This window comes from Chelonoidis abingdonii, chromosome 6, assembly GCF_003597395.2.
Source record: "Chelonoidis abingdonii isolate Lonesome George chromosome 6, CheloAbing_2.0, whole genome shotgun sequence".
In the NCBI taxonomy this organism is placed as follows: domain Eukaryota; kingdom Metazoa; phylum Chordata; order Testudines; family Testudinidae; genus Chelonoidis; species Chelonoidis abingdonii.
This window is the reverse complement of record NC_133774.1, coordinates 115,031,624-115,096,217: the sequence shown is the minus strand read 5'-3', so window position 1 is coordinate 115,096,217 and position 64,594 is coordinate 115,031,624. Positions and strand designations below refer to the sequence as shown.

Genomic DNA, 64,594 nt, shown 5'->3' with positions numbered 1-64,594 from the left:
TCGATTTGCGGCCACACTAACCCTAATCCGACATGCAATACCGATTTCAGCACTACTCCTGTCATTGGGGAGGAGTACAGAAACCAGTTTAAAGAGCCCGTTATATCGATATAAAGGGCCTCGTTGTGTGGACGGGTGCAGCGTTAAATCGGTTTAACTCTGATAAAATCGGTATAAACGCGTAGTGTAGACCAGGCCACAGCCTCTTACAGGGGCCAGCGGGCCTGATTGAGGCATGGCCACAGCTGAGCGTACTTTCCCCAATCAGTCCAGGCTTCTTGGCACAGCCCTCTTCTGGGCTGTTTTAAGCCTTTTAGGGCAAGAGCAGGGGTCCACCCTGCTACACCACCAAGGAAGAGGAGGAATTTTGTCACAGAGGCAATAAAAAATAATAAAATGTTTAAGCAATGGCAGAATGCAAGGATGGCAGGAAGTTATGAGGAAAACAAGCCAGTAAAGAAGATAGCCAAAAGAGCGGTTGTGATGTTACTTAATTTAGGGCTCCCATACTCTACCCTCCCTGGGGCCGGGATTCCAATGGTCTGCTACAGCTTAGCAGGACCTTTTCCCAGTGAACGAGCCTTCACACAGTGAACATCCTTAAACATCTACACGTTATCAATTAATCAGTGGAATACACATGCCAAGCATCTAATGCTCACCACTCCCAATAAAGCAGCTGGACATCTTCCGAAGGCCACTCAGTGTCATATCTTGTATGGGGCTCCAGTTTCTGCACACTATGATTGTGCAGGGGTTAAAAGTTCTGGCAGCTTTGGTCCTGAACTGTGTCCCAGAATTAGGTTTCCACAGGCCTCTGATCTGACCTTCATTATATAGTGAAAATGAGAGTCCTATTTATACCTTAACCAAATATTTTAATCAAAGTGTAACTATACAATAATGCTAACCAATCATAACACCTATTGGGCTAAAGCAATATTCCTAGCAACAGCAAAACCTCATAATTTCTACTTATCAACAAAAGCAACTTTTTACAAGAAATTAACACAGACATCCAGTAAGAAACTTGCAGAAACTCAAGGTTAGCTGCCCATACTCCCTTCCATTCCCATCAACCTGTGATTTTACTGAATCTATCCCTGTTAGTAATGCTGCAGCTGATACGTCTCCATCTGTCTAAGTAAAGGCCACATGGTGGCAGGTATAATAGGCTGGGGAAGCCTGTGCCCCAAACAGCCCCAAGTGGCCCTGCCCACGCTGTGCCCTGAGGCTCCCTCCTGCTTGCCCTTCCCCTTGAGCCCCAGCCCAGGGAGGCTGCTACTCTTCCAGAGAGCCTGCTGGGACGAGGAGTAGGGAAACTGGGACTTGAAGTGCTTGAAGCTGGGGCTGCCCAGTGCACGGGCAGGGGAGTGCTCCAGGGCTAGAGGTACTAGGGCAACACAGTCTGGCACTCTGGGGCTGGGGGCAGGGCCGCACACCACACACCAGCCTGCCCGGTGCTCCGGGGGGCAGGGGAGAGTGTGCGCCACCCACCCTGCACCACTCACTCTCCTGCCTAGGGTTGCCAGGTGTCTGGTTTTTGACTGGAACACCCAGTCTGGTTGGCGGCGCAGGCAGACTCCCTCCCTGGCTCTGTGCAACTCCTGAGGAGCTGATGACATCTCCCCCTGGATCCTAGGCGGAGGGACGGCCCCAGGGGCTTTGTGTGCTGTCCCCATCCCCAAGAACCATAGCCAATGGGAACTGAGGGAGCAGCGCCTGCAGACATGGACAGTGTGCAGGGCCATGTGATCATGCCTCCATCTAGGAGCTGGAGAGAGATGTCAGAAGCTTCCCACGAGCTGCCTGAGATAAACACTGCCTGGAGTCCACAACCCGAATCCCCTCCTGCTTCAGCCCTGAGCCCCTTTCTGCACCCCAAACCCCAACCCCATCCCAGAGCCCACTGCCAGATGGAGCCCTTATCCCCCCCTCACATCCCAACCCCATACCCCAGCCCAGAGCCCTCTCCTGCACCCGACACCCCTCATCTCCAGCCCCACCCCAGAGCCTGCAGCTGGAGCCCTCACCCCTTCTTACACCCTCCCCCCAGCCAGTGAAAATGAATGAGTGAGCAAGGGTGGGGGAGAGGGAGCAACTGAGGGAGTGGGGGTGGAGTGAGCTGGGGGCGCAGCCTTGGAGCAGGGGTGTGGCAGGAGGCAGGGCAAGGGTGTTCAGTTTTCTGCAAATAGAAAGTTGACAAACCTACACCTGCCCAGTGTTCTGAGACTGCAGGGGGCCGCACACTGCCCACCCAGCACTCCAGGGCTGGAGGTGCTTGAGTGACCCAGGGCTTGGCGGGGAGGGGTGGCTGGCAGCCATGAGGGTCTCTGGGCTTTGTCAGGAGAAAGGAGCAGGAGGGGCAGGGCCTCAGATGGAAACAGTGTGCCAGGCTGGAGGCTAGGCTCCCCGAGCCCATGATTCACCCACCGCCAGGCAAGGCAGAGTTCCCTTGACTCTAGTTTTTTATTCCAACCTATGGTGGCTGAGCATACAAGATGGCTGCAGTTTATACTAAGTCCATACACAAGATGGCTGTGCATCACGTCAAGTCCAAGCCTCTCATTACAGTGGAAGCTACGGGTCAGGAATTTAAAGCCTTTATATGCATGTGATGCTCTGTATCTTGAGGGGAACACCCAGCACCCCAATGTTCATCCTTGTAAAATGGTTGTGTGGTATCCAATGCAAAGTTTGTCATGTCAGGTGTCTTTGGAAGGCTCATGATGCACTGAGCATGGTTGTTATAGTAATTGTTACAGTAATGTTTTAGTAATGTTGTAGGTTATATTTTCATGTATATAGTTATGAAGCTGAAAATGTATCCTCATGGTTTAAAGCAAGCCCAGGAAAAATCTCTCCAAGAACAGAGAGGCAGTTCACACTTCATCAGAGCAGGTATGGGACAAACCCAGCCCAGCCTCACAGGAACAAAGGACGCTGGCCTAGGCAGCAAGAAAAGAATCTGTTAGACTGTCGAGTGAGTCACCCTCCTTCCTTTGGCCAGTTTGGAACTGTGATGAAGCAGGGGGGCAAAGCCAAGAGGGAAGAAAGGACATGATAAAAGGGAGAGATGTTTGCCATGCTCTTCCTCTCTCTTTCACCTCCATTTACAGACACCACACCAACCAACTGAAGCGCTAATCAAAGGGGAGAGCCTGGCTGAAGAGCAACCAGTCAGACTGTGGTGAGAAGCGTCTAAGTTTGTAAGGTGTGACAAAGTTCCTCCTCTACCTTGGTGGGTCCTGTGCTTATTGGCAGAGTTTGCTCACCTCAGTGATCTTCCCCACAGTCTGGGTCAACTTCTCCTGTGTCTGATCAGGAGTTGGGAGGTTTGGGGGGAACCCGGGCCCGCCCTCTACGCCGGGTTCCAGCCCAGGGCCCTGTGGATTGCAGCTGTCTATAGTACCTCCTGTAACAGCTGCATGACTGCTACAACTCCCTGGGCTACTTCCCCATGGCCTCCTCCAAACACCTTCTTTATCCTCACCACAGGATCTTTTTCCTGGTGTCTGATAACGCATTTGTACTCCTCAATCTCCAGCAGCACACCCTCTTACTTTCACTACCTTGCGCCTCTTGCTCCCAGCTCTTAACAAACACTGCCTCTCTTGGTTCTCCCCTCCTGACGGAGAGAGCTACATTTTTAAACCCAGGTGCCCTGATTAGCCTGCCTTGATTGAGCGCAGATGTTTCCAATTTTAGGCAAACAGGCTGTATTAGTTCTAGCAGGTTCCTGATTACTCTAGTGCAGCCCCTGCTCTGGTCACTCAGGGAACAGAAAACTACTCATCCAGTGACCAGTATATTTGCCCTCTACCAGACTTCTGTACTCCACTAGCCTGGGTCTGTCACAAAGGGCACTGAAAGTGTTAAGATCAGCTTAGAATGCATTTTGCTTTTATTTCATTTGACCAAATCTGATTTGTTATGTTTGACTTATAATCATTTAAAATCTATCTTTATAGCTAATAAATCTGTTTGTTTATTCTCCCTGAAGCAGTGTGTTTGGTTTGAAGCGTGACAGAGACTCCCCTTTGGATAACAAGCCTGGTACATATCAATTTCTTTTTTAAATTGACGAACTCATATAAGCTTGCAGTGTGCAGCGGCCATAACTGGACACTGCAAGATGGAGGTTCCTAGGGTTGTGTCTGGGATCGGAGATATTGGGTAGTGTCATTCGGTTGCAAGTATCTGGGAGCAGCATACATGCCAGAGGCTGTGCATGAACAGCCCAAGAGTGGAGGTTCTCACAGCAGAGCAGGGTAAGAGTCAAGGATTGGAGTGACCTAGCACATCACTGGTCCAGATAACATCAGAGGGGAACATCACCATGTGGAACTACTAACAGCTGCAATTGTTTTATGTGAGCAGAGATTACTAAAGGCCCCAGTTGTCTTGCCAGTGCCAAGCAGAGATCAGGCCTCAGAAGCAGTTCTGGTCATTTGAGCAGCAGGTAGAGCAAAAGCAGTAGCTGGATGCAGCCACATAAGGCAGAGCAAAGTGGCATCAGATTCGCTCACAGAATTCACGGCTTCCAAACAGGGGGGCAGCAGAGCAAGCAGCAGAGTGAAACCAGTTGTGTGTACTACAGTGGGAGAAGGGGAATTCATAGCAGTTTAGTTTGTGCTATGCCCAATTTACTGCATATTCATTTTGTTGATATAAATAGCAGAAACATCTCCCTCTTTTTGGATTTTGCTGTACAAGGCAGATCCTATACTGAGATCTTGTGTATCTCTGATGTGTGGAGAAAATAGAAGTTCAATATGGATTCTGGCTGACCTCTTCACTCTCTCTCACACTACTTCTTCCCTTCCTGCCATTACTCATACTGTATTCCCATTAGGGAGACAATTTCATGTGCCAGTTCCTTTAATATTCTTGGATGAAGATTATCTGGGCCCTCTAATTTTGTCCCATTAAACCGTTCAAGTTTGGCTTATACCTCAGATGTGGTAGTATCTACCTTCATATCCTCATTCCCATTTGTCATCCTATCATTATCCCTAAGCTCCACATTAGCCTCATTAAACACTGAAGCAAAATATTTGTTTAGATATTGGGCCATGCCTAGATTATCTTTAATCTCCATTCCATCCTCAGTGTTTAGTGGTTCCACTTCTTCTTTCTTTGTTTTCTTCTTATTTATATGGCTATAGAACCTTTTACTATTGGTTTTAATTCTCTTTGCAAGATCCAACTCTACATGGCCAAGAATTCCAGAATATTTCATGTACTTTGTGAAGAAATGGGTTGTGTAAACAATTGTCTGTTGTCTCATACCGAAGTTAGATGTCCCTTACGTGGCAAAATCCTTATTCTCTTGTTTGAGCTTAAAACAGAAATCCTTGTTTTTTTCAACAGCCCCCCTTTCCACCTCGCCAGCTGTATCATGTCTTGCTCCAGAGCTTATTTAACAGACATTTTCTCAAAGATTAATGACCTAAATGTATCTCTTCAAGGCCTCAATATAACAGTTTTCAGCCTGCAAGACCAAGTTGAAGCCATGATAAAGAAGTCTCAGTTCTGGGAAGGGTGTTTAGAAAACAGTCAAACTGAGTCTTTTGGTACTCTTCATGACTTCCTGGCAGAACATAAATTTTGGTTGGATCAGTGCACTAAAACCAATATACTTTACACACATTCAGGGAATACTTTCCAGCTATGTCAGGCGATAATGACTGAATTCACAACCCCTTTGATGATACCACTTTCTCAACGCAGATATTGAGCACTGAGAAAAAAGAGAAATTGATTGAGATCTCTGGTGATTATGAACTGAAAAGGAGTTGATCAACTTTTGGCTGAGTTTAAGGAACGAGTACCCCGTGCTGGCAGAAAAAGCTACAACAATTTTGTTACCGTTATCTACAAAAAACTTATGTGAGAAAGCATTTTACTCGCATGCACATCTCTGACAACCAAATACAGAAGCAGACTCAGTGCCAAACCAGACCTGAGTCTCTTTCTCCAGTGGTTCCAGACTTCCAAGAGCTATGCACATCAAAGAAAGTGCATCCATCACACTGAGGAGATTTAAACTTCAAGACTCCTTATGAGAAATGGAAAGGGAGGTGGATATTTTTTGCTGTTTCTAAAATTAAATTGGCTGCTAGTGTTTTTAAAATTATTATGAAAAACAAGTTTAAGCTGTGTTATAGTCCTGTGTGGTTTGCCTGGACTGCTCATGACCCGAATGCTTGTGGGAGGGACTCTTTATTTGAGTTGGCTTCTTAAATACATACCTTCATGCTAGTTCACATCTGGTACTCCGTGATGAAATATGTAGGAGCCTTGTCCTATAATAGGCGTAATTGAAGTGATATGAGCTACAGAAGTGAAATCTTGGAAGAGTGTTGCCATTTTCATAATGTAGGGGGTTGCAGGTTGTTAAAGTTTGGGAACCACTGCTGTATGCTAAACCCCAAATCTTATTTAAAACAGCTTAATGTTAAACAATAACAGGGTCATTGTTAACACTTAATGTTAAACAATAACAGGCCCATATACTCCATCAAAATTAATACAAGAACTCCCTTGTTCAGGATGCTTCCCCTTCATGTCTGTGGTCTATGTATGGATCAAGCACAATCTGGCTCACAATAAGTAGGAAACAATTGTAATAACATTCAATATAGCATTTAGAACTCAGAGAAATACACAAGCAGCTGGGCAGCATTAGAAGGGCCCTGGGCATTATCTTTCACATTTTTTTTCCTGTGTATTTTTAAGAAGGAAGTATTCTTGGAATTGGAAGACTCTAGTTTGATTCATAGATTCTAGGACTGGAAGGGACCTTGAGAGGTCATCGAGTCCAGTCCCCTGCCCTCATGGCAGGACCAAATACTGTCTAGACCAGGGGTAGGCAACCTATGGCACGGGTGCCGAAGGCGGCACGTGAGCTGATTTTCAGTGGCACTCAGATTGCCCGGATGCTGGCCACCAGTTCTGGGGGCTCTACATTTTAGTTTAATTTTAAATGAAGCTTCTTAAACATTTTAAAAACCTTATTTACTTTACATACAATAATAGTTTAGTTATATATTATAGACTTATAGAAAGAGACCTTCTAAAAACATTAAAATGTATTACCTGGCACACAAAACCTGTAAATCAGAGTGAATAAATTGAAGACTTGGCACACCATCTCTGAAAGTTTGCCAACCCTGGTCTAACCATCCCTGATAGACATTATCTAACCTACTCTTAAATTCTTCAGAGATGGAGATTCCACAACCGTCCATGGGCAATTTATTCCAGTGTTTAACACCCTGACAGTTAGGAACTTTTTCTAATGTCGCAACCTAACCCCTCCCTTGCTGCAGTTTAAGCCCATTGCTTCTTGTTTCTATACCCTAGAGGCTAAGGTAAACAAGTTTTCTCACTCCTCTTATGAACCCTTTTGGTATCTGAAAAGCTATCAATGTCCCCCTCAGTCTTCTCCTTTCCAGACTAAACAAACCCAATTCTTTCAGCCTTCCTTCATAGGTCATGTCTTCTAGACCTTTAATCTTTCTGTTGCTCTTCTCTTGGACCCTCTCCAATTCTCACATCTTTCTTGAAATGCGGTGCCCAGAACTGGACACAATACTCCAGTCGAGGCCTAACCAGTGCAGAGTAGAGCAGAAGAATGACTTCTCCGTGTTTGCTTACAACCAATCTGTTAATGCTTCCCAGAATAACGTTTGCTTTTTTGTTGCAACAGTATGCACAATTGTTGACTCATATAGCTTGTGGTCCACTATAACCACCTAGATCCCTTTCTGCTGTACTCCTTCCTAGACAGTCTCTTTTCATCATTCTGTATTGTGTGAAACTGATTGTTCCTTCCTAGAGTTGGAGCACGTGCATTTGTCTTTGTTATAAATCATCTTGTTTACCTAAGACCATGTTTCTCCAAATTTGTCCAGATCCATTTGAATTATGACCCTGTCCTCCAAAGCAGTTGCACTCCTCTCCAGTTTGGTATCATCTGCAAACTTAATAAGCATACTTTCCTGTGCCAAATATCTAAGTCGTTGATGAAGATATTGAACAGAGCTCAGTACCAGAAACAGACCCCCTGTGGACCCCACTTGTTATACCTTTCGAGCAGGATTGGGAAACCATTATACTACTCTCTGGAGTACGTTATCCAGCCAGCATATGAAACCCCTCTGATAGTAGCGCCCTCTAATGTATACCGCACACCACCGCTTCTCCCTTATCCCACAAGGACCGTTATCCTATCAAAGAAAGCTTAAGATGGTTTGAATGAATTGTTCTTCTACAAATCCATGCGGGCCTTAGTTCCCTATCACGCGTACCAACTCTTCCAAGTGTTTTGCAGAGATTTCTTAGTTACTTGCTCCATTATCTTCTCTGGCAAGGAAGTAAACTAAGTAGTGCTGTAGTTTCCTGGGTATTTTATTTCCCTTTATTATAGATGGGCAACTATGTTTTGCCTTTTCCAATTTTTCTGGAATCTCTCCCATCTCCCATAGATTTCCAAAGATATACTAGAGGCTCGATACCTCCTCTATTAGTCCTTGAGTATTCTATGATATATTTCATCAGGCCCTGGTGACTTGCAGGCATCTAACTTTTCTAAGTGATTTTTAACTTGTTCTTTTTTTATTTTATCTTCTAAACCTACACCCTTCCCATTAGCATTCACTCTGTTAGGCATAGACGCGATCACGTTGTACAGGCCAAATCAATACAGTCATCAGCAACCTTTTCAAAGCTTATTAGTTGTACAAGGGCAGATTCTGCCCTCAGTTGTACCCAGACAACACATCTGAAGTTGAGGAAGTTAAACAGGTATAAATGAGGCCATCAGTAAAAAGAACAGGAGTACTTGTGGCACCCTAGACACGTGCCCAAGTTTTGAACGGCATACAATGCAAGAAAAGAAGAGCTTTCTTGCTCAGCAAGAAATCAAACTAATTAATGACAGTTTGGAAGTACTGTAAGCAGCAGATAGGACTAAAAATGAGCATGCTATAGCATATATAGTATAACTGCAGTATCCTATGTGAACAAGAAAAGAAGCATGATAACAATGGATATTAGTTCTTAGAAAAAACTGATCCTCAAAACTGCACGTTCCAAGAAAAAAAATGTATTGATAGATTTGCTGTGTCAGACTTTGTCTGTCTCAGACAGCTGCTGCAAAACCAAATGTGGTTATTATCTTCACCACTTTGAAAAAAAAAAGTACATTGAAGAAACATCTCAGAAGAACTTTTGATATCAACACTTCATTGTCACAGCCTAATTTGTATTTTTGCATTGAATTAGGAGTTAGACAATATTTAATCTGCACTCCTTAAAATCCATTGAGATTAGACCCAAAACTCAGAGCCAAACCCACGCTCAGCATTTTGGTTCTAAGTGAGATACAAAATCTAAAGAGGCCTGTTTTCCAGGTCCAAGTGAGTTGGAATCCAAGCTAGTAGAAATTTTATCAGATCGCTGTTCTAGCTTTCTACCATTTGTAGGGTTGCCAACTGTCTAATCACACAAACCCAAGCACCCTTGCCCCACCTACTGCCCCCACCCTGCCCCTTCTCTGAGGCTCTGCTCCACTCACTCCATTCCCCCTTCCTCCGTTGCTCACTCTCCCCTACCCTCACTCACTTTCACTGGGCTGGGACAGGAGTTCAAATGTGGGACGGGGTGCGGGTTCTGGGCTGAGGCCAAGGGATTTGGAGTGTGGGAGTGGGCTCTGGGCCGAGCCTGGGGCAGGAGATTGCAGTGCAGAAGGGAGTGTGGGGTGTAAGGTCTGGGACGGAGTTTGGGTGCTGGAGGGGGCTCAGAGGTGGGGGGGGCAAGGGATTGGAGTGTGGGAGGGGATGAAGGGTGAAGGTTATGGAAGGGAGTTTGGGTCCTGGAGGGGGCTCAGGGCTGGGGCAGGGGATGTGGGAGGGAGTTTGGGGTGCTGATTCTGGGAGGGGGCTCAGGCTGGGACAGCAGATTGGGGGGCAGGAGAGGTGAGGGATGTGGGATCTGGCCGGGAGGCACTTACCTTGGGCAGCAGCGCAGCAGGGCTAAGGCAGGCTCCCTGCCTGCCCTGGCCCTGCGCTGCTCTTAGAAGCAGCCAGCACATCCCTGTGGCCCCTCAAGGCCCCTCACATGCTCCCCTCACCTGCAAGTGCCGCCTCCGCAGCTTCCATTGGCTGCAGTTCCCATGCAGGATGTGGACAGAGACTCCTTGTCTCATCCCAGAGGCCACAGGGACTTGCCGGCCGCTTCCAGGAGCAGCATAGGGCCAGGGCAGGTAGGGAGCCTAAAATCTCCCAGTTTGGCTTCAGTAGCCTCCAGGAGATGGGGCCTGATTCCAGGAGATTCCCGGCAAAACCAGAAGGGTTGGCAACCCTAACCATTTGTAGACCAGCTTTTCCACCAACATAAAGCTGGCAAGACATCAGAATCAAACTGTCCATATTTAGAAGCTGTATTCTTGTGCTTAAGGTTTTGATTTCTGGCACTTATTTTCCCCCTTTTTTTCATAAAGTAGGTGGTCTGTTGGCCATGCTCCCGTTATATTACTCTTTCACCAACTGAAAGGCTGTGAATCAGGTCTTAAAACTGTTGCATGATAAACTGCTGCAAAGTTTAACAGGCTACTCAAATTGCATGACTAGTATTGACTTTGTTTTCCCCATGCGTTTTTCTCTTCATACTTACTGGAAGGAAATCTTATTTCTAGCAGCTGGTCCTTTGAGACTTTACAAAAGTGTCTGGCACTTGCAAAACACTGGGCATTTGTTTCCACCATTTGGGTAGATCTAAAATAACTGGAATGTAGAAAAGGTTGCCTGTTTCGATCATTTCCAAACCCCATAAAGTCCTCTTGCACAAAGGCTATTTAGTTGGACTTTTGCGGATGTGTGGGTGTACGACTGCAACAAGCACTCATGATTTCATCTTGTGAAAGGACTAAGTCTACATCCAACTCTTTTTCTTTTATGGTCTGGCTCTCTGCCATATGTTCAGTGAATAAATTGGATGTGACTGAGCAATTTCTGAACCAAACTACTCCAGCAAAGACATTAGCCAGCACAGTAAGGTAAGCAAGAAGAGGCTACAACAGATTTCTACAAGTGATTCCCTTAAAAGGATTTTATCAGCAAGCAAGTTTAGAAACTAAAAATGATTCTACAATTGGCTTTAAAATGATTTTGTTCTAAGTTTCTTTTTCAACCTGAATTTCTTTCCTATTTTTAACCTGTGGATTTACTAAAGATTAACTAATTGCAAGATAATTCAGTTGATCAAGACTATGCTTCAAGTTGGTATAGGTTCTATACAATCTATTGTTTAATTGTAATATTTAAAGGCTTATATCAAACCCAAAGGAGTTCCTGATCACTTTTGCCAAATAGGATTTTTCAACTTGAGTATAAACTGCTCCTCAGTCTCATTTTGTGAAAAATGCCTTTCCCTTCTCCTGAAGAGATTTAGTTATGAACTTACCTTGGTTTTATATATAGACTGAGATAACGTTTGGATCATGCTGCACTGGAAGTGAGTTCCAAGGCTTTTAAATTCTGCTTTAATATACAGTAGTATATGTTAGTTTACAATAGAAAGTATCATTTTGTGCTGGGGAAATGGAAGCAGGGCAGGACAAAGGAGAACTGTAGGGGGGATAAGGAAAGCTGCATAATCTGTATCTGTTTTGTCCCCCTCCCTAGATGTGCTTCTGCAGATGTGGCTAATGCATCAGGCAAATTTTTCTAACACTCTCTTCTTCTGGGATGACCCCTATTGAACTCAGTCATGGGATCTGTTCAGATTTATTTGGCTGCAAGATCAAACACTTCAGCAGCCTAAGTTAATCATCTTTGCCCCCATAGTTGGTTTTACTGCTTCTGGAGCAAACAATGGACTCAGACTTCCCACCCTAAGCAGCACATAGTTTTCTGATTATGGTAGTGTGGGCGCACATCGTGGTTTCTCTGAGAATCTTGGGGGGCGGGGAGGGGAGGAAAGAAGGAAGAGAAAGAACAAAATGACAAGAGGGAAAAAAGTGTGACAGAAAATAGAAGGGCAAAAAAATTACACAGGAAAAGAAACACAAAATAGATACAAAGGCTAATAAAAGCCAAGAGTAAGAGACAGAAAATAGAAGAATGCAGAGAAGTGATAACTGCAGGGGATGTCTTGGTGATAGTGGTGGGGAAGATGAGGTTAAGAGTGTGCCAGTCAGTCTGTCTCAAGGAGTGTGTGAGCAAGTCCGGTTCAAAATTCCTTCTCACAATCAACAAGAGCTCCTTTTACTACAGTTGTTAAAATGCTTTTATTTGGGGGGTGGGTGGAAGGAAGGGCTGGTTATTTATTTTACAGGGCCAACAAAAAGTGAAGCTCCATCATAGAAGCTTTCAGTTCCTCCAGATGCTTATTTAAGCAAGGCTCACAACTCAATTAAACAAAAGTGCATGGATTTATAACAGTCCTTCAGTAATTAGGAGTAGTTTTTTCTCTTAGCAACAGCAGCTAATTTCCTAAGAGACTGTCCACTTCATAGATTTACTTTTGAAAATTAGTTACAGGTGTGCTGTATCCTCAGGGAATACCTCTGGGTCCTAGTTTCTCACCATGAAGTCAGATGCTACCTTCTTAGATAGGGAGGCTGGGAAATACAAGTATCATGAGTTTTTGAGTCCTGAATGGTATGGGTCACTATTACAGTGTGGTTCCAAAACTAGGTTTGGGAGCCACTGTTCAAGTGTATTAAAACATCTGGAACTATTCTAAGGGTAAAGTGATGTAAGTAGCTCCAGTATGTTAATGACTAAAGAGTATTGTTTTTGTAAATTTCTTCATAAGCACAATTTAGCAAGATTATTTGGAAAGTCAGATGCAATGCAAATTTTAATCAAATACATAAATTATGTGGAATGGTTTAATAACTTGAAAATGGGGGTTAATGTTATTGGTCGGAAACATTGTTTTGTTCATATATGGCTTGTATGACAGTCAAACATTCCCAGGAAAGTTTTCATATCCTACTCCTTGCCAGCTAACACTATGTCTATATGAAAGTGGAAATATTATTGCTGTAGAAGACAAAATACACTGTGTCTGGAACCCCAGAAATTTAGAAATTTAGAAGGGGCAACCCAAAATAGCAGTAGTGTATTGTAACAAGTTTAAATGAGTGTTTAACTGTACTATAATATCCTACTGGCTTCCATTATAATGTGATCACTAACAATGACAGTGCATTGTATGTAATTAACTCATTCCTCGTATTTTCAGCTTAGAAAATTTTCAACTGCATTAATACAATTGAGTTAACTTACTCTGATTGAAAAGCCTCATAAACACACAGGCTAATATGTCTGAAGCAGAGAGACTAGGTGGGTGAGGTAATACCTTTTATTTGACCAACTTTTGTTGGTCAAATAAAAGATAAGAACATAAGAATGGCCCTAGTGCAGAGGTCGGCAACCTTTCAGAAGTCGTGTGCCGAGTCTTCATTTATTCACTCTAATTTAAGGTTTTGCGTGCCGGTCATACATTTTAATATTTTTTAGAAGGTCTCTCTCTACAAGTCTATATATTATATAACTAAACTAGTGTTGTATTGTAAAATAAACAAGGTTTTCAAAATGTTTAAGTAGCTTAATTTAAAATTAAACTAAAATGTTGATCTTACGCCGCCAACCCGCTCAGCCCACTGCTGGTTTGGGGTTCTGTTCACCTAGGCTGGCAGCGGGCTGAGTGGGGCCTGCGGTCGGGACCCCAGGTGGGAAGGGTCTGGCAGCCAGAACCGCAGACCGGCAGCAGGCTGTGCGGGGCCAGCAACCAGGACCGCAGACCGACAGTGGGCTGAGCCCACTGCCGCTCAGGGGTTCCATCTGCTGGCTCCTGCTAGCCAGGATCCCAGCTGCCAGACCCGCTCACCCTGCTGCCATCTGGGGTCCTGGCCTGCCCGCATAAGTGGGTACCTACCTTCTCCCTGGTTCTGGCCCATTCTCTTCCTCTCTCTGCACTGAGTTGAGGGTGGGAGTGCACTGAGCACAGGGCTTGGGGGTGAACAGTCTGGCCAGGAGCAGAATGAGGGAGGGGGCTCCAGGGTTGGGGTCAGGAGGTGTGGGTGGGGGCACTTACCTGGGCAGCTCCATTTGGTGGAGGGTGCAGGTTGGAATGTGTGTTGGGGGGTGCAGGAGCTCCCATTTGGTGCTCAGGGTGGGATGGGGATGTGTGGGGTGCATGGGATGTGGGGGGGCTTGGGGGAATTGGGGGGAGTGCAAGAGTCAGGGCAGAGGGCTGGGGTCATGTGAGGGGGGTGCAGGTGTCAGGGCGGCGGGGCTGGGTATGTGGCAGGGTGCCAGAGTCAGGGCTGGGTCATGGGGGGAAGTGAAGGAGTCAACAGAGGGCTAGATGCACATGAGGAAGGTACAGGCTCAGGGCAGGGGCCTGGGGGGAGTGAGGGTGCAGGGCTCAGGCAGAGGCTGGTGTGTGGGGGAGGTCAGGGTGAAGGCTCAGGATAGAGGGCTGGGTGACTGCCCCCAAACCCCCAACCCCCCCCCCCCGCTCCTTGGTCCTCTGACTACCCCTCCTGGGATCCCTGCCCCTAACTGCCCCACAGGACCCTATTCCACGCTCCACATTCCTAAGCCCTCTCTGTCCTCTGTCGCTCCTCGGACCCGCTACTGCCCCACCCTGCCCCCTACCTGTTCCCTGACTGCCCCGACCCTTATCCACACCCCCGCACCCAGACAGACACCCCCCCCCGGATTTCCCAGCCTATCCAACTGTTCCCTGCCCCTGACAGAACCCCAGAACTCCTGACCCATACAACCCTTTCTGCTTCCTGCCTCCCCTAGCTCCTCTCTACACTCCTGCCTCCTGACAGCCCCCCCAGAACTCCCAACTCATCCAACCCCCCCAGCTCCTTGTCCCCTGACCACCCCCTCCAGAGACCCCCACACACACCCTAACTGCCCCCCCAGGACCCTCCTTACTACCTGTCCCCTCACTGCCCTGACCCCTATCCACCCCCCACCCCTTGACAGACCCTGGGACTCCCATGCCCCATCCACCACCACCCCCCGCTCCCTGACTGTCTCCTCCAGAGACCCCCACCTCTAACCACTTGCCCGGGATCCCAACCCCCCAATCCAACCCACCCTGCTCCCTGTCCCCTGACAGCCCCCACCCCTTATCCAATTCCCACCCCCAGCCCCGGACCCCTTACCATGAGGCTCCCCGTTCATCCGGATCCCTGCCACTACACGCACAACCCGCCCCTCAGAATGTTGTGCACGCAGCGGCAGGGCTCTGGATGAGTGGGGAGCATCTTTCCCTCCCCGTGGAGCCAAACACTGCCCCATGGGAGCACGCAGCCCTGGCCCCCAGAGCGCTGCGCAGAGGGATTGACCAGAACAAGTAATCATCAAGTGATCCATGACCTGTCGCTCATTCCCAGCTTCTGGCAAACAGAGGCTAGGGACACCATCCCTGCCCATCCTGGCTAAAAGCCATTGATGGACCTATCCTCCATGAATTTATCTAGTTCTTTTTTCAATCCTGCCCCATCCCATCCCCCACACTCCAATTCCATCCTAGAGCCCGTCCCCCACACCCCTCCTCCTGCCCCAGCCTGTCCTCTGCACCCTAACTCCCTCCCAGAGCCTGTCCTCTGCACTCCAACTGCCTGCCCCAGCCCAGATCCCACACCCTAAATTCCTTCCAGAGCCCACCCCCCACTCTTCCTCCTGCACCCCAACCCCCTGCCCCAGTCCATCCCCCTGCACTCCAACTCCCTCCCAGAGCCTGTCCCCTGCACCCCAACTGCCTACCCCAGCCCAGACCCCACTCCAACTCTGCATTACCCTCTCAATTACCCTTTCAATTTCAGTCAAAGAAAAATGGGAAAAAGAACTTAGCCTTATCATGACAACAGAAACATGGGAGAATATCTGGCATAATGTGACAAATACTTCAAGTTCTTTATCCTTGCGATTCTTCCAGAACAAGATATTAAACAGGCACTACTGAACGCCAGAACATTTGCTTAAAGCTAAATTGGCAACACACTGAATGTTGAGATGCAAACAGTCACAAGCCAATCTTTCACACAACCTCTATATCAGTAAAAAAAATACACATGTGTTCTGGAACACCATATTCAGTGCTCTCTCAAACTTTAACTGTTGCTATCTTTCCTTCTCCAGGCTTGTGTATTTTGGGGATTAATTGGTAATACCAGTTAACATTAACAAGTTGCAGTAAATTTTTAGTGGCCAAAAGAGTTAATTTGAGAAAACGGAAATCTGCAATTCCTCTCTCAGACATAGACTGGCTTAACGAGCGCTCTACTATTGCAGCAATGGAAAAAAATCACTTGATCTAATAGAAATGCTTGGAAAAAAATGAGGATGTCTCTTCACACATGAACCTACTGCATACTTTTGCAGTTTAGTATATATTAGTCCCCAGTACTCCTAGGGTATGTTCTCATTTTATCTATTTAGTCACTTTAATAATTGATACCCTGCATGACCACTATGGGTTCAGGGTTTGTTTTGTTTCAGGTTTTACAAATAATAAACATTGAATTTTGTTATTTATATGGTATTTCATTTAGTTATGTTTATTTTATATACAAACAATATCACTTCCTCATCTTGATCAATCAAGCCATCAGCTGTCACAGAGAGAGCACCAGTCACAACATGCCATTCGTGTTGTTGTAGCCAGTCCTTCAGCCACCCACTGGCTAAGCTGTCAGTGGCACTGAGCACCTGATCGGCATAGTACACCACAGCTCAGAATCCCTGAGCTCAAGCGATCTGCCAGTCCTGGCTTCCCAAGTAGCTGGGATTACAGGTGCGCGCCACTGCACCTAACAGAAAAAATACCAATAAAGTTAAAAAAATGGAGTTTGAAAGTTCATGGGAATGTGACCACACTGGATCTTGCCCCAGTCTGTCTTGTGATCAGGGTTGCTTTGGACTTCTTTTCAAATATATCAATTTCAATTACAACACAGAATACAAAGTGTACAGTGATCACTTTATATTATTTTGATTACAAGTATTTGCACTGTAAAAATAACAAAAGAGAGAGTATTTTTCAGTTCACCTCTTCCAAGTACTGTAGTGCAATCTCTTTTATCATGAAGGTTGAACTTACAAATGTAGAATTATGTCCAAAAAAACTGCATTCAAAAATAAAACAATTTAAAACTTTAGAGCCTACAAGTCCACTCAGTCCTACTTCTTGGTCAGCCAACTGCTAAAAGAAACAAAAGTTTGTTTACATTTACAGGAGATAATGCTAACCACTTCTTAATTACAATGTCATCTGAAAGTGAAACAGGTGTTCGCATGGCACTGTTGTAGCTGGTGTCGCAAGATATTTATGTGCCAAATGCACTAAAGATTCATATGTCCCTTCATGCTTCAACCACCATTCCAGAGGACATGTGTCCATGCTGATGATGGGTTCTGCTCGATAATGATCCAAAGCAGTGTGGACCAAAGCATGTTCATCTTCAACATCATCTGAGTTAGTCTTGGTCTACACTACAGGGTTAGGTCGAATTTAGTCGCATTAGGTCGATTTTATAATGAATGCATCTATACAAGCAACCCCGTTTGGTCAACCTAAAGGGCTCTTAAAATTGGCTTCTGTACTTCTCCCTAGTGAGAGGAGTAGCACTAAAATCGACCTTGCTGGGTCAAATTTGGGGTAGTGCAGATGCAAATCGACATTATTGGCCTCCGGAGTGCTCCAATGTGACTGCTCTGGACAGCACTTTCAACTCCAATGCACTAGCCAGGTACACAGGAAAAGGCCTGGGAACTTTTGAATTTCATTTCCTGTTTCGTCAGCGCCACAGGTGTCCATGCAGTCCCCCCAGAATTGCAAACGAGCTCCAGCACGGAGCGACTGAGAGACACTGGACCCGATTGCTGTATGGGGAGAAGAATCTGTGCAGGCAGAACTCTGATCAAAAAGAAGAAATGCTAATATATATGCCAAAATCGGACAGGGCATGATGGACAGAGGCTACAACAGGGACACACAGCAGTGCCACATGAAAGTCAAGGAGCTCAGGCAAGCCTACCAAAAGACAAAGGAGGCAAATGGTCGCTCTGGGTCAGAGCCCCATATATGCTGCTGCTATGATCAGCTGCATGGCATTCTGGGGGCGACCCTACCAGTACCCAACCACTGTCTGTGGACACCTGCAAGGGGGCAGCCTCACGCAACACAGAGGAGGATTTTGTGGATGATGAGGAGGAGGAGAATGCGCAGCAGGCAAGCGGTGAATCCATTCTCCCCAGCAGCCAGGACCTTTTCATCACCCTGGAGCCAATACCCTCCCAAGGCGGGATCCCTGACCCTGAAGGGGGAGAAGACACCTCTGGTGAGTGCACATTTGTAACTACAGTACAGGGTTTAAAAGCAATAGTATTTAATGTTTGATTTTCCCTAAAGACTTGGGATGCATTCGCGGCCAGTACAGCTACTGGAAAAGTCTGTTAACATGTCTGGGGATGGAGCGGGAATCCTCCAAGGACATCTCCATGAAGCTCTCCTGGAGATACTCTGAAAGCCTTTGCAGAAGGTTTCTGGGGAGGGCTGATTTATTTTGTCCTCCACGGTAGGACATTCTACCACGCCATGCCAGTAGCAAGTAGTCTGGAATCACTGCAGCACAATGGTCCTGGGTTTTGGTTGCATTCAAGCAATATTCGATCTATATCTTGCTGAGTTAGCCTTAGGAGAGGAGGACCTCATTCATGGTCACCTGGTTGAAATAGGGGAATTTTTCTAAGGGAACAGTAAAAGGACCCCATTCATGTTGGGTTGTTTGCGCTTGGCTAAAAGGGATCATCCCTGAGAATAGCCATGCGGCAGGGGGAGGGGGAGGTGTGTGCTGCACATCCATCCAAAAACCACAGCCCCTCCTTTTAAATGGCAAATCCAACCGACATTGCTTGCTATGGGAAAAGAGGGCACTGCAGTTTGAAAACATTCCCACATGTTATGAAGGCATTAGAAGCCAAACCCACGTACCCTTTGGCTTACCATGGCTGTCTTGAAACCGAATTCCATTGCCCAGCCATGTGTGATGTGTCACCATACCGGAAGGCACTCAATATAAAAGGCAAAATGTGACCTTGTACCTAACGCACATGTGCTGTCTGCTGTGAATTGCTTGATTCACCGTGAAAGAGTCTCCCTTTTGCTCTCAGAAATGTATCATCTTAAATTTTACTCTCCCTTTTTATCCCCCTGCAGGTGCAAATGTTTCTATGCTCCCCCTATCATCTCCATCCCTGAGGTTATCACAGATTAGAAGGTGAAAAAAATGCACTTGCAATGACATGTTTTCCAAGCTCATGCAGTCCTCCCCCACTGATAGGGCACAGCTGAATGCATAGAGGCATTCAGTAGCAGAGTCCAGGAAAGCATTAAATGAGCACGATGAGAAGAGGCAGGATGCAATGCTGAGGCTAATGGGGGAGCAAACAGACATGCTCAGATGTCTGATGGAGCTGCAGGAAAGCCAACAAGAGCATAGATCGCCACTGCATCCACAGTTCAACCACCTGCCCTCCTCCCCAAGTTCCATATCCTCCTCACCCAGACACCCAAGAACGTGGAGAGAGAGGCTCTGGGCACCCAGCCACTCCACTCCAGAGGATGGCCCAAGTAACAGAAGGCTTTGATTTGTAGTGTGGCTACAATAAGCAATATGGCCTTGTCCTTCCCTCTTTCCCTCCTCCCCCACCCCACCCTACCTCACCTGAGCTACCTTATCAGTTATCTCCCTTTTTTTAAATTAATAAAGAAAGGATGCATGGTTTCAAGACAATAGTGATTTTATTTCCTTTACCAGCTGTGATCAAAGTGGGGAGGGTTGTTGGTTTACAGGGAATTTACTGACTTCTGAAAGCATGCTCCACACCTCATCCCTCTCAGATTTTGCAAGGCACTTCAGATTCTTAAATCTTGGGTCAAGTGCTGTAACTATCTTTAGAAATGTCACACTGGTATCTTCTTTGTATTCTGTCAAATTTGCAGTGAAAGTGTTCTTAAAATGAACAATATGTGCTGGGTCATCATCCAAGACTGCTACCACATGAAATATATGGCAGAATGCGGGTAAGACAGAGCAGGAGACATACAATTCTCCCCAAAGGAGTTCAGTCACAAATTTAATTAATCCATTATTTTTTTAACGAGCACCATCAGCATGGAAGCATGTCCTCTGGAACGATGGCCGAATCGTGAAGAGGCACATGCATCTTTAGCATATCTGGCACATAGATATCTTACAATACCGGCTACAGAAGTGCCATGCGAACACCTGTTCTCACTTTCAGGTAACATTGTAATTAAGAAGTGGGCAGCATTATCTCCCATAAATGTAAACAAACTTGTTTCTCTTAGCAACTGGCTGAACAAGTAGGACTCATAGGATCTAAAGTTTTACATTGTTTTATTTTTAATGCAGGTTTTTTTGTACATGATTCTTCCTTTGTAAGTTCAACTTTCATCATAAAGAGATTGCACTGCAGTACTTGTATGAGGTGAACTGAAAAATCCTATTTCTTTTATTTTTTACAGTGCACATATTTGTAATAAAAAATAAATAAAAAGTTAGCACTGTACACATTGTATTCTGTGTTGTAATTGAAATTGATATATTTGAAAATAAAGAAAACATCCAAAAATATTTTTAAAAATGGTATTCTATTATTGTTTAGCAGTGCAATTAATCACAATCTATTTTTAATCGCTTGACACCTCTACTATTGAGGTGATTATTTTAAACAGTGTTGTTAGTTACAAAAATGACACTCAGAATACAGAGATGGCAGTATACAGCACAATCACTGTCACTTCCACTACTTAACTTTGAATAACTTTGTATATATTTTGGCCTTTCTGACAATTAAGATTGTTTTGGGTAGAGGTCAAATGTCTCCTGCTCCCCTGGTAATGCCCAGACTGGTTTGAAGACATGTTAATTTTCTGTTTTAGCTTGGGGGGAGCCTATGCCAACCAGCTCAACAGTATTTCAACATAACTGGAAAACACACAGTGTACACCCTTAGACAAGACTTTAGAAAATACAAGCAAGCAACAATTTACTGAATTTACTCTTCTTTATCTGAATTGTTAAGACACAAGAAGTCAATACATTAACAATCGTTGCAAAATAAAAACTGGTTCTACTCTGTAATGCAAAGTATTGTGATTGAACTATCATTTATATTTAGGACTAGGAGAGAGCTTCAAGACAGGTTACCAGGATTTTCCAGTGGTCTTCAACAATGATATTGCGCTCAAGATTCCAAAAGCCTTCTGAGGTGAAGATTAGAAAACAACAAATGGGGTGCGGTAAAAATAAACAGAAAAAATCAACTGCATTTCAGATACCAGTGAACCAGGAAACTACGTGTAAAAATCAAAACCTAAGGAAATCATCAAATAAATATGAAGGTAAACTTTCCTTTACTATAACTAAAGCATGTGCCTGAGAGAGGTAATGTGCAAAGCAAAATTCAGGAGTGAACTCAGTACTGAAATTTGGGCTGAATGGCATCAGGAAACAGGCTGAGGAGGACATTCAGCATAGAAATACATAAGAACGGCCATACTGGCTCAGACCAAAGTAACCAGCACAGTATCCTGTCTTTCAACAGTGGCCAATGCCAGGTGCCCCAAAGGGAATGAACAGAACAGTTAATCATCAAGTGATCCATCCCCTGTCGCCCATTCCCAGCTTCTGGTAACAGAGGCTAGGGACACCATCTCTGCTCATCCTGGCTAATAGCCATTAATGGACCTATCCTCCATGAATTTATCTAATTCTTTTTTGAACCCTGTTATAGTCTTGGCCTTCACAACATCCTACAAAGAGTTCCACAGGTTGACTGTGTGTTGTGTAAAGGAATAATTCCTTTTGTTTGTTTTACACCTGCTGCCTATTAATTTCATTTGGTGACTCCTAGTTCTTGTGTTATGAGAAGGAGTAAATAACATTTACTTATTTACTTTCTCCACACCAGTCATGATTTTATAGACCTCAATCATATCCTCTCCTAGTCATCTCTTTTCCAAGCTGAAAAGTCCCAGTCTTATTAATCTCTCTTCATATGGAAGCCGTTCTATACCCCTAATCATTTTTGTTGCCTTTTTCTGAACCTTTTCCAGTTCCAATATATCTTTTTTGAGATGCAGCGACCACATCTGCACACAGTGTTCAAGATGTGGGCATACTATGGATTTATATGGAGGCAATATAGTATTTTCTGTCTTATTATCTATCCCTTAATGATTCCCAACATTCTGTTCACTTTTTTGACCGCCACTGCACACTGAGCGAATGCTTTCAGAGTACTATCCACAATGATGCCAAGATCTTTCTTGAGTGTTTACAGCCAATTTAGACCCCATCGTTTTATATGTATAATTGGGATTATGTTTTCCAATGTGTATTACTTTGCATTTATCAAAACTGAATTTTATCTGCCATTTTGTTGCCCAGTCACCCAGTTTTGAGATATCCCTTGTAGTTCTTCACAGTCTGCCTGGGACTTAACTATCTTGAGTAAATTGGTATCTGCAAATTTTGCCACCTCACTGTTTACTACTATTTCCAGATCATTTATGAATATATGTCCCTGGGGGACACCACTATTTACCTCTCTCCATTTTGAAAACTGACCACGTATTCCTACCCTTTGTTTCCTATCTTTTAACCAGTTACAAATCCATGAGAGGACCTTCCCTCTTATCCCATGGCATCTTACTTTGCTTAAGAGCCTTTGTTGAGGGACCCTGTCAAAGTCTTTCTGAAAATTTAAGTACATTATATCCACTGGCTCCCCCTCGTCTACGTACTTGTTGACCCCCTCATAGAATTCTAGTAAATTGGGGGCATGATTTCCCTTTACAAAAACCATGTTGACTCTTCCCCAACAAATTACATTCATCTGTGTCTGACAATTTTGTTCTTTACTACAGTATCAACCAGTTTGCCTGGTACTGAAGTCAGGCTTTCCGGCCTGTAATTGCCTTTGCCAGGATCACCTCAAAAGCCCTTTTTAAAAATTGGCATCACATTGGCTATCCTCCAGTCATTTGGTACAGAAGCAGATTTAAATGATAGGTTACAGACTACAGATAGTAGTTCTGCAATTTCACATTTGAGTTCCTTCAGAACTCTTGAGGGATCACCATCTGGTCTTAGTGATTTATTATTGTTTAGTTTATCAATTTGTGCCAAAACCTCTCCTAATGACACCTCAATCTGGGACAGTTCCTAAGATTTGTCACCTAAAAAGAATGGCTTGGATTTGGGAATCTCCCTCACATACTCAGCCGTGAAGACTGATGCAAAGGATTTATTTAGTTTCTCCACAACAACCTTATTGTCCTTCAGTGCTCCTTTAGCATCTCGATCATCCAGTGGCCCCACTGGTTGTTTAGCAGGCTTCGGGCTTCTGATGTACTTAAAAAAAATTCTATTACTTTTTGAGTTTTTGGCTAGCTGTTCAAATTCTCTTTTTGGCCTTCTTAATTATATTTTTACACTTAATTTGCCAGAGTTTATGCTCTTTTTTATTTTCCTCACTAGGATTTAACTTCCACTTTTTAAAGGATACCTTTTTGCCTCTCACTGCTTCTTTTATTTTGTTTAGCCACAGTTGCACATTTTTGGTTCTCTTACTATGTTTTTTAATTTGGGGTACACATTTAAGTTGAGCCTGTATTATGATGTCTTTAAAAGTTTCCATGCAGCTTGCAAGGATTTCACTTTTGGTACTGTATTTTTTAATTTCTGTTTAACTAACTCCTCATTTTATGGTGTGGTTCCCCTTTCTGAAATTAAATGCTACAGTGTTGGGCTGCTGAGGTGTCTTCCCCGCCACAGGGATGTTAAATTTAATTATATTAAGGTCACTATTACCAAGCAGTACAGCTATATTCATGTCTTGGACCAGATCCTATTTAAGTATTTGGAGCAGCCTAAAAATGACAGGTTTCAGAGTAGCAGCCATGTTAGTCTGTATCCGCAAAAAGAACAGGAGTACTGTGGCACTTTAGAGACTAACAAATTTATTTGAGCATAAACTTTCGTGGGCTACTTCATCGCATGCATGCAGTGGAAAATACAGTAGAAAGATATATATACACACAGAGAACATGAAATAATGGGTGTTACCATACACACTCTAAGGATCAGTTAAAGTGAGCTATTACCAGCAGGAGAGAAAAAAAACTTTTTGCAGTGGTAATCAAAATGGCCCATTTGCAACATTTGACAAAAAGGTGTGAGGAACAGTAGGGGGGGAAATAAACATGGGAAATAGTTTTACTTTGTGTAATGATCCATCCACTCCCAGTCTTTATTCAAGCCTAATTTAATGATGTCCATTTTACAAATTAATTCCAATTCAGCAGTCTCTCATTGGAGTCTGTTTTGATTACCACTACAAAAAGTTATGGGAATAGTGTAGCTGAAGTTGAAGTATCTTATTTCGACTTACTTCCTGTCCTCACAGTGCGGGATCAACAGCTGCAGCTCCCCCATCAACTCCACTATCGCCACTCACCCTGATGGAGTTCTGGGGTCGACAGAAGCACATTCAGGGATCAATATATCGCGTCTAGATGAGACGCGATATATCGATCCCTGATAAACCGATCGCTACCCGCCAATCCTGCAGGTAGTGTAGACATACCCTAAAACCACAAGCCTAAATGCACTTCTTGTCGTATCAGTGTCCTGAGACCTGTCCCAGCACCAAAAGTAGAAGTTGAAATGTCTAGAGCGGGTCAATTCCTCGTGGCAAGAGAAGTGAGGGAGGCAGGCACTCACCATATAATTTTCTAGTCTGTTTATTCACTATGTATGTACTCAGTTCCAGTTTATCCTAAACAAAGAGGGTAGAAGCATCAGCAAAGGTTCCCAGAAACAATTGTACCTTTACAACTCCAGCAAAAACAGAGGGTTCATTATAATTACATCCACATATAATTGGAGTAATGTAGTGGTGAATTCGGCTCAGTATTCTCAATAGAATTAGTTAACTCCCATTGCATTTCTGGATCCCCTGAAAACTTCCTGTTTCTACCCTGTTCCTTCACTTGCCTCACGTCCAGGCCAGAGCACTAAAAAAATCAATGTTACTTTATGGTACTCATTTACTCTTCATCTTGTGCTGGCTCTGAAGTTACTAACTTGGCTAAAATTTAATATCGCCTTCCTGCTGTATTCTAAAGCATTAAGTCAAGTCCAAGAAGATGCTATTCAATTCACCCCATCTCGTATTTAATGCCGTCGTCCCACTAGACATTCAATATCATTCTCCTGATGTCTCATGGCACTGAAGATCTATTCAGTATAGGGTATGATACAGGACAGGTGAGACTTAGTGCCTCTGTCATGAAATGTATGACTATCTTGGAGCTGTGTTTAGTATAGACTTGGCAAGTATTGAGTAAACAAACTTCTTACTTTAGTAGAAGGTGAAAAAGTGCTAGCCACAGACCAACTGTAACATCAATAGAGCTCTAAGGTATGTACACAAACTCTTCATGGCCCCCTACCCCTTTTTAGTTTGGGTTTTAATATTGGAAACCTATTTTAAAACTACTTTCCCATTAATTAATGGGATTGTTCCCAGTATTTTTAATCAGTGCTTGTGCTCTCCTTTTTGGACATTATTCTCATTTGTCTGATGTGCTGAGTATCAATATACCCCACCCCCCCCCAAAAAAAGATATGACAAGAGACTGAAAGAAGTGTGCATATTGGACTTTGTTTAAGAATAACAACAAGTAGTCCTTGTGGCACCTTAGAGACTAACAAATTTATTTGGACATAAGCTTTCATGGGCTAGAGCCCACTTCATCAGATGCATGAAGTGAAAAATACAGGAGCAAGTATAAATACATGAAAGGATGGGGGTTGCTTTACCAAGAGGGAGGTCAGTCTAACGAGATAAATCAATTAACAGCAGGATTTCAAGGGAGGAAAAATAACTTTTGAAGTGGTAAGAGAGTGGCCCATTATGGACAATTGACAAGAAGCTGTGAGTAATAGTAGGGAGAAATTAGTAATGGGGAAATTAAGTTTAAGTTTTGTAATGACCCAACCTGGGAGTGGTTGGGTCATTACAAAACCTAAACTTAATTTCCCCATTACTAATTTCTCCCTACTAGGAATTAAAGATTAATTTTTAATTAAAGATTATGTCATGTGATAAAATCTCCAGGAATTCGTCCAACCAAAGTTGGCAACTCTGGAGCAGAGGCAGAAGGGAACATCTGCAAACAGTCCTGTATTCTGCCTCTGTGGGGCTAGCCCCCACAGAAACTTGTGTTCTGTGCTCTATGCCTCCTCCTCCTTTTCCCTGAAACCTGTATGCTGCAGGGCCAGACGTCTCCCAACATTATCTGGGTTAGCCTCTGGGACTGGAGTAGCTCCAATATCTCCACTAGGTCCCAATGGTTGCAGGTGGTACTGTAGCCTGAGGTACATCAGCCATTCTGTACACATTATTGGTGAGGCTTAGCCAGTACTGAGAACCTATTTCTGTCTTTTACTACCGTTAACCTTTTACCCCCAATCAGGGCTATTGCAGATTATGTATTCCTTACACCATCCAAACTCAAACCGAACTTCGCACCTCCTTGATTATCTGTACGTTATTCCCTGATCACCAGAAACTTCTACGCCTAAACTCTGTACCATATACTTCTTTTTAAAACATTATCTTAATAAAATTTCCTAAGGGTGGTGAATTCAAAACTAAAGTTAGCACTGGGTTTGGTTTTGCCATTACAAAGGCAAAAAAAGATGACTAAGTTTAACCAAACCCCAAAGCATAGCTGCCTGGGCCCACACTGTTACATTCATGTTGCCTGTGGTTGTATTTTAAGACTTGTTTAGTTTTTCCACTTTGCAGGGGTTGTCATAGGAATATTCTGTTAGGTGACCTTTCTATTTTTCTGTGACCAGCAAAACTAACTGAAATTCATTTGTGACTAGCATACCAACACCATGGTAGAAAGCAATGTTACATACGGACAAGAGACTCAAAAATTCTGCGTTTTGATTTAGACGAGCGTGGCCATTGTAAAATATCAGTTGAGGATTCACCATCCTGTGAAGGTACAGTTTCTCTTTCTATATCAAAATAATATGTATTTTCTTACAGGACACTTTCATGTATTTCCATGTGCTTGCTTTCACTTACTCTGTATTATCAGTCGGCATTAGGAACACTTGATCCAACTAGTATGATGCTTTGGTAGTTACAGAACAAAAACAATAACAGGCTTAAAGTAAGTATGGTATAATTTTAAATGAAAAGTAGGTTATCTTGTTTACTGGCCAGTAGACTAAAAGGCTTGTTTGCATTCCAGCAGGTGGAAAGGGGGAGAAACAATCACTTAGGAAGAGTTCAGAGAGAAATAATAGGAGATACAGAAAACTGTGGGGTACAGCCATATTTAATTCCTTCCTGACCTCTGACTGGGCTTCTCTAATTAATGCACAAAAATGACATCCCAGCTAGCATTCAAAGACAAGCTGCTAGACATTTTGAGGGAGGAAGAAAACACAAATAATGATTGAATTGAGCAGCCATAATGTGTTGAAGGGAGTGGAAGCACTGGTTGCACTAGTGTGCCTCTAAGGTGCTTCACAGGTTAAAAGCAGTAAATACTCAAGACTCATTTTATTTTATTTTTTTCCTAGGGTAAAATAACCCTCTCCCTGAATGTTTATCAGTTTTGAGGGGTTAAATATAAAGCTAAATGCTGCCCTCGACTTCCATGGACAGAGAGGAGCTTACAATCATAGATCATGACAGAGGTGTGGAATGGGAATCACACAGGGTTCCAGAATTGGAATAGGGTGACCACATAGCAAGTATGAAAAATTGGGACAGGGGGTGGGGGGTAAAAGGAGCCTATATAAGAAAAAGACCCCAAAATCAGGACTGTCCCTATAAAATTGGGACATCTGGTCACCCTAAATTGGGATGAGGTTGAGAGGAAGCTGTTCTTCACTGTATGCCCTCCCCTCCTTGAACTGCAGATCTATACAGTGCAAGATACTTCAGACTGAGGGCCAGCACCTTACCTGGTATCATTGAGCATAATTCCTCCCTTATGGAAGCTATGTTCATTTACTCCAACTGAGGACCTGTATCTGATCCTACCTCTGAACAGCAGAAGGCCTCCGTTGTCAGGGATTTAGAGGCAGCTGAAGAAGAATGTGACAGTCAAGATGTGCTGTCAAGGGATGCAAGGAGCTGGGGAGGGAGTCGGGCCCAGTGGATTGCTGAAGATCCAACCTGACTGGGGACATCTGTGGATTTTCAGCACTGAACTGCTGGACTTTCTACAGATAGGGTTAGGGGAAGTATTCCAGGGGAACTCTGCAATTTGGAACTTGAGTTTCTACAGTGAGGAAATAAGCTGTGGAGAACGGGGCCCATAATTAGTTTTTAAATATTAATTTGCATCTGTGTATATGGGAGGGTTTCCCATTATCTGGTGAGCAATTTGTCAAATGCTGGTCAGCAATCCCGGCGTAGTTAGGGTTAAGGTGTGTCTCCTAGCTCCAGCTCCACAATGCCTACTAGAGCTGCACCACCCCAACAGAAGCTCTAAGAGGCATCGGAGTTTACAGGAAGCAGACCTGCTGCACCATGCTGGAGAAGGGAGCAGGGTGTGCTCCCCTCCACGCTGATGAGGTCTGCCATTGCAGAGGAAGAGCCACAGACTTTTGGAGGGTCTGGTGCAAAGATTGTAACTCTGAACTGCTGAAGGAGTGAGGGGAATGCAAGGTGGGGCACAAACTACCTTCCTACCATCATACACTCACATAAGAGTTAGTCACAATTTGGCCCCTTGTTAGTAACAGGACGGTCATTTACTGTTTGCCTTGTTTTAGTCATGATTCCTTGTTACTAGACTGGTGCTTAAAACTCAGATTAGTTTCACACTGCACTACTGACCTCTATCTTCAAGGATTTATTCTCTGTTATAAAAGACAATGAATAAATAAAATTGTCATACTCTCCTCCTCCCCAGTACAGACATCGGGACAAAAATGGTACACAGCTCCATTTAGGTAGGCCTACACTTAAGGCAGCATGTAGAGTACAGACACTGCATGCCCAGCTAAAACATGTGTAAACATCAGTGTAGATCAGGCGTCTCAAACACGCAGCCCGCCAAGCTCCCTGCCCTCGAGTTATTTTATGTGGCAGTTAAGCTCCCTGCTCGCTGCTTCCCAATGTTTGGGGCCGGGTCTCTCTCCCAGCCCCGCCTGCCACCCCCACGTGTCTCCCCTGAGTGTCCCCCGGGCTCATTTGCTGCCCCTTCACTGCCCCGGAGCCTGCAGCTCAGGCTGACTCCACTCCACTCTGCCAGCTTCCGGCACCACCTCCTGCCACAGGGTTCTAGTGCCCCCTTCACTAGGGCCAGGGCAGGCTGCCCTTCCCATTCTGAGCCTTTCCAAAGCCCTGAGCCTCTCCAATGCCCCAAACCCCTCATCCCCAGCCCCACAGCCCTCACCCCTGCACCCCCTCCTATCCCCAAACTCCATTCAGAGCCTGTACTTCCAGACCCCCTCCCGCACCAAAACTCCCTCCCAGAGCCTTAGGCAAGTGGGGGTGGAGTTTGTGGGGGGCAGGTTCTGGACACCACCAAAATTTCTACAAACCTGCCACCCCGGAAGAGGCAGAGCAGGGGTGGAGTGGTGGTGCAGGCTAGTGCAGTGGGGGGGGGGGGGCATTAACAGAAGTAAATCTAACTAAGTGCGTGTTTTGTCCTTTGAGTGAGGTGCATTACTGTTGATGGTGCTCAGCACTTTCCCGGAGGGAGGGAGGATGAGCAGGGAGCCGTGCGCTCAGGGGAGGAGGTGGAGAAGAGATGGGGTGGGGTGGGGCCTCATGGAAGGAGTGGAGTGGGGGCGAGGCCAGAGGCAGCAAGGAGGGGGGGTGACAGTGATGCGGTGCTCAGGCCAATGCACTAGTCCTCATGTGGCCCTCATGGTCATTTGAGTTTGAGACCCCTGGTGTAGATGGTGAGGCACTGCTTAAGCTAGTAGAGAAAGACCAACACCTTAGGGTATAGACTTTACATGGCTGTCTAAATGCCTAAGGAGTGCCTCCCACCTCTACATTATTTTTAGCAACATAGTATCCTACAGTCTCCCTGGTGCCAGAGCCCTTCCCAACTGCAATGAAATGCTCCAGCAGTGGAAAACGGCTCTGGCAAGAGGAAGGCACTGGGAAAAGGCCAGCAGCTCCCTACTGCTGAGCCCTTTCCCCACTGCCGCCTTTCCCTGTGGCATGCAGATACACACTGCAGCCTGACCACGGCCTGCCTTTCATTGTCGTGTGTATCCACACGTACCCTACAAGTTGCTGCAAGTGGCTGATAAGGTCATTGTAAGTATATATGAATACAAAACAGTGATTAAGACTTAGAAGGAAATGATGCCTGAGTCCTATTGCTGTTACTGCCTATTCCAGGAAAACTGAATGTTGCATTTTTGCAGAATACTTTTAAAATCATCTTAGTTTGCGACATATGTATGTTTAATTGCAAAAATATTTTTTATGTTTTAGATATTGCATGGTTAGACATATTCACAAGCAACAAACGGAATAATTGTGGTAAGATTTTGGTTACTGTGGCCCAGAGATCAAAACTACATTTGTTTATGTTAGAGTTTGGTTTTGAAAAGGTTTTGGATGGACCTTTAAGGGAAGTACAGAAAGTTAGTAATGCAACAAGAAAGTGTTGCTGATCTTAGAGATTTCTGTCTATCTCAAGTTTTTCTATACTCATCACTGTAATATCAAAGCACCGCTAAGACTGATATTAATATTCAGAACATTAATAATATTTAGCATTTATATAGCACTATACAAATAGTTATCAAAACATGATTGTTAAGTAGGGAAGTCTTATTAAACCCACTTTATAGATGGGCTTAGAGAGTTTGAATGAATTGTTTAATTCCAATGTTCAATAAGGCAGTGCTATATTTACAAGAAGTTCTTGGCTTCCAAGCTCATGCTCAAGCTTCACTAGGCCACTTCAAACATATTCAAAGGTGATGCATAAATTAGACTCCCTAAGATCTACTTACACCAGAATACCAATGTGTATGGGAATCTTAGGTGGTGTTTCAAACATTTGGGCAGCTGGAAGAAGGGGTAAAGTGAGGCTCAAAGCAGGAGATGGCTTCCTTTAACTTACATCCTCCTGTCAGCTGCTTTTATTGCTACATTCCTCTCTTCTGGCTTGTTGGACTCTGAATTAGAGTCTTATGGCTCCCTTATATGCAGATGCACTCACTGATGTGCAATTTGCACATCACTTCTGAATTTGGCCCATTGAGTGAAAGGGTATAACACAAGGATAAAGAACTTGAAATATCTTGCACATTACTTCAGATATCCTCCCAGATTTCAAATTAGTATAATTTACCTGCTGAGGCACAACTAAAGGGTGTACTTTAGACCTTTTTCTTGCAGACTTAGTCCATCTAAATGCCATTATCTTTATTTAGATTTACTTGCATATAAATAGACTGTGCTAGAATGTGCCCCACATTCTACCAAGGATTTTAAAAGGATTTCATGTAGTTAGAATACCCAGAAGGCTGACTCAGATATAATTCCTCCCAGGGGTCTCCCACAGAGTGCACATCAGCCAGCTGGAGGTTCATTGGATGACACAAAGGATGAATTTGGTCCATTGACTCCAACTGGTTTTTAAAGAGTACAAAACTCTCCAGAATAACAAAAAAATCTCTTTAATTGCACTGACTTGTAGAACTTGTAAAGGTATTCAGATACTATGGGGACAGACATATAATAAACAGAAAAAATACTGCCTGACCTGGTTGCACTTAATCATACTCTATTTACTATTGAAATTCCTTTTAAAGTAAGAATTTTATTATTTGTGGGACTCTTATTTGGTAATGCCTGCAGCTCGCCAATCAACAACCCCTCATTTCAGTCTACCATTTCATATAAATTGGTAGAAGGTATTCTTGGTTCATATCCTTTCTGCTTATGATCCTTATTTATTAGTTTTCCCATTTTTTTTAACCTAAACCTTGTGTTTGGTCTTGAGATGACCAACAGAAATTGGTATTTTTCACTTAGTGCTGTTAGAATTAATTAAAACTTCACACTGCTCTATTGTTTCCCTTGATTTTATACTATGTAGAAAATGTCATTTCAAATAGGAGTCAATCCAACCATCCCATGAATATGACTCAGAATACATGGTGTACACTTTTAGAAGGAGTATTTAAAGCCATGGATGTTATATAATGCAATTGGTAGATCCAAAAGTACTCTACAAAGATGGTCAATATCATGAGTCCTTTGGCGTGTTGCTATTCTTGTGTCTATCAGTATACAGTGAAAACTGAATATTGCCTCTTCAGAAGATTTTCTAGTTATGTTTCAATTCACAAAAAATGAGTCGGTATTTTAAATTTATACTTCAGTTTCGGTGGCCAGAAACAGCACTAAAAAACATTGTAAAAATTTGGTGACCATGACTCAGCGATCAAAAAATAACTTTCTCCTGTTGGGCAAGAATAAGAAACAACTGTATCTGAAGGTAAGAAGTAGTATATTTGCCCTTCATCTTTTCATCAAACCGTCTTTGCTTTTCTTCATCCTTTTTCAGTTTTTCCAAAATCTTTAGTGTCCCTTCCTGCTTCTTTTAAAAGAAATTAGAGCTCAGCTGCTTGTGCTGAGCTCTGGTGTTTGGACGCTCACAGCCTCCTATCTCTTTCACTGCTACTTTTAAATCTCAGAGCACACTTACGTGATATGGTATGCTCTGCGATTTAGAATACAAAGTGCATATAAAGCATTGAGTAAGCTAGAAAGCAAATGTTAGTACTTTGTAGCATATCATTCGAGCCCAGTGTGGGAAGCTAGGTTGTAGCTTCCTTTAGAGAGGGAGAGATTGCTACAACAGGAGGTGGTGTGCAGGAAGAGAAGGGAGGAAAAGAGGCATAAGGTACTCCATGTGAAAGAGGAGGGCTTGGGAGTAGAATTCTCTTCTCAGGACAAACTGGAGTTTCAATATACAGACAGGAATATTGATTTAAGAAAAGAAATGTAAACACTTTTAAACACTCTTACCCTGTCTAATTAGAATTTGTGTTGTTGTTGTTGTTCTCCATTGAGGGTTTGTCTAGATTAGGAAAAGCAATCAAGGTTTGGTTACCCTAGTGTTACAGGATAACAACTTTTACTTTGAGTTAACTGGTTCTGATTGACTCCAGGAGGATGTCTAAGATGCATCTCAACCAACTAAATTGAGGCAAAAAGGTGTCAACTAAGGGAAACAGGATAGCTATCCCTGACTGCTTTTCCTAGTGTAGGCAAACCCTGTGTCACTTCCTCAGGTTAAGTTTGGAAACAACTTTTTTTGTTTCTTTTTAATTTACAATTCACTTTCTATGAAAAGCATTCTGTGAGAGAATGAGTAAAGGCACTCCTATTAAATACAGAAGAGCAAACACTTACAAGGGATTTACCTGATTCAGAGATTAAATAGCCACAAATTGCTTGTCTGAAATAGGTACCACAGAATTTAGAAAGATTTGAACCTTGCACTCCAACTGTTGTCACTGGTAAATGAACTGTTTTGAAAATCCAGATCATACCTCAGCATTCCCTGACATGGTTCATACACAGTTCCAGCTTTCAAAGAATATGTTTTAAGTTTCTCAAAACTGACATTAGAAAGTCCATAGGCCCTATTCTCCTCCAGAAGGATGGAGCCCCTTGGGCTCAATGGGCATAGATTAGGTGCCCATGGCTGTAACATACTATGGGAATATAATAAAAACATGATTCAGTCCCATCTATGCTGCAAGATGGAATTGTGTTTGGAACCAAGTTGAGGAACTACCTTATTGTAATTGGTCTCCACCCAGTTCATTCTGCAATATAGAGGGTCACTAAGTCTCTTAAAAATTCTTTAAATTTCCCATACGAGGAATTGGGATAGTTTTGTTTAGAATTAGCCAGGCATTGATGGTACAACCTGTGGTTAATACAGATCAGAATAGGAAGGGAAACTCCAGTTTTGGTGGCTGTCTTCACAGGTCTTGAATACAAATGGAAAGGCATCAGGGTGTCATATGGTGGCAGGACACAGCAAGGAAGTGATTACAGGTGGAGCTCCTGACCCCAGACAGGTATGTGGCCAGCCTAATAAATGTGTGTATGTGCACACACCTATGCAATAGGTGGAACTGTGCAAGGGGCACAACCCTGGTGCTTCAATCCCATTTGCTACAAATGATATCATTTGCATTTCACCAATTATCTGTACTCCTATTCTTTCTGATTTTTAACATTATCTGAAAGAGTAACGATGGCTTACCTGTGAATTGGTAGTCATCTTCTAGGAGTGCATCCATCAGTTCAGAGTCAACCTTTAGGCTTAGACTAGAATCTAGAAGATAGAGAAGTTTCCCCACAGTAATTCCAGAGCACTGGAGTTGGACAAGCCCAGACATGTGAGCCAGCAGAGACTTTCTGTACAAAAGCTAAAGTCCTTATTGCAAATACACATCACAGCTGGAACAGAAAGAAGAAGAGGAAGGGGACTCTGGCCTGATGGATATACACTTATGAGAAGACCAACTTACAGGGAAGGCAAAAGTGTCCCATTCTCAAGAGTCATGCATCCACTCATCTGAAGTCAGAAGTACTGGGCTTTAATAAGCAGCATACCCAGAAAAGGGAGGTTGACAGACACCAAACATAAACCAGAAATTCAGAATGAACTAGTCCACTGCAGGACCTTAAGACTTAAATCTATATCAGTAGAAGACTATGAAACAACACTGGAATGTCTTGTGAATGTATGAACAGACAACTGGGTGTCAGCTTACCACATTTCAGTGTAGAAAGTCTCATTTTTAACTGGCCTGTAGGTAGAAATGGATAATGGCTATTTTGTGGACACACAAAAATACATTAGTTTGGTGGCTTTGGCATATTTTCTCTGAACAGACATCCTAATCCAGTGGAAAATGGAAGTTTCAGACAACTTAGTTTATTATCAAAAGCATTTATATTATGGTAGCACCCAAAGGCAAAATCAGGTTAACTTAATGGTCTTCAAATTTAAATTGACAAAGTGGGCTTTTATTGAACCAACTTCATTTGGCAGAAAAGACAAGCTTTTGAGCTACACAGTCCTTTTTCAGGTCTAGGCAAATTTAAATGTCAGTCTCTCCACTTAAAGGCAGTAAGTTTCAGACTGCATGGGTTCAAGTATAGGACCGGTCCCAGAAAAGTTGGTCTGGAGAAATTGAAAAAGACCAAGATGGACAGCTGCCATTTCTAATATGTGAAGGAGCATGTCTTCTAAGCCAGAAACGAGTGATGATAACTTTGACTTGATCTCTCTTGATCTTTCTGGTAGCCTGAGAAAACAGAGGAACAGCAGGAAACGTTGGTTGTGTTTTATTTATTTCCCCCCCCTTCTATTTTAAGATATTCCTGGAAGCACTTTCTCTTTCTAGGACAGAAGTCCTAGAAAATAGTTTGCTTTGCATTTCTGGAACAAGTCTCTGAATCAGAGACGGAGTAAAAAGTGAAGTCCAAGAAGTAGAGGGTGAGGAAAATTTCCCTTTCTGAGAAGGATAAAGCTTTCAGAGGTCTAAAGTCTCTTTGACCATTTTAAAAGGTATCTACCACACTTAAATTTGCTTTTCCATTGGTGTAAATAAAGAAATGCCAGGTCAGGATCAGGGGTGGCTCTAGACATTTGGCCGCCCCAAGCACAGTGGCATGCCGCGGGGAGCGCTCTGCCGGTCCTGCGGCTCTGGTGAACCTCCCGCATGTGACCGGCAGAGCGCCCCCCGTGGCATGCCACCCCAAGCACACGCTTGGCGTGCTGGGACCTGGAGCCGCCCCTGGTCAGGATGATCTTAGTCAGAGGGAACTGTTCCCAAGGGAACTACATGCGGTAAAACCAGGGCAGTTGGGATCTTGGGGTATGTAGTATAGGGCCAGACAATTCTAGTGATACACGGTGTCCAATCAGGTATTAGACCCCAGCCTTGAGAGAATGGAGGGGATTTTCAAGGATGGTCTTAAAGGAGTAGGGATGGGAAACCCGAGAGCACTCACTGGAACCAGAGTCTGGAATAGTCTGCCATTGGACTGTGTGTGTGGTGGGGGGAGGGAGACTGTCAAGCCCATACCTGTGTGTTGCTCTTTGTTTTGCACCTTCTCTTCTCAGTGTTATGGTATCAAAAGCATTAAGGAAGGGGTGAGTCTGGCAGTGGTAGGTGTAGCATATGAGTCCCATCTGAGAAGGTGCACTCACAGATGCAGGTGGCATGGTCTTCTCCTCTCTTAGAACTTTGGCCTGAAATTAGCAGCTGGAGGCAGTTCTTAAAGGCAGCAGAGGAAGGAAGAGAAGGTAAGAAAAAAATAAGATGAAAAACAGAAAGGGTCTTGAGCAAATAAATGGCCCTGAGGAAAAATGTTGCTGCTCTTAACGGTGGCAGAAGACTGCTTTAGGTGTTTGGGCCTACCCAGCTCCAGTGCCTTGGATATCTGGCAGGAAAGTTTTTCACAGCTATCTCTGTATTGTCCTATATGTGAGCAGGCCTTCCCTGCTCACAGGTTTAGACCCTGTACAGACAGACGCACTTCACCTGATAATGGGAGAATATTACATTTTTTTAAAATGTAGTAAGTTAGCAACATCTCTATTTTAACTTTTCATGGCAGAGATCTATACATGCATCTCTTTGTGTGTTTTTCATAGTTGACTGAACAAGAAAACCAGCTGTTCATCATGCATTACAAACAAGAAGATTCAGTTAGGTTTCAGTGTTATACGGACAAGAACTACTATCTTCATGTGAACAAGGACTCCGTGGATCTATGCAAGATGAAAGAAACAGATGCTGATACAGGAAAAGACTTCTATTTCAAGGTGGAATATGTGCCATAGATACTTCCCCAGGCCTTTGCAATGTCTCTAGTATGTACACAGCCCCTGAAATGAGCCAATACAAAATAGAAATGAAGGGAGATTGAGATCATGGGAGGATTAAGTTCCTTAGTTTTGTATAAAGTTTTTCTGTAGCCTCTGTTTCGTGGTTCACTATTTTTGATGTGTAAGGGAGAAGTCATTTTGTGTTTTAAATATACTGTACCTGAGTGAAGTATGTAACTTAGAGGGGGGAATGGCGAGCAGTGTTTCAGAAAAAAGCAATTTCTTGACATTATATTTATACTTTAAAGGAGGCTGATTTGGGAAGTGGGGAACATAACAGTAGGGACCCAAAAATAGGAAAAGAGAATCACAGAAAAGATAAATAGAAAACACTTTTAATATTACATTTTGTAATAAGAAACTATTTCTTAGATGTCACACATGAATTCACCTACATGTATGTGAATGTGTGTGTACAATGTACTTACTTTACTGAGGCTTTGCTGCACCAGCCATTCTGCTCCCACCCTGGAGATCTGAAAAAAAGAGCATAAGGACAGAGGGCTAGTAGTTAAAGGCTAACAGCAAAGCTATTCCACCTTCTTTACCACCCCCCTAGTAAATCCATTTACCTCTCCAAGCTACACCAGCGCTCATTCTTCATCTTTCCATCCCCACCAAAAAAAAATAGCTGCATGGCCTGAGAATTCCACTGCCTTAGCAGGAAGAGCACAGATTGGTCATCATGGAAGGATGTGCTCCCTGTGAACTTTGGTCAATTCCCAACTCAATCCTAGAGAGAAACACAATAGAGAAGGAAATCTTTAGCTCAGGTACAGAGCAAAGTACAAAACAGTACAAACAAAAATTGAAATAAGTGTCTGAATAAATGAATTCAAAGAATAAACTCAAGCTTCTTACCTTGGGCTTGCAGCAGGACAGAGCCATCTGAAATAGGCAATAGTACGAACAAAAAATATGAAGTAGTGGATCTAGACGTCATGGCTCTGATTCTCCATTTCCCAGCACCTTACTTAGTTATTTACCCAGTGTAAAGTAAGTGTAAAATACTACCCTTTGATTTCATAACTGCTTAAACTCATTTTGCTCTGGCGTAAATGACTACAAAACAGTGAACCAGGCCTTAAATATCAGACATTATGCATCTGATCTAGGGTACTATACCTGGAACTGCAGGTTTGGTGAAACAATGCACAGGTCCCACAACATTTGCAGAGAGTGTTCTGTGCAGATATAGTATACTATGTGCACCTGAAGCAGGAAACCTAATGTGAACACTCAATCATACTAGGCCAAGTTGCAACCAAGCAATTCTCTAGTAGAAAAGGCTTCAAAGTTGTGTGAGACCATGCAAGAACAGAAACAGAACTTAATTTTCCCACATAGCCATACATAATGCTACTGCTCAGCTAACACCCATTTATACTCTTAAATAGTGAGAATGTGTGCCAAACCTGTGAAGAAACCAAAGAACTTTTGCTGCTTAATAAACAATTAAGAGATTCTGACATAACCCCTTCGTTTTGACTAAAAATTCTTATAGATCAGGGTCTGATTAGACACCATTTAAATCAGTAAAAGACAGCCATTGGCTTCAATGTGCATTGCATTGGGTCTTCATGATTTGAAATCTCCATGGGATGAAACAGACTTGAGTGACTAATTGATAACTAGAACTATCTGTTATGTTGCACACCCATGAATTAAACTAAATGTCATTACACAACAGTATCTCACAATACATTTATGTTGAGAGAGAGGGCAGGAGAACAAAGACCATAATTCAGTTTGAATATTTGAAAAGTGCTTCCAAGTAGGGGTATTTTGGATTCATCTGTGCCTCTAGAGCCTGTTGTGCCACCGATTAATATTAGCAATACGATGGTCCCATTCATGTACAAAACCTTCCCTCTAGTGGCTAAATTCCTGGAACTGCTCCTTCACTAGTCTTAGAATGAAGCCGATAGTGAGTTGAAGTCACTGGAAAAATTCTTCCTGACTTCTATGGCCTTTGGATCGGGCCGGTAGTAAAAGTTTGAATTGTGGTGCCACATGTACAGTATGTAGTTATCTTGCACTTGGATTCTTTACTGCACAGCCTCATTTTTTCACTCTCTCCTATTTCAAATTAGGGCTGTCAAGCGATTAAAAAAATTAATCATGATTAATCACGCTGTTAAACAATACCATTTATTTTAAATATTTTGGTTGTTTACTACATTTTCAAATATGTTAATTTCAATTACAACACAGAATATAAAGTGTACAGTGCTCACTTTATATTTATTTTTATTACAAATATTTGCACTGTAAAAAATATATATTTTTCAGTTCACCTCATTCAAGTATAATGAAAGTTGAACTTACAAATGCAGAATTATGTACAAAAAAAACTTAATTCAAAAATAAAACAATGTAAAACTTTAGAGCATACAAGTCCACTCAGTCCTACTTCTTGGTCAGCCAGTCACTCAGACAAACAAGGTTGATTACCATTTACAGGAGATAATGCTGCCTGCTTTTTTACAATGTCACTTGAAAGTGAGAATAGGCATTCACAAGGCACTGTTGTAGCTGGCGTTGCAAGATATTTACATGCCAGATGGGCTTAAGATTCAGAATGTCTTTCATAGCTTCAACATCATTCCAAGAGACATTGCTCATGCTGAGAGGGATTCTGCTTGATATGAATCAAAGCAGTGTGGACTGACATATGTTCATTTCATCATTGAGTTAGATGCACCACAGAAGTTATTTCTTTTTTGGTGTTTGGTCGGTAAGTTTCCGCATAGAATGATTGCTCTTTTAAGACTTCTCAAGCCTGCTCCGACACTGTCCCTATAGTTTGGATGACGTTCAGATTCTTAAACCTTGGTTGAGTAATAGTGTATTTTGTCGAAATTTACATGGTACCTTCTTTGTGTGTTGTCAATCTGCTGTATTAAAGTATTCCTTAAAAGAACAGTAGACTCTATAACTAAATAGATGCAGCTGTTGAGTGAAACAGAGCAGGCGACTGAGTATCTCCCATTGTCCCTCCGAGTAAGTCGAAATTAATTGATGCATTACTTTTAATGAGCATCATCACAATTGGAAGCTGTCCTCTGTGGTGGCGAAGTATGTGCAAGGGCAATGAATAGTTAGATATCTGGATGATAAATACCTTTGCAATGGCTGGCTCAAAAGTGGCATGACAACATGTTTTGCCTTTCAGCTGAGTTGTACAATAAAAAGCAGCAGCATATTCTGAATATGGTATGACAACGTTGTTGTCTGAGGATGGGATAACCACGAAGTAGGACTGAGTGGACTTGTCAAGCATCTAAAGTTTTACATGTGTTTGAGTGAGTTAGTGTACAAAAAAAAAAATCTGCATTTGTAGTTACTTTCACAATAAGAATTGCACTCCGTATTGTCTGAAGGTGATTGAAAATACATATATTTTGTTATCATTTTACAGTGCATATGATTGTATAGAATAAAATAAAGTAAAGGAGCTGTACATTTTGTATTCTGGTGTAGTTTGAAATATATATGAAAATGTAGAAAACATCCAAATATTATAATAAATTTCATTGGTAATTCTATTTGGTTATAGGTTGAAATTAATCCACAATTATTTTGAGTTAATACATTGGTATTGTGATTATTGAACAGCCACTTCAAATAACTAAGGCTTTTTATTTTTAAATCAGTTTATGTGGTAAGAAATAAGCAAGTATAAAACAAGCATGGAGTCTGTAAGGATTTTAGAAGATATTTGTTTTGGACATGTAATTGACTAATAATTCAGAAACCACAGAGGCAAAAATGGTAAATTCATTAACATGATCTGTAACAGAGTTCATAGTAAAAATAAGAGTGATTGGTGAAATCGATCTAATTTATGTATGCAGAAAAAATGTGAACCAACATTTTCAAAAAGTGCCAAGTGGATTCTGGGGTCCAATTGATTCACTTCAGGATCTGATTTTCAGATGTGTAGGTGCAGAGCAATGATGAAAATCAGGCAGCTACAAATTAGGCAACCAGATATTAGTGTGGACTTTTTAAAATTTAAGCTTAAACATTTTAAACCATGTATGAAAAATATATTTTAATGCATTCAATAGTTAAATGAGGTCTAAATTATAGTTCTGGAAATATTATTGGAACCTGAAGCTGGTATCAATTACAAAAACAATTTTACTTTGGTAATGATATTACAAACAGGATATTGGTATAAAGTTTTTCATCTAAGAGAAAATCAAAATGTTTCTTAATGAGGATTCTAATGGCACTTGCTTTCATAAAGTGTATTGGGAACTCATTTTTAACGCAGGGCCATCCTTAGGATTATGAGGCTCCACAGTATTGATTAACTGAGTCCATATGCCTGAAGTCAAAGCCCGGGCTCATAGCCTGGGGTGCGGGCGGGGGGAGGGGGGGGAGGATACAGGCAGCAAAGAATACCGAGCCACTGGGCCCACCTCACGGTGGTGGAGAGTCACAGTGCCCTGTAGAGACTCCGTAGCCTCTCCCTCACACAGAATGTGTGGCGCCAGCACATTTGTCTCTGTGAATATGGTCCCTGCCTAAGGAGACTGCAGTGTGCACTGGGTGGGCAGGAGCCAACCTGCTCTTACCTGCTGTCATGGGCGGCGGGTGAAGCTGCCGCTTGGGAAGGCCACCTCCCCAGCTCACCTGTGGCCCCGCACCCACAGGCCCCACACCCACTCTGCCCAGATTCCACCCTCCCTCAACTGTCTTCCTTCTGTCTTCCCTCTCCCTCCCTGATCACCCCCTTCTAGCCAAATCCCTGAACCCAAATGAAGCAAATGACATTTGAAAAAAAAACACTCTTCTGCAATTTCTTTCTAGAGAAAATGGCGCATGTTTTCCACTGCATGCCAGAAGGTGAAGACTGGACATGCAGAAGATACCTAATTAAAAGCACTAAACTTGGGAATAAAAAATGTCAGCCAGAGTTTTTTTGTTATACGCTAAAGTTTGTCAGAGATTTATTTGCAAAAACCTTGTAGTAAGGGTAAGTCAGCTGTCCTGCTGAATACAGCATTAAATATTATGGAATACATGACGCAGCTCTTCTCTGTTTTACATTTTCTTAATCAGTATTTCTAAGCTGATTTTATATTTTAAATGTACTCTTAAACCTTCATAAAGTAATCATTACAGATTATTACATATTTAACTCACTGAAACAAAGACATTATTTTAAATTAATGAGCCAGAGGTTTGGTCTGTTCATAACAATGTTCATTGCTTTTAGAAAAAGGAATACTAATTTACTTTGTGTGATTTTCATAACAATAAACATGTTTATGAAATTTCACCAACTTTAAAACAAGTTAATCAAATAGTCAGAAGTATCCAGATTTCTGGCAGGAAAGGGGTGTTGCCCCTTTAAGGGTTCTCGTCAAGGATTTTTTAGAGATGAGATTTTATCATCTTCAGCAACACACTAATGAAATGTTTTTTAAGCAAATTTTAAGCTAAGATCCTGTAAACTAACATGTTCCGAGTAAATAGTACAGTAATGCACTACGGTTTTTGTCAGTAAATTCAGAAACTGACAGTATATACCTGGAGGTTGGCAAATGCCTGTTAACTGGTTTCATTACCACTTGAATGCTCTTTAACAGTTTCAGTGTTGTGCTAATAGGTCGGGCAGGCTGGAAGGCTTTCACTTTTAAGTTATAAGATCCACTCCGGAGTAAGAGTCACCAGGCTTCAGAAGCTAGCTATGGGAGCCTGCAGGAAGGGTCAGAACAGGTATAGGAAGGAGCAGAAGAGGGGACACTAAGACCCAGGGGTGCCCCACATTTTCAGGTGCCCTACGCAGCTATGTATCCCGAAGGGAGGTTCTGTTTAAATGTCATGTAAATAAAGAGATGAAGTTTCTTATTTTATGTAAGATGCTGTCTGGTATTCTGACAAAACTAGTAATTGACTTGTTCTTGTTAGAAGCAGGAGACTAACAGGGCTGCTACTCTGAAACTTGTTAGAGGCAATTATTCATTATGATCTTTACAGTACACTTGTAACTCAAGCATGCTGGAACAAAGAAAAAAATAAGAAGTTAATTGGAAAAGATGTTTTAAAGCCAAATCATCATTTGCCATCAAGATTTTAATTCTTACTTTGATAATTACTTTGTCAAAAGCAAAATAACTATGCCACTGAGAGAATGTCTCTTCCCAGTAACAGGCAGCAACTTCTGGAGACATCCTGATTTTTTCATTCACGGAGAGGAATGATGTAAGCTCACTCCATTATATCCATTTACCATAAAAAGATCACAGCAATGTGGTAGGGAATCAGTCCATTCAAGCCTCTATTTAACTGGAAAGGATTAATGTGTTCTAGTGTTTAGAGCAGGAGCCTGGCAGTCAGGTCTGCTAGATTCTGTTCCTTAGTCTGCCAGTGCCACTGATTTCATGCACAAGTTTCTTCACCATTTTTTGTTTCAGTTTCAAAGTATAGATTCTCAAATATTGCTGGCAAGTTATATGGACACGTAACTGAGGCCCTATTCAGGAAAGCTCTTAAAGCAGATGTTTGACTCCATTGGGACAATTTTAAGCAAGTGCGCAAGTTTTTTGTTGTAGCCAAGGTTGCAAGATATTTACATGCCAGATGCACTGAAGATTCATATGTTCCTTTGCTTCAACCACCATTCCAAAGGACATGCGTCCCTGCTGCTGATGGGTTCTGCTCAATAATGATCCAAAGCAGTGCGGACCGACGCATGTTCATTTTCATCATCTGAGTCAGATGCCACCAGCAGAAAGTTGGTTTTCTTTTTCGGTGGTTTGCGTTCTGTAGTTTCTGCATCAGTGTTGCTCTTACACAGGGCCAGCATTAGGGGAAATGGCACTCTGGGAAAACTCATATTTTGGTGCCCCCACTCCCCATCACTTCTGCGCCCACACAGGCTCTCCCCGCCACATTACCTCTGGATCCCGCTGCCTCCCCCAGTGTTTAATTTGTATTGAAAAATGCCAGAGTTCAGCCCCAGCACAAATTAAACACTGGCAGAGTGGCCTGATACTGGCGGGTGCTGGCCAGGCACTCAACTCTGAAGGCAACACCAGCGCCAGCAGCAACACAGAAGTAAGGGTGGCATGGTATATAGCAGGGTGGGCAAACTATGGCCCTCAGGCCAAATTCGGCCCGCAAGCTGTTTTAAGCCAGCCCCCAAGCTCCCACTGGGGAGCGAGGCTGGGGGTCGCACCACATGATTCCAGTGTTCCGGCCGGGGTGCTGGGTCAGGGGCCACACCGGCGACTCTGCCCTGCTCCGGCCAGGGTGCAGAGTCGGGACCTCACCACCAGGCTCAGCCCTGCTCCAGCGCTCTGGCTGGGTTTCAGGGTCAGAGCCGCACCATGCGGCTCCCAGAAGCTGTGGCATGGCCCAGCTCCAGCTCCTACGCACTCCAATGGCCCCCCTCTGATGCTCCAATGGGAGCTGCAGGGGCAGTGCCTGCAGATGGGGCAGCGTGCAGAGCCACCTGGCCAGGCCTTCACATAAGAGCCAGAGAAGGGACATGCCATTGCTTCCAAGAGCCACTTGAGGTAAGCGCCACTCGGAGTCTGCACCCCTGAGCCTCCCCCCACACCCTAACCTCCTGCCCCAGCCCTGATCCCCTTCCCGCTCTTCAAATCCCTCAATCTCAGTCCAGAGCATCCTCCTGCACCCCAAACCTCTCATTACCAGCCCCACCCCAGAGCCTGCACCCCCAGCCAGAACCTGCACCCCTTCCCACATCCCTGCCCTGATCCCCTTCCCACCCCCCAAACCCCTCAGTCCCAGCTCAGAGCACCCTCCTACACCCCAAACTCCTCATCCCCAGCCCCACCCCAGAGCCCCACCCACAACCACAGTGCTCATCCCCTCCTGCTCCCCAGCCCCAATTTTGTGAGGATTCATGGCCTGCCATACAATTTCTATTCCTCAATGTGGCCCTTGGCCAAAAAGTTTGCCCATCCCTGGTATATAGTGTACTGCCAATCTTACTTCTGTGCTGCTGTTGTGACTTGTGGTGCCTGGTGCTCAGCTTGTGGCTCAAGGCGGGCTTCATGCAGTCACACGGGGGATGCATCTTGCCAGAGTCCATGGCCCTCCTGCAGCCCTCTGGCTACTCCTGACTCACCAGGGCACCATTTCAGATTTTTGGGGGTGAGAGGAAACTTTAACCATGATTCCAGGGACAACTTGAGCACTTGAAAACTCTAAGGTTTTTGCAGATAATAATTTAGGAATTAGCTGACAGGAACAATCTAATTGTTATATAAAGAAAAACTATATACAAACTCTAATTAAAGCCATGGTTAAAGTTTATATGTCAATTTAGAACAATCAGGAAATAATACAGCAAGATATCCCTCATCCCAAACCTTGAGGTATCAATTCTGGAGCTTTAACACAGATATCAGAAACATGTTGGATACTTTGTTACACTACCTTTAGTAGAGAAAAATAAAATCTGCTTACTTTCTCTAACAGACATATTCTGTGTTACTGCCATTATCTACTCTATTTTAGTCAACTGTTTTTCACTAAAAACATAATTTTAACATATGTGATTAAGGTTTTTTCCCCTCTTTTATTAAGAAAAGGAATTTATTTTTCTAATTATTTTGGCATTTATGTTTACCGCTCACAATCATGTATGTGCCTCACTAACATTTGACTCCATCATTGCTGTTGGTATCATAGTTGGAACTGCATTCATTTTCATGCAAATTTGAAGTTATTTTACAGATATAAGCGACCTTCATCTGCCAAATGTCTAAAGTTACATGTTTAGCTAATGTTTTTAGCACTGCTAAGGTTTGTATAAGCTAAAGTTATGTTCTAGAAGGATAGTATTATTTGACTGTACCACTTTAAATAATGAATGACAAAAAGCATGATATGATAAGTAATAATGATAATTACTCTAGCCAGGACAAGTTAGGCATTTTAGAACTCACTACTCAAAGAATGAAATTTAAGCATAAGAGAGAAATAAAATTATGAAATGCATAGACCAGTCAAAAAACTAAAATAACAGCACTTTGAAAGAATAAAATTACAGAGAATGTATGTGCATTGCAGGAAATACCAACAAGAATATATGTATGTGCTGGGGGTGTCACAAACATTCAGCTACGTGTAGCATAAAATCCCTCCTTGCCTGTAAAGGGTTGAGAAGCTCAGATAACCTGGTTGGCACCTGACCAGAAGGACCAAAGGGGAAAGATGATACTTTCAAATGGGGGGAGTGTCTTTGTTTTGTGCTTTGTGTGTGTTCTCCCTGGAAACAAAGGGAGAGACCAAGCAAGTAATCCAACTCCCACTGAAATGATACATCTAATATTACAGAAATAGTAAGTAATAGCAAGGAAATGCATTAGGGCATCTTTTGTTTTAGCTTGTGAATTTTCCCTGTGATAAGAGGGAGGCTTTTCCCTGTTTTTGTAACTTTAAAGTTTTGCCTGGAGGGGAAATCCTCTGTGTTTTGAATCTTTTTGTTACCCTGTAAAGTTATCTTCCATCCTGATTTTACAAAGGTGATTATTTTATCTTTTTTTAAATAAATTCTTCTTTTAAGAACCTGATTAATTTTTCATTGTTCTTAAAATCCAAGGGTTTGGATCTGTGTTCACCTGTACCAATTGGTGAGGATATTACTCTCAAGCCTTCCCCAGAAAAGGGAGTGTAGGGATTGGGGGAATATCTGGGGGGAATAGGACTCCACATGTTCCTTTCCCTGATTCTTTGTCTAAATCACTTGGTGGTGGCAGTATACTGTTCAAGGACAACGTGGAATTTGTGCCTTGGAAAAAAGTTTTTAACCAAAGCTGGTAAAAATAAGCTTAGGAGATCTTTCACGTGGGTCCCCTCATCTGTACCGCAGAATTCAGAGTGGGGAAGGAAACCTAACAGGTGAGTGTGAAAGAGACATTGTGTGCAAGCTCGGGGAGTGTGTGAGCTGGGAGAGTGTGTGAGAGACCGGGCACTGCCCCTTTAAGACAGCAGCACTAAGTCTGAAGGAAAGCTCCTTCAGACACAGCAGAAGCCGCCAGCAGCTCTATCCCACTCTTGGTGAGCTCTGTCCCACCACCCTGTTCTGCAGAGATGGGGTACAAGGGTGAAGGGGTGGGGACACCCTGACATCAGTGCTCCTCCTCCCCCCATCCCACCTAAACCCCTGAGACATCCTGTTTATAATGGCGCCCTGGGCTTTTGCCCAGTTGGCCTGTGCCTAAGGCCGGCCCTGCTCTTATAAGACTTCTGAAAGCATGCTCCACACCCCGTACCTCTCAGATTTTGGAAGGCACTTCAGATTCTTAAATCTTGGGTCAAGTGCTGTAGCTATCTTTAGAAATCTCACATTGGTACCTGCTTTGCATTTGTCAGATCTGCAGTGAAAGTGTTCTTAAAACAAACATACTGAGTCATCATCCAAGACTGCTATAATATGAAATATAAGGCAGAATGCAGGTAAAACATAGAGCAGGAGACATACAAATCTCCCCCAAGAAGTTCAGTCACAAATTTAATTAACACATTTTTTTTAACGAGTGTCATCAGCATGGAAGCATGTCCTCTGGAATGGTGGCCAAAGCATGAAGGAGCATATGAATGTCTAGCGTATCTGGCATGTAAATAACATGCAATGCAGACTACAAAAGTTCCATGCAAATGTCTGTTCTCACTTTCAGGAGACACTGTAAATAAGAAGCGGGCAGCATTAACTCCATAAATGTAAACAAACTTGTTTCTCTTAGCGATTGGCTGCACAAGAAGTAGGACTGAGTGGACTTGTAGGTTCTAAAGTTTTATATTGTTTTGTTTTTGAATGCAATTATATATTTAAAAAAATCTACATTTGTAAGTTGCACTTTCACAATAAAGAGACTGCACTATGGTACTTGTATGAGGTAATTGAAAAATACTGCCGTATATACTCGATCGTTTATAAGCTGACCCCCCCTCCCGCCACCCAGATGGAAAAATTAAAAATTTTTAGGACTTATTCATAAGCTGACACTATAACTCAGGGGTCAGCAAATTTTGGCTCTCGGGCCATCAGGATAAGCTGCTGGTGGGCCGAGATGGTTTGTTTACCTCGAGCGTCTGCAAACACAGAGGTAAACCTAAATAAACAGTGTCCCGATGCATCAAATTCTTACCCTGATGGGCTGGGACAGCAACTCGTGGGGAAATGTTTTTTGGGGGGAGAAGCTCGGGGTCAGGGAGTAACCCCTGTGACCACTCCCCACGTGACCCCACCCTTAGCCTTGGACCCCCTCACTCTCCCTATCCCATCCCTTTCCACCTTATCTGGGGAGAGTCAGGAGAGGATGTCTCTGGCCTGGCTGGAGCTGCTCCGGCAGACTGTGCAGTGCAGCTGCAGCATGTTCCAGCGGGCTGGGCCGGGTGGCACGGCCGCATCATGCTCCAGTGGGCCAGTGTTACGACACAAAAAGCTCCCTCTCCCAATTCCCTACTTTGGGTGCACTGAGCATGCTCGCCCAAACTGAGCATGCCCAGTAACCTTCACTTTTGCATGGTGGAAACTGCAACTAGTTACAAAAGTGCAGCGTTGCCATTTGTGCCGCTACACCAGGCAGCGTGGCCGCAGCCTGCTCTAGGGAGCTGGGCCAAGCGGCATGGATGCAGCCACCCAGCCCTGAGAGCTGCAGCTGATTCAGAGGCTGGGGGCAGAGCAACATAGCCAGAAGTGGAGAGACTCTGGCCCTGCCTCTTCCCTTCTGGCTCTGCTGGCTGTGCTGCCTCTCCTTGCTCCCTCTCCTTGGGGGAGGGGCTGTGTACCACCTCTCCCTCTCTATACCCATTCATAAGCTGACTCCCTTCTCTGGTGCTTTCCTTTTTTGCTAAAAAAATTCAGCTTATGAATGAGTATATATGGTATTTCTTCTCATTTTTACAGTGCAAATATTTGTAATAAAAATATAAAGTGAGCACTGTACATTTTGTATTCTGTATTGTAACTGAAATCAATATATTTGAAAATGGAGAAAAATATCCAAAATATTTAATAAATTTCAATTGAGATTCAATTGTTTAACAGTGTGATTAAAACTATGATTAATTGCTATTAATTTTTTTAATCGTGATTAATTTTTTGAGTTAATCACGTGAGTTAACTGTGATTAATCGACAGTCCTAGTTCATATTTCTAGGACATACAGAATATAACATAGCACATTCCATTGTATAAAGCATGATTTCTGCACATCTGTGTATAACACCTATTACAAAATCAGTTGTCAATAGAAAAAATGACTAAATAGTATATTTATGAAAGAAAACAATGCACAGTAGAAATAAATTATTCCAATATTGTTCAAAAATAAATATACCTAATGAAATAAATCAGGTAATACTGTACATATGAGTTGTATAAATGGTTACTATCGGGCTAGTCAATGTTGTTAACAAATAGGTTTTCCTTCATAGGTATCAAAATTCTGGCCCACTGGCTGGGTGCATTCTATTTGATCAGTTTAAGACTGTATTGTAATTCAGCCCACCAGCAAGTGCCACAAACAATACTAGCACTTCAGTGCTTTGCATGTACCTGCTGGCTACAAAGTGAAAGTTACTAGGATTTTATTATTCCAGTCAGGTTCTCTAAATAGCACGCTGTAAGGCAAATTCTGTTTTCAGAGCAAATGCACTCAAGAACTGCTGAGAAAAACTGACTAAAATGCTGGTTAAAGTCCCTCTGCAGCTGTTCCATTAGTAAGTGTACTTCTATCTTGCAGACATGAGGGAGGGGTTGGAAAAAAGGGACTCAAAAATGCAGGAGAGAAAAATGTAAAAAAATCTGACAAAATTGAGTGAAAAGGGGAAAATGTGATGCGAGAGAGGACAGAAACTGAACAGTCATCAAGAACAAATGCAGAGAGGATGAAATACAAGCAAGGATTGAATAAAGGGGAGACGATTCTCAAATTTATTATCTGTTTTCAAAGGCAGCCCTTTGTTCAACAGAAGAAAGACAGATGTGTGAACAATCTTCTCCAAGGGCTGTGCTTGCATCAGAGGCCAGGTCTACACGATGAGATAAAATCGATTTTAGATACGCAATTTCAGCTATGAGAATAGCGTAGCTGAAATCGAATATCTAAAATCGACTTACTCACTCGTCTTCACCACGCGGGATCGATGTCCGCGGCTCGCCATGTCGAATCCGGAACTCCGTTGGGGTTGGTGGAGTTCCGGAATCGATCTAAGCGCGCTCAGGGATCAATATATCCCATCTAGATCAGACGCGATATATCGATCCCTGAGCAATCGATTGTAATGCGCCGATACGGCGCATAGTCTAGACGTGGCCTGAGGGACACCTAGTTCTTACCAGCCCAGAAGCAATGACCTGAACTTGCATCCCCTGCCAAAAAAGGTGTCTTCTGATGTTTTCTCCTGACAGAAAGTTCCCTCCTCTTGATTTTGCACATAAAAATAAGTGTTACTTGTAATGATCTTGATGTAGGTCAAATCAAGCATAGAGGCACGTGGAATTTTGCATGTTTCCAAGAAAAGTCAAAGGGACAAATTCAAGATCCACGCTCTTTTAATATCAGCACTGTCACAGAGGCAAATAAAGTCTACAAAACAAGGGCTAGCATAGGCCTGTTTTCACCCTGACTGACTCATCCTATATACATTGCTCCTTGCACAAAATGCTCTTTTCTCGAGGAATAATCGGAGACAGATAAAAGGGGGCCCATGCTAAAATGTGCAGATCAGTCCCTGTGACCCCAGTTCTTAACCTGGAAATTTGTTGCTCTGGTCACAGACAATTCTACAGATTTTGAGGGAGCTGGAAGTGAGACAAAAAAGTCATACCCTGTGATTCCACTCTCAACACCAGCTTTTTGGTTATGTGTTTATGTACAACAGAGGCCTTAATGTGGCTCCATGTGTTTGGAGGCTGGCTTACTGTATGATGATTTACAATTCCTTTATCATTGTCTTGGATGTCACTGATGAGAGAAATGCAGAACTCAAAAGATACAAATACCCACAGATCTGTAGTACCGGTAACTTCGCTATCCAGTTCCTGCCATGTATTCTGCTGCTTCACTGCCATTTCACTAAAGGATTTGCAAAATCCCTCAAGCAGTTTAACTACTTCACCTGGAATGCTATTGGTAGAAAGTTACTTCCTGCTCTGAGTTGCTTTTTTGCTTCACTTTCAACTGTGACTTTTAAACGTCAACCAGTTCTACATCAACAGGGGTGTACAACTGAAATGTATAGTATTTGAGAGGACTATGGACTCTGATATCTGGACTAGGAGCTCAAAAATGGAACCTTTCACTGTGAAATTCATTGAAAAGCAAATGTTATGAGAATATACATTTATATGATATATAATAGGATTGTGCAAGTATAGAATGCTTTTCATTCAAAGACATCTTCACAAACAATTAGGCAAGCCTCACTACACTCTGAAGCAAGCATTTAGCACCCTTTTACAGATACAAGCACAGAGAGGTTAAGCTACTTGCCCAAAGTCACACATGAGTAAATGGAAATCAGTAACAGAACCCAGAATTCCTGATACCCAGTCCTGTCCTAATTACTAGAGAATACTTCTTCCCTGTATCTGAGTCTTTCAGAGCACTTATGTTAATGTAATAACTGTCTAATAAAGTAGATGTAAGGGCTAGCATTGGCATCCTGATCCTATAATTTCTGTTTTAGACATAAAGGAAAACATGATCTCACCTCTCTGCTAAGAAGCAGATTTCAAGATGTCCCAATCTCAGTTTCTTTCAGTATGCGTGATTGTTCCAAGGATACATAACCCTGATGATAAGAAGCAGTTGCAAAATTCAATGACTCTGTTAAAGAAAAAGGGCTAAAGGCATTGCAGTAACTGGCCAGTAAATATTCTTTCCTTTCATATGGCATTTAAAAGAGCCTGAATATAAAATTAATGTCAGAGTTAACCAGAATGGTTGCTCAATAATTTTGGCAACTAGATCTCACAAAATGGTAATGTGTACACAGTGCAAAAATCATTGCCTGTAGTGTGCATTAAATAAATACAATATATTTACGGTCAGATGAATCCCATGTTCAGCAATGAATCTGCAATCACGCAAAAGAAAGTGATGTGGTGCACAGTTGATGGGTGTCATTCTGCCTTCTCCTAGAATGAACTAGGGCTGGTTAGGTTGCCACAATTAGGACGAACATTAAGAATTCAGGAATGGGAGGAAGACATGAGGTCATCCCAAGGAGGAAAAATCCATCTGGTGCAGAGGAAAATGCTAGGCTGGAGGGAAGAATCCATTCAAAAGGGACTGAAGTTTTGGGCTGGAATATAAATGGTTTAGTTTAAATTCATCCTGGTCTAACAGGATAGCTGAAAAAAATGAGTCCTGGATTGTCTTCTTTTTAATTCCATGTGTTCTGTACTATTTATGTCCAATGTGGTGTTATCTTTCTCTGTAGAAAGATATTTAACTACATAAAATACTTAATTTCATAAAATACTTATTTCAACAATAGTAGCTGTACCATCCAGAGTCATGTACATGCATCCTCCAATTCTCATCATGTTTTTTCAAGATGTACAGCTTCCCCACATTTTCCCTCATATACACTGTACTTCAAAGTACACTGGCTGGATGAAAAAATGCCAGTCAATGAGTTATTCCACAGCCTGAGAATTGTGAAAGAATAATATGGTTGCAGGCATGGTTTTATAGACAATAACATTGTTATAACACACTGTAATTATACCCAACACTTTTGGAGCACCTCAAAGGGTCAAAACTCTGTAGAGTTATTAAATAGTTAATCCTTGCAACACTATTGTGAGGTCAGTAGGTAAATATTACTATCTTCATTTTACAAATTGGGTGACTGAGGCAGAAAAGTGAAGTGACTTGCCTAAGGCCAAACAATAAATCACTGGCAGAGCTAGGATTAGAACTCATGCCCTCACAAGCCAGAGCTCATTTCTCCAGTATTGTAGTAAAATCTGCAGCAGAATGCTCTGCAGTATTTCTAATATCCATACACTATGCTTTTGACTTTGAATAATACTCTGGATAAGGAAATTACAATTGTTACAGCTTTTATAGCCACCAGGAAAAAATAACTCTAGGATTTTTGGCTATTTTGAGCTACTCTAGATATAAAACAGATACTAAGATTTATCTACATGATAATATTTTGACAGAATAATAAAAACTGCACAAAGACCTTGTATGATAGATAGATAAGGAAATATTTTATGGCCTTTCTTACCAATGGTCTAGTCATTCAGATATTATAGAAATGATGTTCGTCCATCTTTGTCGATGAAGACCTCAACAACTCATTCGTTTGATGACCGGGCTCTGTGCGTCCGAAGATGACTGATCAGTCTGATTTCAGCGTGGAACGTCCTGTCACACATTGGGCAGACATGTGATGGCACTGTCAATGATGTGCGGGCAGCTCTGGACTTGTGTAACTCACGCTTTCTTTCAGCCTCAGTAGTACCCCTTGCCTCAGAGATATTACTGCCTGTGTGAATGAGGCTGAGCCATGCTGGACGGTTCAGTGCGAGGGTTTCCCATGTGGCAGTGTTGATCTCGAAGGACTTCAGAGAGGTCTTCAGCATGTCCTTGAACCGCTTCTTTTGTCCTCCAGGGGAGCGCTTTCCCTGGGTGAGTTCTCTGTAGAAGAGCTGTTTAGGAATGCGCTCATCTGACATTTTCACAACATATCAGGCCCATCTGGTCTGGGCTCCCATCAGCAGTGTGTGAACTGACAGCAGACTGGCCCTGGTAAGGACTTCAGTACCGGGCACTTTGTCCTGCCATCTGATTTTAGAAGCTTTCGCAGACAGGAAATGTGGAAGTGATTGCGCCTTCGTGCATGACTCCGATAGACAGTCCACGTCTCGCAGGCTTACAGCAGAGTTGGAAGCACTGCTGCTCGGTAGACCTTCAGCTTCATTGATAGGCTGATCCCTTGACGTTCCCAGACGTTGGAGTGCAATCGGCCAAATGCAGAGCTGGCTTTAGCAATTCGGCAGTTTACTTCATCATCGATTCACACTGCTCGGGAAAGGGTACTGCCCAGGCACGTGAAGTGGTCCACTGCCTGAAGTCTCTGTCCATTTACAGTGATGGACGGTTCTGAGTACGGAGTGTGGGGAGCTAGTTGGTGCATGACCTCAGTCTTCTTGATGTTAATGGTGAGACCGAAGTTGTTGCATGCAGATAAAAACTTGTCCATACTGGCTTGCATTTCTGGCTCTGTACTAGCATTCAGAGCACAATCATCGGCAAAGAGAAAGTCTCGAAGTACAGTTTCCTTCACTTTGGTGATGGTATGCAGTCACCTCAGATTGAATAGTTTCCCATCAGTTCTGTACTTCAGGCCTACTCCTTCAGTGCAGTGTTGAAAGGCATCAGTCAGAGTGGCAGAGAATATCATGCTGAACAAAGTGGGTGCTAAAACACACCCTTGCTTGACACTGTTGGTGACTGGGAAGGCCTCAGCTGTTTTACCATCATCCAGGACACAAGCCATCATACCGTGATGAAATTGACTTACCATTCATATGAATCTGTCTGGACAGCCGAATTTCGACATGATCCTCCACAGGCCCGGCTGACTGACAGAGTCAAACACTTTCGTGAGGTCCACAAAAGTTATGTAGAGTTCACAATTCTGTTCTTGACATTTCTCCTGTAGCTGATGTGCAGTGAAGATCATGTCAATAGTCCCACGTCCCTTGCAAAAGCCGCACTGTGATTCTGGCAGTAAGCCCTGTTCCAGATGAGTGATCAATCAGTTCAACAGAACCCGTGCAGGAACTTTCCCTGCTGTAGAGAGCAGCGAGATTCCACGGTGATTGTCGCATACCTGGCGATTGCCCTTCCTCTTATAGAGGTGCACGATGGACACGTCTCTAAATTCCTGTGGAACGAATCCCTGCTTCCAGAAGGACTGAAACAGCTCAGTGAGTTTCTGTAGCAGCACGAGTCCACTGACTTTGTACACCTCTACTTGTATGGCATCTGATCCTGGGGCTTTGCCACTTGACAGCTGGTTGATGGTTTTCTTCACTTCGTCCTCTTCTGGTGAAGCATCCATGGAGTCATTGACTGCAACCTGAGGCATCTTGTCAATGGCCTCATCATTGATGACTGAGGGGCAGTTGAGAACTGCTTCAAAATGTTCAGCCCATCTCTGGAGAATCTGCGTCTTCTCTGTAAGAAGCACAGTGCCATCAGAGTTCAGGAGGGGAAAGCTCCCAGAAGACTGTGGACCATAGAGTGTGTTGAGGGCTTCATAGAACTGCTTATAGTCGTTCCTGTCTGCATACGCCTGTATTTCATCTGCTTTGGCACTCAGCCACAAGTCCCTCATTTTGCGCAGTCAGTTTTGTACTGTTCTGCGAGCGTTGATAAAGGTGGTCTTCTTTGCTGCTGAGGATGGATCATTTTGATATGCACGATGCAGGCAGTGCTTCTTAGCAAGTAAGGCCTGGATTTCTGCATCATTTTCATCAAACCAGTCTTGCCGCCTACATGTGGAGGGCCTCAACACCTTCGATGCAGCTGTATGGACAGTGTTGCGGAATCTCTCCCAGTCTTTCTCAGCGTCATCCTCAATACGAAGATCAGCAAGCTCATTCTCTAGATCTTCCACTAGATTTTCAGTGATGTGGCTGTTCTTCAGCTTTGACACGTTGATCCTTTTGAGAGCCTTACAGCCTTGTGGTCATCTCTTCAGCATGATACAGAGCTTCATTTTGGATACTATGAGCCTGTGATCTGTCCAACAATCAGTGCCGCACATAGCTTTTGTAACCCTGACATCTTGTCTGTCCCTTCTCCTGATGATGACATAGTCGATCAGATGCCAGTGCTTGGAACGGGGATGCATCCATGAAGTCCTGTTATGGGTAGGGAGGCAGAAGACTGTATTGGTGATCAGAAGGTCATGTGCTGGCACAAGGTTTTCAGCAGTAATAGGCCATTGCTGCTACACTTTCCCACTCCATTTTCCCCGATGACTCCTTCCCAGGCTGTGGCATCGCATCCGACTCTTGCGTTAAAATCGCCAAGCAGGATCAGCTTGTCTGTGCGGTGCACTGATGATAGCAGAGCATCTAGTTCTTCGTAGAATTTAACCCTTACTTCCTCTAGGTTGGTCATTGTGGGAGCGTATGCGCTGATCAAAGTAGCTTGTTTTCCTTTTTGAAGCAGAAGCTGCTTTATCATGAGTCGGTCATTCACACCCTTGGGGGGACTGGCAAGTTTCTGAACAAGATGATTCTTGATGGCAAAGCCAACTCCAGATTCGCGACGCTCATCATTGCTGCGGCCACTCCAGAAGAATGTATAGCCTCTGCCTGACTCGGACAGCAGTCCTTCATTAGCAAGGCAAGTTTTGCTAAGGGCTCCAGTGTCAATGTTGTAGTGTGCGAGCTCTCTGGCGACAAGGGCTGTTCTTCTCTCTGGTCTGTCTGTCTGCTGTGATGTTGTCCAGTAGCATGTGCACATTCCATGTGCCAATGGTGATCGATGTCCCTCTAAGTTTTATTTTTGTTCGACCGCTTTTGTGGGATCCCCGCCAGCCGTGGTATGCTGGCCAGGGTAAGGTGAAGCAGGCAATGTTTAGGGCACCTTTTCTAGCCCCCTCCTCATTCTACGGAGGTGAGCAGTGCAATCCTGAATAGGGCTGCTCAGTTGCTCAGGAAGATGCCGAGCTCCACTGCTACTTCAGTCAGTGAGGAACGACCATTATACCTGAGCCGCCTGTGTGCAGGTCCGCAGCTATAGCTCCCAGTGTATCCACACCTGCTGCTTCATCGCTCGCCCATCGTCACAGGACTTGATATGATGTGATATGATATGATGTCAAGACTTGCGCATGAATTGGATTAAAGTGAAGGAGAGTTGCGCGACGTCAACCTCACTCTCTCTTCCCAGTTCCTATCTGTATCCAGTGGCAGGACAAGAGTCAAGACGGCTGGAGATAGGGCAGGGCGCAGTGGATGACTAGGACGCCTACGTGTCTTGTGCTCTTAAGCATTCCACAAAGCTTGCTGTCACCGCCGTCCTGACCGTTGAACCAGGTTTTCTCAGTCAGCCAGATCCAGCCTTCGCATGCAATGGGTAGACAGGCCCTAACTCACCGAGGGTCTCAGACTCATCGGCTACGCTCACCTGGTTTAGCCCGCCAGTTGAGACAGTTCCGGGATGTGGCTGCTGTCGCATGCTGACAGCTACTTGGAGCTGCAGGTGAGAGCTGGGTGTCAAGTGGGGACCAAAGTGGATGAGCTACTCCTAGGAGTACGACTGCTCCCTATCAGAGGTACTACCCCTTCCTGACAACCCCATAAAAATCATGAAAATAGCTTAATAATAATTGTCATACTCATGCTGGGGAAATGTACTGTTCTTCTTCGAGCGGTTGTTCATGTCCATTCAAAGTAGGTGTGCGCACGCCGCATGCACGCCAGCTGGAAGATTTTCCCTTAGCAGCATCCATAGGGTTGGCTCAGGTGCCCCCTGGAGTGGCACCACCACGGCGCCCTATAAAGGAGCCCACCGACCCTCCACTCCCTCAGTTCCTTCTTACCGCCAGTGACGGCTAGCTGGAACTTCTCTTGCGTAGCAAGTTGGCAGTGTCCTATTCTTACTATTTAGTCCATGTATTCAGTCATATTATAGTTAGTTAGATAGATCTTTGTATACAGTTTTTCGTAGTTGGGAGGGTCCCCCCACCAGAGTCTTCATCGCTCGCTGGGGCATGCCCGGGTCCCCCAGGTTCAAACTCTGCAAGGACTGTGGGAAATTCATGCCCAAGAGTGACCCGCACTCTGCGTGTTTGAGGTGCCTCGAAGAGAGTCACCAAAAGGACCGGTGCTCTATCTGTAGAGGCTTCCACCCGCGAACTCCTAAGGACAGGGCTCAAAGACTTAGAGTCCTCCTAATGGAGGCAGCCCTGCGACCACCCTCGGACCCAGAACCGGCCTAGGCAGGGCCCAGCACGTTGTCCTCAGTGCGGAGTGCCCCGGCACCGACATCAGGACTTAGGGCCCAGCCCAAGTCATCGAAAACCCGGCACCGGACGGAGTCGGGTCATAGGAAGTCGGCCTCAGTGCGGCACCACTCACCTTCGCTGGTGCCCACCAAGAGAAAGAAGCTGGTGAGGGATCGGTCACCCCACCAGGATCCGAGGCCAACGCCATCCGTGGGTGTAAGCGGACAGGCTGGGCTACAGCCCTCCGTGGTTCTGTCGACTCTCGCTCCGCAGAGAGGGCGGTCGAGTCTGGACCAGCCTAACTCCCCGGACCTCAGCGGAGACATACGCCCCCCATTGATGCTGGAGGCGTTCGAGGCAGCCTCAGACCTAATGGGCCTCCCGGCACCGGCCTCCCCACATTGTAGGGAGTTGCGTACTGTGGTCTGTCCACCAGTACAGTCTAGAGGCAAGCCGGCCATGTTGTTGCCTCCCTCCCAGCACCGCGCTGTGAAGGCAGCACCGGACCAGAGGAGAGGCTCCCTGCCGCCTCCGCACCATTCTCCTTCGGCACCGGGTGCTGCTTCCCCCAGGTCCTCATACTCAAGAGACCTCAGACTCAGAGGCAGACTCCTATCGCTCTAGCTGGTCACGGAGCAGGAGATCGGTTTTGGGGGTGAGCCACCAACGTTACCCGCAGTGGCAGCAACAATGGCAGCTGCCCTCGCGGTGTCCTCGACGTTGGTGGCCCCGGCGCAGCTGCCTCCCCTACCGGCACCGTCGCCGGGCAGGGTTGTGCCATTGTCAAGTTCAGCACCCCCTAACCGGACAGCGACACCGGCAACAGCTCCAGTTTGGGCTCCGCTGGCACTGCATGATACACCAAGTCGCTCACTGGCGACCCCGGTACCAGCCACGGTGCCATATTTAGACTCGGAACCAGCACCGCAACCTCAATACCGTGTGCCGCAGGACCCCAAGGAGCCGCAAGCACTGGAGGAATGGCCGCTCTATGTAATCTCATCATCCTCCCCAGACGAGGCAGTCTCGGGCACAGCTGCGGCACTGGCCCTAGAGGACACTCGAATCCTCCGACAATTGCTTCGGTGAGCAGCTCAAAGCCTCGCAATCCAAGCGGAGGAGATCGAGGTGGACGCGGATCCTGTAGTGGACATTCTGGCCCCCTCAGGGCCATCCAGGGTGGCCCTTCCACTGATAAAGACTATAGCAGATCCGTCTCATACCCTATGGCAAACACCAGCCTCATTGGCCCCTACAGACAAGAGGATGGAGCGGCGCTACTTCATCCCCTCTAAAGGGCACGAACACCTCTACACCCACTCTCCCACTGACTACCTGGTAGTAGACGCGGCTAACCAGCGGGAGCGTCAAGGGTTTCAGGGCTCGACACCAAAGAGCAGGGATGCAAAAAGACTTGAGCTCTTTGGTAGAAAGGTGTACTCCACAGGGGTTCTCGAACTCCGCATTGCCAATCAACAGGCAATAATAAGCCGATATGGCCACAACACCTGCTCATCCATATCGAAGTTTGCGGAGCTCCTTCCCCAGGACTCGAGATCAGAGTTTTCGGCCCTAGTGGAGGAGGGCATACTGATCTCTCAAGCCTCCCTCCAGGCCGCCTTAGATGCGGCAGACTCAGCATCGCACACCCTGGCCACGGGCCTGGTCATGTGGCGGGGAGCCTGGCTCCAGGTCTCAGGCCTGCCCTATGAGGTCCAGCAGATGATTCAAGACCTCCCCTTCGAAGGGCAGAAGCTGTTTTCAGAGAAAACGGACAAATGTCTCCATAGCTTAAAGGACTCGAGGGCCACGCTTCACTCGCTGGGCATGCATACCCCCACGATCCAGCGCAGACAATTTAGGCTGCAAGCGGCCCCTCGCCCATACCAGCCACAGACTCGCTGGGAGCTGGGGCACAGGTGGGGCAGAAATGGCAGGAGGCATCACCAGCGCCACCCCTCCGGTCAGGCATCTAGCCAATCCAGACGACCATCTGGGCCAAGACCCCCTATTTGATGGTACGGTCGAAGACGACCTACTGATAGAGACTCTGGATCCTTCCACCCCTACCTTTGGGTCACGTCTGTCCCACTTCTACCATACCTGGTCCCGAATTACATCGGACAAATGGGTGCTCCGCATGGTAGAGAGGGGATATTCTATACAGTTCTCCTCCCTTCCGCCCCACTAACCCCCCTCCCCGTCCCTTTTCAGGGACCCTTCTCACGAGCAATTTCTAATTCAAGAAGTGAAGTCCCTCACGGAGGCAGGGGCGGTGGAGGAAGTCTCACGGGAGCTCAGGGGCAAAGGCTTCTACTCCCGGTATTTCCTAATACCGAAGGCAAAAGGGGGCCTGAGACCCATCCTAGACTTGCGGTGGCTGAACAAGTTTGTGCGAAACTCAAGTTCCACATGCTCTCCCTGTCCTCAATCATCCCCTCCCTGGATCCAGGAGATTGGTATGCTGCCCTCAACTTAAAGGACACCTATTTCCACATTTGCCATAATTCCACGGCACTGTCGGTACCTCAGATTCGTCGTGGCCGACATCCATCTGCAGTTCACGGTGCTCCCATTTGGCCTGTCAGCTGCTCCCATGGTCTTCACGAAGTGCATGGCAGTAGTGGTGGCCTTCCTGCACAGGCGGGGCATCCAGGTATTCCCCTACCTGGACAACTGGCTCATAAAGAGCCGCTCCAAGGAGCAGATAGAGACCCAGGTGTTGTTCATCAGGCGGACCTTTCTCAATCTTGGCCTCCTCTTGAACAAAGCCAAGTCCACCCTGTCTCTGACACAACAAATAGAGTTCATAGGAGCAGTTCTAGACTCCACTCAGGCCAAAGCGTACCTGCCGGAATCCAAGTTCCGTGCAATTTCCAAGCTCATCCTCGGACTGCACTGTGCCCCGGTTACCATGGCGCAAGTTTCCCTCCGGCTGTTGGGCCACATGGCGGTGTGCACCTATGTGGTGGTCCATGCCAGATTCCGGCTTCGCCTGCTGCAGTCCTGGTTGGCGACAGTCTATCACCCGGTCAGGGACCCCCTGGACTCAGAGGTTTCCATTCCCCACTTGGTGCTGAGCTCACTACGGTGGTGGCTCAACCCGCGGGAAGTCTGCATGGGTGTCCCCTTTGCTGCCCCGCAACCCTCCCTCTCCCTGGTGATGGACGCCTTGGATCGAGGTTGGGGAGCGCACCTGGGACGCCTCAAGACGGAGGGCTTGTGGTCACCGGAGGACCTCGAGTTGCATATCAATGTCAGGGAGCTGAAAGCGGTCCGCCTGGCGTGTTTGACCTTCTGGTCTTACCTGGCTGGCAGGTGCGTTTCAGTCCTTTCGGACAACACGGCGGCAGTTTTTTATATCAACAAACAGGGGGGTGCACGCTCCTCTCCCCTCTGCAGGGAAGCCCTTGCACTGTGGAATTTCTGCGTTCACAATGCCACTCACCTGACGGCGTTCTATCTTCCGGGGGAGCAGAACAGTTTGGAGGAAACCCTCAACTGCTCGTTCCAGGGTCACGAGTGGTCCCTCCGATGGGATTTGGTGCGCTCAATTTTCCAGCTCTGGGGCTTTCCCCGGTTAGACCTGTTTGCTTCAAGGGAAAACAGGAAGTGCTGACAGTTTTGCTCCCTCCTGGGCCGCAGTCGAGGGTCTCTGTCAGACGCCTTCCTACAGACGTGGGAGGACGGTCTGCTCTATGCCTTCCCTCTGATCCCCCTGATACACAGGGTGCTTTTAAAGATTCGCAGGGATCATGCCAGGGTAATCCTGATAGCTCTGCCATGGCCGTGCCAGCATTGGTACATGTCACTCCTGCACATGTCAGTTCAGGCACCCCTGACACTGCCCCTACTCCCAGACCTGATCACACATGACCGGGGCTCCCTCCACCATCCGAACCTCAAGTCCCTTCACCTCACAGCCTGGATGCTCCATGGCTGAACCCGGTGGAGTTGCAGTGTTCCCAGCAGGTCAGGCAGGTGCTGCTAGGTATGAGGAAACCATCCACCAGGGCCACCTACCTGGCTAAATGGAATCACTTCTCCATATGGTTGGGTCAGCGGGGTCACGACCCGCTGGGGGTACCAATTCCCGCTGTCCTTGACTATTTGCTTCACCTAAGACAACTGGGCCTTTCCCTTTCCTCCATTTGCGTTCACTTGGCGGCCATATCCGCTTTTCATCCAGGATAGGGGGGTGCCTCAGTGTTTGCGAACCCGCTAGTTGGGCGTTTCCTCAAGGGTATGGACAGGCTTTTCCCGCATGTGCGTCAGCTGACCCCTGCTTGGGACCTGAATCTGGTCCTCTCCGTCCTCTCTGGGCCTCCCTTTGAGTCTCTGGCCTCTTGCTCCCTGCTGTACCTGTCGTACAAGACCGCCTTCCTGGTGGCGATCACCTCAGCCTGACAGGTGTCAGAGCTTCGAGCGTTAACATCAGAGCCCCCGTACACAGTCTTCTACAAGAACAACGTCCAACTTAGACTTCATCCGGTTTTCCTACCCAAGGTCGTTTTGCAGTTCCACATGGGCCAAGATATCTTTCTCCCGATGTTTTATCTGAAACCACACGCCTCCAGCAAAGAGCGGAGGCTACACTCCGCAGGGCCTTGGCTTTTTACATAGAGCGTACCAAGCCGTTCAGACACTCGACCCAGCTCTTCGTCGCAGTGGCAGAAAGGATGAAGGGGCTCCCGATCTCCTCTCACCAAATCTCTTTGTGGCTCGCAACCTGCATCCGGGAATGCTACCGCATAGCTAAGACCCCTGTCCCTCCGGTCACGGCCCACTCCACTAGGGCACAGGCCACCTCTGTGGCTTTCCTGGCTCAGGTTCTGACTCAAGAGATTTGTAGAACGGCCACGTGGTCCTCCATCCACACGTTCTTGTCTCACTATGCCATCACGCATCAGGCGAGGGATGACGCAGCCTTCAGGCGTGCAGTTCTCCAGTCGGCAGTGATCTCCGACCCCACCTCCTAAAGTTAGGCTTGTGAGTCATCTACTTCGAATGGACATGAACAACCACTCGAAGAAGAAAAAACAGTTACCCACCTTTTAGTAACTGTTGTTCTTCGAGATGTGTTGTTCTTGTCCATTCCAACACCCACCCTCCAGCCCCTCTGTCGGAGAGCCGGCAAGAAGGAACTGAGGGGGTGGAGGGTTGGCAGCCCCCTTTATAGGGCGCCGTGGTGGTACTACTCCAGTGAGCACCCAGGTCAACCCTACGGAAGCTGCTAAGGGAAAATCTTCCAGCTGGCATGCACGCGGCACGCGCACACCTACTTTGAATGGACATGAACAACACATCTCGAAGAACAACAGTTACTAAAAGGTGGGTAACCGTTTTTTCTAAATGAGAAAGATGTTCAAACATTTGTTTTCTTTGTTCTTACATAGCAATCTGATTACTTTCTTCACCACAGATAAGTAGATAAGTAGCCTCAAACTTTATCTCAAGAGAAATGTTTGAAGTAGCAATAGAACATTGCAATTGCTATACAAATATCAGCACATGATCATTATGCTGATGTTCAGCTCTTTTTCTCTATTTTATTTACTCATTTGGAACAGTGAATGATGAGTGAATTTCCCATTGTCTAGCCAAAACTGGGGCTTGGATTCCAGTTCACTGGCTGACGCTTAACCTAGTTAACACATATGTAATGTTGACAAGATGTAGAAAACAACTTGAGGAAATCTGTCCTCTCCACTGAGGCGACTTCAATTACCTTTTCTTAACTCAAAATTGCAACCTGGAGATCTTGTTGGATCCTCAGATGCTTCTATATGGCAGCAGAGGCCAAGGGCTTGACAAAGATTTGATCTTTTATTTCAGATGTAGCCTCATCAGGTATCCACACCTTTGTCACATCTATAATATATTATAGCTGTGTGCACCTGAAGACAAGCCAGAAACATTAGCTAGTGCAGAATCTGTCTGTGCAGTTAGTAGCGCTTCTCAAATAGGGTATATTACACCTGTGCTCTTGACATTGTTCTTGCTTCTCATTTGCTTCTAAGTGTAATTTAAGGAGCTGGTTTTGAGCTACAAAGCACTTTGTGGTATGAGCCGTGTGCATCTTCAAGAGTGCCTCTCACTTTGTGTTTTAACAGCTGTGATGATCTGGAATGCTTTGGTATAGGCCCATTGTATAGATCTAAATAAGTTATTACTATAGTGGATCTGGACTTCCCCATATTTTGTTATATGTTTGGGCCTTTGTGACCTGTGTCAGTTGGCCCACCAAGCTACTGGGGGCAGTGGGGAGCTACTGCCTCCCTGGCTGGCTGGAGTCATGCCGTCTGTCCCTAGGGAATTAGCGGAGGGAGGGGCGCCGGCAAGAGTCTCTAGCGCTCCCATCAGGCAAGGGAGTGCCGGCAAGAGTCTCTAGCATGCCCCTCAGGCAAGAGAGCTCCAGCAAGAGTCTCTAGCGCTCCCCTCAGGCAAGGGAGTGCCGGCAAGAGTCTCTAGCGCGCCCCTCAGGCAAGAGAGCACCAGCAAGAGTCTCTAGCGCACCCCTCAGGCAAGGGAG

The 64,594-nt window shown here is 44.6% G+C and overlaps 1 protein-coding gene across 2 annotated transcripts; it reads left to right on the top strand.

Annotated features, from left to right (window-relative positions):
* Window positions 1-11,004: 11,004 nt before the first annotated feature.
* Window positions 11,005-39,316, top strand: LOC116828075 (uncharacterized). 2 transcript variants are annotated; one of them, XM_032786062.2, is made up of 7 exons: window positions 11,005-11,062; window positions 21,249-21,471; window positions 27,032-27,154; window positions 30,630-30,677; window positions 32,534-32,649; window positions 34,154-34,246; window positions 36,841-39,316. In XM_032786062.2, the coding sequence occupies exons 2-7, from the start codon at window positions 21,303-21,305 to the stop codon at window positions 37,027-37,029; spliced, it is 738 nt and encodes a 245-aa protein (XP_032641953.1). In that variant the 5' UTR covers window positions 11,005-11,062; window positions 21,249-21,302; the 3' UTR covers window positions 37,030-39,316. The 2 variants fall into 2 exon arrangements, with proteins under 2 accessions (XP_032641953.1, XP_032641954.1); XM_032786063.2 differs by lacking the exon at window positions 11,005-11,062 and adding an exon at window positions 11,505-11,520.
* Window positions 39,317-64,594: the final 25,278 nt, after the last annotated feature.

Coding starts and splice junctions, on each gene's coding strand:
- LOC116828075 (XM_032786062.2), top strand. CDS start 21,303: ATGATATTGCGCTCAAGATTCCAAAAGCCTTCTGAGGTGAAGATTAGA. Junction 30,678..32,533: donor CAACAAACGGAATAATTGTG/GTAAGATTTTGG, acceptor TTTATACTTCAG/TTTCGGTGGCCAGAAACAGC. Junction 34,247..36,840: donor GAGCTCCTGACCCCAGACAG/GTATGTGGCCAG, acceptor TGTTTTTCATAG/TTGACTGAACAAGAAAACCA.